This window comes from Triticum urartu, chromosome 5 (assembly GCF_003073215.2).
Source record: "Triticum urartu cultivar G1812 chromosome 5, Tu2.1, whole genome shotgun sequence".
Lineage (NCBI taxonomy): Eukaryota > Viridiplantae > Streptophyta > Magnoliopsida > Poales > Poaceae > Triticum > Triticum urartu.
The window spans coordinates 554,343,577-554,414,285 of NC_053026.1; the positions used below are offsets into that span (position 1 = coordinate 554,343,577).

General features: G+C 46.1%; 5 protein-coding genes across 8 annotated transcripts; 4 read left to right on the forward strand and 1 right to left on the reverse strand.

Moving 5' to 3' along the window:
- Positions 1–20,179: 20,179 nt before the first annotated feature.
- Positions 20,180–27,558, reverse strand: LOC125510638. 4 transcript variants are annotated; one of them, XM_048675881.1, is made up of 9 exons: positions 27,336–27,558; positions 25,379–26,503; positions 24,706–24,914; positions 24,436–24,510; positions 21,879–24,276; positions 21,695–21,737; positions 21,354–21,601; positions 21,035–21,145; positions 20,180–20,908 (listed from the first exon to the last, which is right to left on the reverse strand). In XM_048675881.1, exons 2-9 carry the CDS (start codon positions 26,452–26,454, stop codon positions 20,680–20,682), a joined length of 4,389 nt encoding a protein of 1,462 aa, XP_048531838.1. In that variant the 5' UTR covers positions 26,455–26,503; positions 27,336–27,558; the 3' UTR covers positions 20,180–20,679. The 4 variants fall into 4 exon arrangements, with proteins under 4 accessions (XP_048531838.1, XP_048531837.1, XP_048531836.1 ...); XM_048675880.1 differs by having other exon boundaries at positions 21,879–24,510; XM_048675879.1 differs by having other exon boundaries at positions 24,436–24,914.
- Positions 27,559–27,684: 126 nt separating this feature from the next.
- On the forward strand, positions 27,685–31,195 carry LOC125510639 (protein Asterix). Its single transcript, XM_048675882.1, has 3 exons — positions 27,685–27,935; positions 28,238–28,338; positions 30,898–31,195. The coding sequence occupies exons 1-3, from the start codon at positions 27,765–27,767 to the stop codon at positions 30,959–30,961; spliced, it is 336 nt and encodes a 111-aa protein (XP_048531839.1). The 5' UTR covers positions 27,685–27,764; the 3' UTR covers positions 30,962–31,195.
- A 22,832-nt stretch (positions 31,196–54,027) lies between these two features.
- Positions 54,028–55,999, forward strand: LOC125510640 (UDP-glycosyltransferase 83A1-like). The gene is made up of 3 exons (XM_048675883.1): positions 54,028–54,632; positions 54,720–55,255; positions 55,358–55,999. Exons 1-3 carry the CDS (start codon positions 54,149–54,151, stop codon positions 55,703–55,705), a joined length of 1,368 nt encoding a protein of 455 aa, XP_048531840.1. The 5' UTR covers positions 54,028–54,148; the 3' UTR covers positions 55,706–55,999.
- A 1,965-nt stretch (positions 56,000–57,964) lies between these two features.
- Positions 57,965–59,925, forward strand: LOC125510641 (UDP-glycosyltransferase 83A1-like). Its single transcript, XM_048675884.1, has 3 exons — positions 57,965–58,631; positions 58,796–59,334; positions 59,426–59,925. The coding sequence occupies exons 1-3, from the start codon at positions 57,980–57,982 to the stop codon at positions 59,771–59,773; spliced, it is 1,539 nt and encodes a 512-aa protein (XP_048531841.1). The 5' UTR covers positions 57,965–57,979; the 3' UTR covers positions 59,774–59,925.
- A 7,197-nt stretch (positions 59,926–67,122) lies between these two features.
- LOC125510643 (UDP-glycosyltransferase 83A1-like) lies at positions 67,123–68,837 on the forward strand. The gene is made up of 2 exons (XM_048675885.1): positions 67,123–67,717; positions 67,797–68,837. The coding sequence occupies exons 1-2, from the start codon at positions 67,237–67,239 to the stop codon at positions 68,678–68,680; spliced, it is 1,365 nt and encodes a 454-aa protein (XP_048531842.1). The 5' UTR covers positions 67,123–67,236; the 3' UTR covers positions 68,681–68,837.
- The last annotated feature ends 1,872 nt before the right edge of the window (positions 68,838–70,709 follow it).

Consider the following 70,709-nt stretch of genomic DNA (forward strand, 5'->3'; position numbering starts at 1 on the left):
TCTGATTTAAATGAATAACCGTCTCGCATCAAACAAGATCCAGATATAACGTTCATGATCAACGCTGGCACCAAATAACAATTATTTAGGTCTAATACTAATCCCGAAGGTAGATGTAGAGGTAGCGTGCCGACCGCGATCACATCGACTTTGGAACCATTTCCCACGCGCATCGTCACCTCGTCCTTAGCCAATCTTCGCTTAATCCGTAGCCCTTGTTTCGAGTTGCAAATGTTAGCAACAGAACCAGTATCAAATACCCAGGTGCTACTGCGAGCATTAGTAAGGTACACATCAATAACATGTATATCACATATACCTTTGTTCACTTTGCCATCCTTCTTATCCGCCAAATACTTGGGGCAGTTCCGCTTCCAGTGACCAGTCTATTTGCAGTAGAAGCACTCGGTCTCAGGCTTAGGTCCAGACTTGGGTTTCTTCTCCTGAGCAGCAACTTGTTTGTTGTTCTTCTTGAAGTTCCCCTTCTTCTTTCCTTTGCCCTTTTTCTTGAAACTGGTGGTCTTATTAACCAATCAACACTTGATGCTCCTTCTTGATTTCTACCTCCGCGGCCTTTAGCATCGCGAAGAGCTCGGGAATAGTCTTATTCATCCCTTGCATATTATAGTTCATCATGAAGTTTTTATAGCTTGGTGGCAGTGATTGAAGAACTCTGTCAATGACACTATCAATAGGAAGATTAACTCCCAGTTGAGTCAAGTGATTATGATACCCAGACATTTTGAGTATATGTTCACTGATAGAACTATTCTCCTCCATCTTACAGTTATAGAACTTATTGGAGACTTCATATCTCTCAATCCGGGCATTTGCTTGAAATATTAACTTTAACTCCTGGAACATCTCATATGCTCCATGACGTTCAAAACGTCGTTGAAGACCCGGTTCTAAGCCGTAAAGCATGGCACACTGAACTATCGAGTAGTCATCAGCTTTGCTCTGCCAAACGTTCATAACATCTGGTGTTGCTCCTGCAGCAGGCTTGGCACTTAGCGGTGCTTCCAGGACGTAATTCTTTTGTGCAGCAATGAGGATAATCCTCAAGTTACGGACCCAGTCCATGTAATTGCTACCATCATCTTTCAACTTTGCTTTCTCAAGGAACGCATTAAAATTCAACGGAACAACAGCACGGGCCATCTATCTATAATCAACATAGACAAGCAAGATACTATCAGGTACTAAGTTCATGATAAATTTAAGTTCAATTAATTATATTATTTAAGAACTCCCACTTAGATAGACATCCCTCTAATCCTCTAAGTGATCACGTGATCAATATCAACTAAACCATGTCCGATCATCACGTGAGATGGAGTAGTATCAACGGTGAACATCACTATGTTGATCATATCTACTATATGATTCACGCTCGACCTTTCGGTCTCCGTGTTCCGAGGCCATATCTGTTATATGCTAGGCTCATCAAGTTTAACCTGAGTATTCCGCGTGTGCAACTGTTTTGCACCCGTTGTATTTGAACGTAGAGCCTATCACACCCGATCATCACGTGGTGTCTCAGCACGAAGAACTTTCGCAACGGTGCATACTCAGGGAGAACACTTATACTTTGATAATTTAGTGAGGGATCATCTTATAATGCTACCGTCAATCAAAGCAAGATAAGATGCATAAAAGATAAACATCAAATGCAATCAATATAAGTGATATGATATGGCCATCATCATCTTATGCTTGTGATCTCCATCTCCAAAGCACCTTCATGATCACCATCGTCACCGGCGCGACACCTTGATCTCCATCGTAGCATCGTTGTCGTCTCGCCAATCTTATGCTTCCACGACTATCGCTACCGCTTAGTGATAAAGTAAAGCATTACATGGCGATTGCATTGCATACAATAAAGCGACAACCATATGGCTCCTACTAGTTGCCGATAACTCGGTTACAAAATATGATCATCTCATACAATAAAATTTAGCATCATGTCTTGACCATATCACATCACAACATGCCCTGCAAAAATAAGTTAGACGTCCTCTACTTTGTTGTTGCAAATTTTATGTGGCTGCTACGGGCTTAGCAAGAACCGTTCTTACCTACACATCAAAACCACAATGATAGTTTGTCAAGTTGGTGCTGTTTTAACCTTCGCAAGGACCGGGCGTAGCCACACTCGGTTCAACTAAAGTTGGAGAGACTGACACCCGCCAGCCACCTGTGTGCAAAGCACGTCGGTAGAACCAGTCACGCGTAAGCGTACGCGTAATGTCGGTCTGGGCCGCTTCATCCAACAATACCGCCGAGCCAAAGTATGACATGATGGTAAGCAATATGACTTATATCGCCCACGACCACTTGTGTTCTACTCGTGCATATGACATCTACGCATAAAACCTGTCTCGGATGCCACTGTAGGGGAACATAGTAATTTCAAAAAAAATCCTACGCACACGCAAGATCATGGTGATGCATAGCAACGAGAGGGGAGAGTGTTGTCTACGTACCCTCGTAGACCGAAAGCGGAAGCGTTAGCACAACGCGGTTGATGTAGTCATATGTCTTCACAATCCGACCGATCAAGTACCGAACGTACGGCACCTCCGAGTTCAGCACACGTTCAGCCCGATGACGTCCCTCGAACTCCGATCCAGCCGAGTGTTGAGGGAGAGTTTTGTCAGCACAACGGCGTGGTGAGGATGTTGATGTTCTACCAACGTAGGGCTTCGCCTAAGCACTGCTATAGTATTGTTGAGGTGGACTATGGTGGAGGAGGGCACCGCACACGGCTAAAAGATCAACTTGATCAATTGTTGTGTCTATGGGGTGCCCCCCTCCTCCGTATATAAAGGGGGGAGGAGGAGGAGGGGTCCGACCAAGAGGAGGAGGCGCGCCCAACGGGGGGCAATCCTACTCCAAGTAGGTTTTGCACCCTTTCCTATTCCAACTAGGAGAAGGGGGAAGGAGGAGGTGGAGAGAAGGAAGGAGATGGGGGGCCGCGCCCCCTCCCCTTTCCCAATTCGGATTGGGGCAAGGGGGGCCGCGCGCCACCTCCTGCTGCCTCTCCTTTTCCACCACTTTGGGCCCATGAGGCCCAATAACCCCCGGGGGGTTCCGGTAACCCCCCGGTACTCCGGTATATATCCGATAACCCCCGGAACCATTCCGGTGTCCGAATATAGTCGTCCAATATATCAATCTTCATGTCTCGAACATTTCGAGACTCCTCGTCATGTCCGTGATCACATCCAGGACTCCAAACAACCTCCAGTACATCAAAACTCATAAACTCATAATATAACCGTCATCGAAACGTTAAGCGTGCTGACCCTACGGGTTCGAGAACTATATAGACATGACCGAGACACATCTCTGGTCAATAACCAATAGCGGAACCTGTATGCTCATATTGGCTCATACATATTCTATGAAGATCTTTATCGGTCAAACCGCATAACAACATACGTTGTTCCCTTTGTCATCGGTATGTTACTTGCCCGAGATTCGATCGTCGGTATCTCAATACCTAGTTCAATCTCGTTACCGGCAAGTCTCTTTACTCGTTCCGTAATACATCATCCCGCAACTAACTCATTAGTTGCAATGCTTGCAAAGCTTAAGTGATGTGCATTACCGAGAGGGCCCAGAGATACCTCTCTGACAATTGGAGTGACAAATCCTAATCTCGAAATACGCCAACCCAACAAGTAACTTTGGAGACACCTGTAGAGCACCTTTATAATCACCCAGTTACGTTGTGACGTTTGGTAGCACACAAAGTGTTCCTCCGGTAAACGGGAGTTGCATAATCTCATAGTCATAGGAACATGTATAAGTCATGAAGAAAGCAATAGCAACAAACTAAATGATCAAGTGCTAAGCTAACGGAATGGGTCAAGTCAATCACATCATTCTCCTAATGATGTGATCCCGTTAATCAAATGACAACCCATGTCAATGTTAGGAAACTTAACAATCTTTGATCAACGAGCTAGTCAAGTAGAGGCATACTAGTGACACTCTGTTTGTCTATGTATTCACATATGTATTATGTTTTCGGTTAATACAATTCTAGCATGAATAATAAACATTTATCATGATATAAGGAAATAAATAATAACTTTATTATTGCCTCTAGGGCATATTTCCTTCAGATGACACAGGGCTCCGGAGATCTTCTTGTGTTATGGTTGTCTTAGGGTACTCTAGGTGTTCATGGTCCTTTGTTTTTGCGTTTCAGTGTGCTTGTAAGGATCACCTACTCTGTACTTATTCGTGATTTGAATGAACAATTTCTCAAAAAAAACAAGGGTGTGCTACGCGTCCGTTGGGTGATCTTTTTAAAAGATCAGCCGGATTGCGAGCCGTTAGATTTACCGCATCATACGGTCGAACGTGCCTTCATTCCGCAACACAGATCTTGTTGTGGAATTATTTCTGCAACACGGGTCTTGTTGCGGATTTTTTTTGCAACACATGTCTTGTTGTGGACTTATTTCTGCAATAGAGGTCTTGTTGCGGATTTTTTTGCAACATTATTTTTTTGTATTTTTTTGCAACTGAAGTTTTGTTGTAATTTTCTTTTTGCAGCTGAGTTATTGTTGCGGAAAAAATTCACAAGAAAGGTTTTGTTGTAAAACGTAGACCCATCATAGAGTATTGCAACACTACACATGTTTCGGAAACATAGCTCCTATTGCAAAAGCGAGTTTATTGAACGATGTTATGCGAGACGCATGTCACGCAGGGAAGATGACGGACGCGGCCCAGTTATCCATCGGTTGATGGTAAGTATTTCCCTAAAAACAAGGACCCAAATATGTGTCAGACCGTCACCACATGGGTCCATGTGACAAGCAACCTAAAAACAAATTAAAAAAATATGATGACTTTATAAATTTCAAGATGATATGTCGACTCGGTCTTTCGGAGGTGCTCATAGGGTAGGGTGCGCGTGTGTGCGTTCATAGGGGTGAGTGTATGCGCGTGTATATGAACGCTTGCGTCTTTACTGTGTTAAAAAACAAATTAAAAAAATACGGCGACCGTCAGCTGCAGGGCAGGATCCAGCTAATGTTTTGTTCGCTCCATATCTACTTTCCCCTCCCGCGAGAGAGGCGCACCGAAGGCGATCTGGTTGCCAGCAAGTTGAGGGGTTCCTCCTCTCTCCACCGACCGCTCCGGCGGCGGGAGAGGGGGGAATCCCTCGACGTCTTATCGATGACGCGTAGTTAGGTTAGAGCTAGGTCTTCTCCCTTCCATCGTTTCTGTCTTGATGATGGTTATGGTGGTAGCGGCGTGGAATAAATCTGCTTTGGATTGGATTTTTGGTGGGTTGCTATGAGGCGTTCGTCGACGGATTTGGTTGCAGGATAACCAATCGAGGCTCGTGTGGAGGCGGTGCTGACCTCGAGGTGGATTTTATGCTCCGGCCCCGCCGTCATGGTGACGCGCGCTCCAACTTCAACATGGGGCATGGAGCTTTTTGTAGGAGCGTGGTGACTCCGGTTTGCTGGTTCTCGTCGATGGCGACGCTTCACCGTTGTTGTTCAACAAGCCGGCGCAGTCCTCCCAGACCGAGGATGGTGACTTCCCGACATCTTTAATCCATGCGCACAACCAAGGGTTTCTCTTACTCCGGCAGAGAGCAGCGGCGACGGCGACGACGGCACCCTCATCACGCGTTGGTGGTGGAGCTATATTGGTTCCCCATAGTGCTATTTGTAATTTCCTATTTTCCTGGAATTGTGTTGTATCATTTCTTATTTTCAATATAATCTGGGGTCTTTCTCACGAAAAAAGGTTCATTGCAGCGAACCAAGTTGTCCCCTATGGAACGTTCGCATAGGGAGTCCCTTTTTAGAATCACGCTCGGGAAGTCCCTTTTAAAAAGTGTGTGAATTTGAAAAAGATCTCAAAATTTGAAAACAAGTTCACGAATTTCACAAAAGTCCAAAATTTTGAAAAGGTTGAAGAAAAATCATCAAATTTGAAAGATTTTCACAAGTTCAAAAAAAGTTAATTGTTTTTTAAACCATTGATTTATTTATTTTTTGAAAAAACTCATGAATTGAAAAAAATTCATAAATTTTGATAAATCTACTTTTTGTAAAAGAAATACCATCAGAAAAGGAAAAAAATAGCTGATACGTAAAAGGCAGAGAGCATAATTTTACAAACTGGCATGATCTAAAAATTATGAAAAATATTTTCTTTGTACAAAACAAGAAATAAGTTTAGCATGCTATAGATTAAAAAGTGCCATGCTCTTCATAAAAGAAAAAAGGTATGCTCTTAATGATAAAAAATGCCTTGTTCTTACTAACAAAGTTGTCATGGCCTACAAAATAAAAAATGGCATGCTCTTTATAATAAAAATGTCATGTTTTCTAAAATAAAAAGTGGCATGCTCTATAGGAAAAAAATGACATTCTGTTTATAATAAAAATGACATGCTCTACCAAAAAAACGCCATACTATTTTAAAAAATGCCATGCTCTTTAAAAAATGCCATTCTCTATAGAAACAATGTCATTCTCTATAGAAAAAATGCCATGCTCTTTAAAAAAAATGCCATGCTCTATAGAAAAAATGTCATTCTCTATAGGAAAAATGCCATGCTCTTTATAATAAAAATTTCATACTTTTAAAAAATGCCATGCTCTTGATAATGAAGATGCATTTCTGATTAAAAATAAAATTTGATGCTCTTAATAAAAAATGACATGCTCTTAGAACTAAAAATGCCCTTGTGTATACATTGTAAATGCCATGGTTTCTACAAAAATGACATGGTTCCTACAAAAAAAATGCCATGCTACCTATAATAAAATTGAACATGGCAAGTTTAGAAAAAATATCCTCAAAATAAACATGGAAAATTTTGAGATTTGTAAAAATAGGTAGATGGCAAAAAAAAACAAATATAATTTGCACATGGCAAGTTTTAAAACATGTGTTCTCTAAAAAACATGGCAGCCTTTTGGATTTGTAGGGATTTTTGTTCTTTTCAAAAGATGGATAATTTTTTGGAATTTCTGGACGTTTTCAGCAAAAAAACAAATAAAAATGAATTCATTTTAGATTAAAAAATATGGCAAGTTTGATCAGAACTTTCACAACCCGCTTCTAGTCCAAGTGGTGAGCCCGCCCTCGTTCCTTCGTGAGGTTGTGAAGTTCAAGCCACACATCAGACATATTTTTGTGGGAAGAAAAAAAAAGGAATGTTCGTCAGGAACGTGAATATAGCAAACGCTTTTATGTAGCTGTCGTGTGACCTCTTCCTGCTTCAAGATTCGTGAGCAAGATCCAAGGGTTCCTGGTTTGTTCACTGGAGATCACCAACTATCTAACGTTCGCCAGTTAGATATACCGTAAAAACAATTGTAACCAGTGAGCAACTTTAAAAACAAGTACCCCCTCTGTTCAAAATACTTGTTGTGAAATTTTCTATTATGTGCACAGAAGTGGATGGAACTTTCCATGACAAGTATTTTGGAACCAAGGGAGTATGAAACTACAAAAAAACAAAACAAAATAAAAAGCAAGATCCAAGGGTTCCTGGTGCGTTCGTTGGAGATCACCAAATATCTGACGTTCGCCAGCTAGACATTCCATAAAAACAACTGTAACTAGTGAGTGACTTTAAAAACAAGTATTCCCTCTGTTCAAGTATTTTGGAACGGAAGAAGTATGAAACTACAAAAAAAAGACAAATAAAGAAAATTGGTTGGGACTTCACCAAAAGTGACAGAAACACCACTTAACAGAAGTAACTGGAATTAAAAATGTTTCAAATGTCCGCGTTTTAGCAACTAACTATAGTTAGCGCTCTGAGATTGGCTATTTACCCGACCAAAATTGGTTGCACTGACGAGGAATCCCACACCTCAATGTTGACCGGAGTTGATCGTCGACCGAAGAGTTGGTTGGTGTTGTCCTCCCCGGCGACCCAACGATTACCCCTGACAAGTCCTTGGAGTAGATCTTGCTCCTCTCATCTTACCACCTTCTAACGTTCTTTTACGAGGAGTAAGAGCTTGGCCATGGGCTCCTGCCCTGATCGGTGTCTTTCTTTCTTTCCACGTAGGAGAACCACGAGCACATGCCGATATTGCATTTTTCCGTCTTTCTTTGTGAATGTGCATTGTTGGGGGAGAGACGGGCTCTGGGGTTGATACCAGGTGATACCATCCTTTATATGTTTCCATGCTTCAGAATTTGAAAAGTTACATTCAATTGTTTAAAAAAAATCAAACAAAGAATCTGAATGTTTGAAAGACATGTGTCTATACCTTCTAAAAATTTGAAATCAAAATTCTAAACATACCGAGAGACAAAAAAGACAAATCTAGCATTAATAGTGTCAAAAGGAACACAAAACGTGAATAGTGTCGAGTGCGGCGATTCGGTGCCCAGGTGCATATGCACCCGGGAGTGAATGGTAAATTCAAATAAATAGCAAAACAAATTAAAAATCTGTTTTTTTAATCGGAGATGGTCCAATGCTCTAGTTGCGTGCAAATTTTTGTGGTAAAATGACATGCGAGGAGCTCTCGGCCAAAAAGATGGTCTCCGAGGATCATAATTCTTTTTGTTTGGAATCGATTTTGTCTCTTTTAGAGCTTCTCGAATGTCATTCTGACCCGAAAATGTGCACGCACCTAACACGTTGGAGAAGATGAGCCTGGGTTCAGACCGAATTACTGAACAATGTCATCTAGATTTGTCTCTTTTTATCTCATCTGATAAGAGGGGCCACACGGCCCCCACTTTCATTACGAAAAATGAAGTCTTGCTACAGGGGCAAAGTAAACAACCAAAACATGACTGATACATAGACACACCAGATGCTCCAAATCTAACCTATACTAAGCAAAAGGAACTAAATCAAACATGAACTATCATCTGAAGCCAGCCACGTCAGCTATCAGGAACGACAACTACTCCCTCTTTCTTATAATATAAGAACGTTTTTCAAGCTTTGTTAGTTTGAAAAACGTTCTTATATTATGGGAGGACGTTTTTCAAGCTTTGTTAGTTTGAAAAACGTTCTTATATTATGGAACGGAGGAAGTACAAAACAACCACAAAGTATCAACAGTCCGAAGGAGGCGAAATACAGGGCATCAAAATTAACAGAAATGCTTGGAGGTCAGCAAGCATCACATCAGTTGACTTTGACAATATCCTCCGGGCAGGAGGTTGCAGTTGGCAGCGAACGGAGCAGACTCTGGCGTTAACTGCCCAAGGATTAGCGGCTAACTGCCTGCTGCATCGGCTTTCTCCTCGCTGCGTACTGTTCCGCAACTCCGCCGGTGAGTCCGGTCCGAGATTGCGGAGCGAGAGCGAGCGTCGAAGACAAAGTAGTCGAACACGCGAAAGTAAATGACGCAGAGAGATATGGAGGAGACCAGCTTTATTAATCAATGATCAGAGATTACAATGATAACTCCTCGTTGCTTTATATAGGGACTCCAGGGTCAAGGGATAAGTACCCACCCTTTGGTTTGTAAGATTTTTATAGGAATTTTATAGGATATGATTTGCAAAGGAAAAATTCCTTTGAAGCCCTTTGGTTTGTAGGAATGGATTCCTATTCCTATGTAGGATAGGAACCAATCCTTCACGTTTTGTAGGAAAAAAACATTAGTCTAGACTCAATGGAAAAAATTCTATCCTATGCACCAAATGACATCTCTTTCTCTATAGGAATTGACTATGTTTCCTAACATTTTAACGCTGATAGTATTTTGTTGGAGAGGCTCCCGCGTCGCTCCCGCGGGCGGCTCGGGAGAAACCCTAGCCGCCGCCGCCACCTACCCCACCTCCAGTCCTCCTCCTCCCGCCGTTGCCGGAGGCGTCGCCGGGCAAAGCCCGCGCGGCGGCGGCGGTGGGGACGTCTCACCCTCCTCCCATCCAGGCGTGGCGGCGCGGGGCGCTCGACTGGCGATGGGGACTCGCGCGCGGATGTGGGCATGCCCACGCAGTGGGTGTGCAGTGCGGCGGCGCGGGTGGTGTCGAGCCGCGGACGGCTCGGCAGGGACTCGGCGCTGCTCTGTCCCAGGGAGCTCCACCTTTAGATCTTGCTTCCTTGGGGTGGCAGCCTGCTCCCTTCGCCGGCGTTCCCCGTGGCCGAGGCCGGGGGCTGGTGGTCAGCGCAGCGTGCGGGCTCGGGTGACGCGGTGTCCCTGTGAGCTGCCATGCCTGATCTGGGGGCTTCTCTTCGCCCAGATCTGGATCCCGCTGGTGCGGTGGCTCACATGGCCCGGCAGGCTCCATTGCTGCGGCTGGGGGGGGGGGTCGACGGTGGCTGCTGTCGACGGGGTAGGCGTGTGGTGGTGTGTTGTGGCCGGCGGTGAGGGATTGGGTGCAGGTGGCGGCTGAGATCGACCGGCTCTGTCTGTGCAGGTGCTCGAGGTGAGTGGCTGTGATACCGGATATCTCTTGTTGGACCTAGCGGGGCGCTCGCCGGGGACTGGCAGGAGGGGGTAGGTCTAACGCTGCCGGACTTGGTGGCCGGCGTGGCGGAGATGGCCGAGCTGGGATGCTTCAGGCGAAAGCCTTCTGCCGACATCGTCGACAACTATGATGGCGACGTCCTCGGGCGCCGTTTCCCTTCATGAAGGCATCATTAGGGAGCTACCGTTGCCCGCTATTTTCCTGTGCTCTGGGCGAAAGCCTTAGATCCTTCTCTGGATCGGACGACGACGCCATCTTTGATGTCGTTTTCCCCCTTGGGGGCGTTGTTTTAGGAGCCATGGATCCGCAGTTGGTCTATTGATGTCTGGGTTGGTGCGTTGGTTCGGGTTGTTGGTTTGTAGGGCGGTGGCGGTGGAGGTGCTCTGTGGCGGTGACCAATGCCTTGGTCATCCAGTGTTGATGGTTGGCCTCTCCTTTTGGGGGCTCGTGGCGGCGGTGAGGTCTCGGTGGTCGCTGCTCTTCGACGGCGTTTGAGGTTTGGTTGCCTCGCACAGTGCTCTGGTTCTCTCTATTTGTGACAGCGGCCGTGGTGTGGCCCAGAGGAGGTGCAGGATTGTCTCGGTGGATCATTGCCCTTCGGTGCGGTCTGTGGCTCTCTTTGTCGCGACGTTCCTAGGTAGTGGGATGCCCTTCGACGGTGGCTGCGACTTCCTAGCTCTTCGAGGTGCTGAGTGAATGCAGAGCATCAGACGACTTCTTCTCTACGTCTTCTCGGCGGCGGACCTCCTTTCGACCAATCCAACAAAGCTAGTTCCCGCTCTTCTTGGTCCGCCGGTGGTGATGGGTGCTAAGTTCTTGGTGTTGGCTACTTGTCACAGCTTGCTTCTGGTTCTCTCTCTGTGGTTCTTTGTTCGTAGCTTGCGTCTGGTTCTCCTCTCTGTTTTTGTTTGTTCCTTCTTGGGTGTGTTGGCTGCTATCTCTTGTACCCGTTGTCTTGTATCTTTCTTATTTATAATGAAAATGGTTCAGGCCGGCGTAAGCCCGCCGTAGCACCATAAAAAAACATGCATGTCATCTCACTTCCTATGATTTTCCTATTCCTATAAAATCCCTATCCTATGAACCAAAGAAGGCCTAATGTAAAGTGGGGGAAACGGGAGTGGCTACCCCGTGCGATACGCACGAGGCTGCCGCCACCCCCTCAGTGGCCCCGGTTTCCCAACACTCCCCCTTGGGTAATTATCCGTATATCCATGCCTCAAAACTCCGAAAAACCCAGTGGGAAAAAATATGAAGAAAGAGCACATAGTATACGTTGTTGTATTGCACAAATTGCCTCGTCAAAAACCTCGTGTGAGAAACATCAGGAAAACTCACTCAAGGGAAAAAGAGTACAATCCACTCAACCATCGAGTTGAGTACTCGATCATCAGGATTGAGATTTTAGCGACGAGTTTGTGAAGTTTCTCCCCCTGAACCTTGCATCTCTCTAAGTCTCATCATACCGATTCCACGCACACACCTCTATAAGGTTGATGCCGGCAATGATTTAGTGAACATATCAGCAAGATTGTCACAGGACTTAGTATGCAGAACTCTCACCTCGTTCAACTGTTGCAGCTCATGTGCATAGAAGAACTTGGGACTAATATGCTTTGTGAGTTTACTCTTCACATAACCCATCTGGACTTGTGCAACACAAGCAGCATTATCTTCATAGATAATGGTAGGGGTTTGTACGGTGTTCAGCCCATATGTCTGCTGAATGTGGCCGATCATCCGCCGAAGCGATACACACTCTTTTGACGCTTCGAATAGTGCCATGATTTCCGAGTGGTTCGTGGAAGTCGACACAAGTGTTTGCTTGGACGATTTCCAGGAAAACGCAGTTCCACCACAAAGGAAAACATATCAGTCTGCGATTTGCAATCATGCAGGTCCGATAGGTACCCAGCATCGGCATTGCCTATAATAGATAGGTCTTGATTTCTTTTATAAAACAGGCTAAGATCTTTGGTCCCTTGCAGGTAGCGGAAGACGTCCTTGACACCTTTCCAATGCCTCTTGGTAGGTTTAGAACTGTACCTCGCAAGCAAACTGACGGCGAACACAATGTCTGGTCGTGTACAGTTTGCGAGATACATGAGTGCTCCAACTGCACTCAGGTAAGGAACCTTTGGTCCCAGAGTTTCCTCCCCCTCTTCCTTTGGCCTGAACGGGTCCTTATCTGGCTGTAAAGATCTTCCGACCATCAGGGTCTTAGAAGGATATGCCTTATCAAATCCAAATCTCTCCAACACCTTCTGGGTGTAGGCCGACTGGTGCACTAGAACCCCATCAGGGGAATGTTCAAGTTGCAGACCTAGACAGAACTTGGTTTTACCCAAATCCTTCATCTCGAATTCCGACATCAGGTAGGAACTCGCTTCCTCAATATCCTCAGGCATACCGATTATGTTTAAATCGTCCATGTACACCGAGATTATACAGAATCCATCTTGGGATCGCCGTATAAAAACACATGGGCAATCTTTATTGCTCGTGTAGCCCTTCTCATGAAGGAAATCACTTAAGCGATTGTACCACATTCTACCAGACTGTCTGAGTCCGTACAATGCCTTTTGAAGTTGAACACTGTATAGACCCCTGTTTGCTCTATCATGGTTCGGAACAGGGATACCCTCTGGAACCTTCATGTATATGTTCGAATCCAAGTTACCATACAGGTAAGCAGTGGCAACATCCATTAGTTTCATTTTCAAGACCATGTTTACTGCCATCGAGATCAAGTATCTAAAGGTAACTCCATCCATGACCGGGGAATAAGTCTCCTCAAAATCGGAACCTGGTCGTTGAGTGAACCCTTGGGCGACGAGCCTTGCTTTGTACCGTACTACCTTATTATTTTCATCTCTCTTTCGAACAAAAACCCACCTATGGCCAACAGGGCGAATGTGGGGAGGAGTTCGAAAAACTGGTCCGAACACCTTCCTTTTGTTGAGAGATAATAATTCGGCAGTAATTGCCTGCTGCCAATCTTTCCAATCCGACCTTTTCTTGCAATCAGCGAGCGTGTTAGGCTCAGGGTCAAGATCTATGATTGATGCAATTTTCGTAGCAAAGTTAATGTCAACAACCACCGTTGCTCGGTTCAGGGACTCCCCCGTATAAATATAATTTATGGCCATTTCGTCATGGAGCGCATCCGGCGCTAACACTTGCTCTACCAAATTTCCCATTATGGGAGCAAGGTCCTTTAGATTTCCCGCGCCGATGTGTGCGCTCACATTTCCGCTGGGTGGTTCCCCTATGGGAAAGTTTAAGTTCGGAATTTCGTGCATTGAATTTTCCGTACTTGTGCCAGGTCTCGACTGGCTCCCCGTTTCACTTTGGGGTGCTTTGGCGACAGGCTGTAATAAATCTCTCTTATCCTTTTTCGTCGGGCGTCCCCGAGTACTTGGGATTTGAGAAGCCGGATCTCTCGTCCTTTTAGGCCTTTGGACGGGAGCGGGTATACCATCATTTTTCTTCGGTATTTCAACCCTTTCCGATGCATTGCGCGCGTGCACATGCGATTTTGTCACAGTCTTTAAGTCACTAAAGTGGCCAGGCAGTTGATTTGCTAATGACTGCAAATCTATTATCTTTTGAACTTCTCTCTCAGTCTCAGCAGTGCGCGGGTCATGAGCGTGGATCCCCGTGGCTTGCCACGTGATTTCTCTACTTTTAGCATCAAGGGGTTGATTCTCTCCCCCTAAAGTCGGGAAAAGATCCTCGTCAAAAATGCAATCAGCAAAACGGGCCGTGTGACAGTCACCTGTCATGGGGTCCAGATACCTAATTATGGACACAGTCTCATAACCAACGTATATCCCCGACTTACGGAGCAGGCCCATCGCCGATCGCTGAGGGGGTGGTATTGGTACATATACCTGGCAACCGAACATGCGAAGGTGGGAAATTTTCGGTGCCGACCCTTGCACAAGCTGAACAGGAGAGTGGATGTTGTAGGCCGACGGTCTAAAGTTGATGAGATTGGCCGCGTGTAACACTGCGTGGCCCCAACATGTAGTTGGTAAATTACAACCCTGAAGGAGCGGTCGGGCAATGAATTTAATTCTTTTAATTAATGCCTCGGCAAGTCCATTTTGTGTATGAACATGCGGTACCAAGTGCTCAACTTTGATTTCCATTGCCATGCAATAATCATCGAACGCCTTTGAAGTAAATTCTCCGGCGTTGTCCATTCGAATAGACTTTATACGATAATCCGGGAAATTATTCCTCATTTGTATGATCTGTGAGATCAATTTTGCAAAGGCATGGTTCCGTGTTGACAGCAGGCAAACATTGGACCATTTAGAGGAAGCATCAATGAGCACCATGAAGTATCGAAACGGCCCCGTGAGGGGCTGAATTGGACCGCATATGTCCCCTTGGATACGTTCCAAGAACGCGGGGATTTCATCCCTCACCTTGAGGGGCGATGGCCTAATGACTAACTTCCCCTTAGCGCATGCGGAGCACACGAAATCATCGAGATTCGGGAAGTTCTTCACGTTAACATTATGGCCATGCGAGTTATTAATTATATTTCTCATCATCCTAAGTCCGGGGTGGCCTAATCTATCGTGCCAGAGGCAGAAGAGTTCAGAGCTTCTAAAAACGGTCTTGAGGGTAGTGTACACAGGCGGTGCTAATATTTTAGTGTAGTATAGCCCTGTGTCGAACGAAGGAAGCCTTTCGATAACATGTTTACCATTTGCATCCCGCTTTGTGATAAGTAGGCACTCCTTGCCGTTCTCATCATCGGTCTCAGCATGAAAACCATTGGCGCGGATGTCTCTAAAGCTCAAAAGAGTACGAGTCGACTCCGGGTACAACAACGCATCATTAATGATCAAAGTTGTTCCCATAGGAAGTATAATAGTGGCTCGTCCGGAGCCAACTATGTGCGAACCGCAGCCGGCGATTGTCATAATACTTCCTGGAGATTTTTTAATAGACTCAAAGTACTTAGTTTCTCGTAAAATGGTATGTGTAGTTGCGCTATCAGCAAGGCACGTTTCTTCCATTCAGGCGCCACACGCATTCTAAAATATGACATATAATTAATGTAATGAGGAAGACGCTACATTAATAATAAATGCACACATTCCAGAACATAACATACTATCATGTATAAATAATGGAATAAATGAATAAATGTCATCCAATCGCCAAAGTAAAGAATAAGTTTATGCTCTCATAGAGCTTACAACCAAATCGAATTTATTCGAATTTATTGTATCAAATCACGGAATCATGATAACCAAAGGGGTATGCTAAGTAGACTCGGTGAAGAAGCCATTGACCTCAGCCGCAATCTCCATACTAGTGAGCTGATCCTCCTTAGAAATCATCTTGGAGGCAGCATCAACATCTAGTTGCGGCACCGCCGAGGCCACCATGTGGTCAACCTCCATGGCAACGTTGGTGTCACTAGAGACAGCCAAAGCCGCCGCGATGGGCACCACGGGAGTCGCCGTGATGGGCGCAGCAGGGGGCGTAGAGATCATCACGGGTGCTGCCATGGGCGCCAGTGGTGCTCCCTCCTGAACCAAGGCGAGGTGCGTCTCACCCGCCTTCCGGGCCTTATATGCATCAACGACCTCCTGTGGTGCGCGACACTGGCGGGAGAAATGCTCCACCGAGCCACACCGAAAGCAGTCCTGAGGTCTCTGCCCCCCCCCTTGCCCGGCTTTTGCTGCTTAGCCGGGGCGGAGGGCTGAGGGCCCTTCTTCTTGCCCTTGCGGCCCCTCTTCTTCCGTTGAGGCTTGCGAACTTTGAGAGCATTCACCTCCTGGCGAGAACTCCCCCCAAGTGGTTGCGCGGCAAAGTTCTTTTTCAGAACCTCGTCCTGCGCCTCTGCCACCTGGAGGACGTCAATCAACTCTGAATACCTCGTGTAGTTGCCCTGGCGGTAGTTCCGTGCGGACAGGACCGCGTCAGGGTGGAAAGTGGATAGGGTTTTCTCAATCTTCTGAGTGTCGGTAATCTGAGTACCACACATCTGAAGAGTCGTACAAATTCGGTGTAGAGCCGAATTGTACTCCCCAACCGTCTTGAAGTCCGCAAACCTCAGACGGATCCACTCTGCCTCTGCACGTGGCTTAACAGTGTACTTCAGCCGCTCAAACCGTTGCTTAAGAGCGGTCCAAAGGCCAGAAGCACTCCGTTCAGCCATATACTCGTCTTTCAGAGTAGGTGACAGGTGATGACGGAGAAAATGTAGAGCCCGCGCATTCTCAGTTTCAAACTTGGGATCGGTGGGGGCCAGCTGGGTCCCCTTACCGATCGCCCTCAAGAGGGTTCTGCCCTGGAGAAAAATCTCACAGTCCGAAGCCCATGACAGGTAGTTCATCCCCGTCTGGGCCAACTCAGCAAACTCCTTGTGGACAATTCCGGCCATCTGCAATTTATGCAAAAATCATGAGATTACAGCAGGTAATCTTTTGCACAAATGCGATCTTGATAAACTTATTCAATTAAAATGACGTTCCAATATTTAAAACATGTTGTTATATGACTTACTAAATGATTAAGAGTGCTAAACAATTAATCTACAACAGTAAAATCATATAATAATATCATGTTACAAAGGATAGCATGTTAAGCGCATCTCGTATGTCAAAACTAGCCCAAAAATTGAATTCCCGAGGCATTTTAAAACCCAAATACGTGTTTTCAGTGAAAACAGACAGTTCCAGAGGCTTCTACGCGAAATATTACAGCAGGAATAAAACTTGCGTAAAATCGGGAAACTACGGGGGCTAAATTGCAAAAATCCCGCGCTACAGCCGGCACCCCTTTTTTTTATGGAGGGATCCCCACAGCCGCGGCCCATCCGGCCCAGGAGCCAGCCAGGCCGGCCCAGCAGCCGGCGGCCTTTCCCGTAGCGACGCTAGGGTTTCCCCTAGCGCTCGCATCGGGGTGCGGCGGCGGCGCGCACGCGGGCGCGGCCGGGGCTGGCCAGGCGCGCGTGGCTCGCCGGAGCGGCGACCAGGGCCGGCCAGTGCAGACAGCGGCCACGGCGCGGCCGGCGCGACCAGGGGCCATGGCGCGGCGCGGCCGGCGCGGCCAGCGGCCACGGCTCGTGTCGGTGGCGGCGGCCACTGCTCGCGGCGGCGAGCGCGCCAGTAGGCCTGCGCGGGCACGGCGGCCCTCGAAGCAGGGCGTGGCGGCTGCGCGTGCAACGGGCACGCGAGCGCGGCGACGGCAGCCAGCAGGGCACGCGAGCGCGGCGTTAGCAGGACGTGGCGGCGGCAGCCAGCGGCGTGATGCCGGCGACTAGCGGGGTCGCTGTCGTCGCGTTCATCCGGAACTCCGACGGTGCATGGCACATCTGGTGCTTTTGCGGCGGTACCGCGACCATCTGGATCGCGATGCGTACCGACTCCCTATAGTGCAGTCAACAAGTTCCTCTTAGTCCAAGAACATCGACATTGGTCGGCGACGTATTCGTCAGCTCGGTTCTTGGGAGGAAAATCCACACCATAGGTAGATGAAATTTGAAAAATAAACTAATCGCAAAAACAAAATCACGGTAACGAGAGGAATCCATTTTTGCAAAAAGGGGATCGGATCTTATACCTCCGCGGGATCGACGAAAGCCTGCGTGATGCAGGCTTGACGCAGAGTTGATGGAGCGAAGCGTGCTGATAACGTGTTCCGCAACTTCGTCGGCGAGTCCGGTCCGAGGTTGCGGAGCGAGAGCGAGCGTCGTAGACGAAGTAGTCGAACACGCGAAAGTAAATAACACAAAGAGATATGGAGGAAACCAGCTTTATTAATCAATGATCAGATATTACAATGATAGCTCCTCGTTGCTTTATATAGGGACTCCAGGGTCAAGGGATAAGTACCCACTTAACGTAAAGTGGGGGAAACGGCTGCCGCCACCCGCTCGGTGGCCCCGGTTTCCCAACACGTACCATGTCCTCTGGTTCGGCAATTTTTTTTTCGATAAAAGGGCCACATGGCCTCCATTTTCATTAAGAAAACAGAAGTCTAGATACAACCACCACACCACTTTTTTTCATCAGACCTGATGCATCACCTCATCAACTGATAAGCAACCTACATCCTAGACATATAACCATATCTATAGGATGCCAAATCACCCACTACCGGAGAGAGAATAGACTTTTAAACATCTTTTACAATTTGCACACCAGCCAAAACAATAGGCAAAACATACTACAGAATCGCCCAATTTCAGGTAGACACAAAACCCAGTCTTAGAGCAGAAGGATTCCACCCATATGTTCTTCTGTAGACTTCATTTGCTACCCGAGATAGCCTCTTGGAAACCTCCCTAAGCATTTTTTGCACACCTTTTCTCTGTAGAATCATCCATGAATCCAACAAAGAACACAGGGTACATATTACATTGATAGGATTTGAAAGGAAAACACGTTGAAAACAGGATTTGTTCCTTGTTTTTTAAATTGTCCATATCAAAGCAGCACCAATAGAAACAATAGCCCTATCCTTTCCAAAATAGGATGGTATCCAGTTTTGACAAAGATCAAAGAAAGATAAAGGTAATTTCGGGTTACCGAGTGTACCGCATATCACATTCCATAAAAACCTAGCACAAGAGCACGAAAAGAATAGATGATCAATGCTCTCAGAAACGCCACAAAACTCACAGAAATTTGGTCCTTTCCACCCTCGTCTAGATAAGTTATCCTTGGTTAGGATCCTCCCTTTGATCACTAACCATATAAACGCTTTTACTTTTAGAGGTATTCTCAACCTCCAAAGAAGTTTAAAAGAAAAAGCAACAACTCTAGCTATAAGGTAATGATAAAGCGACTTAACCGAGAAAGATTCAGATTTAGTTAAAAGCCATTTAACTCTGTCAGGCTCCTCCGACAGAGTAACTTGACTACACATATCAAATAATTCATTCCATATTGTAAGAGTTTCTCCATAAAGACATCTCCTAAATCTAATACAATCAAAATCCTGGTTAAAGACTTTAGCAACAGTAACATGTTGACAGAAAGTTAAATTATACATGGTTCGGCAATTAGCAACCTCTCTGTTGTTAGTTGTACAGTTCATGGGTGCAACTTCACTTATCTGCAGTTAGCTCTACCAGTTCGTCAGTAAACTGAAGACTATAGATTGTACTAATGCATGACCGACAGAAGATTGCTCAAGTTATCAACGCTCCTTTCAGTTTCGATTTAACATAAGGTTCATTTTCAACAGTTCAAGTTTGGTTGCCCTGTTGGAGACGACGCTTTCTCGTGCCAAAAAAAGCACTTTTTGGTGTCCTAAATTTTACTCCGAGCCCTAAAACAGGGCAGCTATTGGAGATGCTATAAGAATAGGGGGCATCGCTCGCGCCCAAGCTCTTCCATTCCAGAATTGCGTGGCACCGGTGAAACCAAGAACAAGATTCATGCCCTATCAGGTACGACGTGCCACACAGAGCTAAGAGCTTGCGTTAACCCTGACGTGCAGTTGGAAGCCCAGCATCTCTTTTTGTCAAGTCAGTGTGATTACAATGCAACAACAGGGAGCAGCTGCAGGGTGCATCGCTCGCGCAAGCTTTTCGGAATCATGGGATGCCCTAAAATAGAGCAGCTGCAGGGTGCATCGCTCATGCCCAAGCTTTTCGGAATTACTTGCCGCATAAATGGATATGTCTAGTCTAGATTCTAGATGCATCCATTTCTCCCACAAGTAATACCGGACGAAGGGAGTATCAGGTACGACGTGCCATACAGAGCAAGAACTTGCGTTAATGCTGACGTGCAGTTGGAAGCCCATCATCTTTTCTTGTCAAGTCAGTGTGATTACAACGCAACAACAGGGAGCAGCAGCAGCTGGGAAGGCCTCTTCCTCCCTCGACACCCCGCCCATCCAACACTCACACTAGCTCAACCCACGGAACCCCCGCCACAGCCGGGCCGTTTTCCCCGGCGACGACGGCCATCGGCGCGTCATCTGGTACCGCCGGAGAAGGCGGTGCACAGGGTCCCGGACACTGTCTCAGTTCCAAAGCACATTCTTGCCCTGTGTGCAAAAGGGCATCGACACAACACGTTCCGTCCCTGCACCCCATCCCAAAATACGCTACTTCACACGAAGTTAAACTCCTACGTAACACCCTCCTAACTCCTCACTACCGCATCAGTATGACCACATATTACTCCTCAAGTCACCGACCGAGCAACTCTACTTTTTTACTTAGGGGCGAGCCAGCGAGCGAGCGGGCGGCTACTTCAGTGAGCGACACCGGACCCTTTTCAGCTCTGAGACCGGAGTGGAAGAACCTCCGGCATGCTTCCGGATGGCTCCGACGCAGAGAGGCCTTTTAGGACCAGAGCCGTAGCCGGCGTGCAGTCTCTTGTATTCGTTCAGCTTTATGAACTGATGGGTCATGGCCCACTGCTCGATTTGGTGTAGCGCCGACGCGTAGTCCTGGAAGCTGGGCAACTTCTCGACTCTGAAACAAACAGGGGAGGGCAGGCATAAAAACAGCAAATTTTGAATAGGTTGACGTATAGAGCATCATGTTCTATTGAAAATGCTAGAGGCAATCTTTCGAGCTGTAACTGAAGTATCATCATACCTTGACAAGGAGCCTTGTAGCCCGCCAAGCCTCGCATCGAAGGTTTCCAGAACCTCAGATAAGAGTTTACAGTCCTCCTCCTTTCCGGAGGTGCTTGTCTCGTTCGGTGGCCTGGCAAAAAATCACAAGATGAAGACTCTCAAAGTCATAGAAACCAGAAAGAAAGAAATTGCTGGTTATGAAAGGGTTATAGCGCTTCGACCGAACTCAGATTTTTTTTCCGCTAGATTTTTGCATAAGCCGCTCCTAAGGCACTAAAAATTAGGATGGTAGCTGGTATGTTAAACTGGGATAGCATTCAAAAGTAAAAGATGCTTACATGTTTTCACTTTGCATGAAGTTATTGGTGTCGCTGGCAAAAGGTTGAACTGGGTCAGATATATCACTGAGCATCAGTTTACAAATGTGGTACACAATGGCTTCACCGCAATCAGCAACTTTTGCTGCAAGAAGTCTCGCTGACAGAGCAGGAAGGAGACACTGAATCAAGCTGGTCGTTAAAGTAAGTCTTCTCCGAGCTCGAGAAACGAAGGTGCTATTTTCCGTCATTGCTTTTTCACCGTCAACCTGTTATGCACGATAAGTTTGTCAGTCAATATGAAATTGATGTGGCGACAACAGGCGTTTTCATGCAATATGTGAGGTATACAAGTATACAACCTTCTCAGTCAATGTGGAATCGGCCCAAGCCAACTCAGGTGTCCTGCATAGAAAGAACACAAAGCATGCATTAGCCTCTTGAACATGTATGCCAAAGCAAGTTAAACAGAAGAGCCCAAATACATGATTCCTGCAAAATAAATATGATTTTGTGAAGGACAATTTTCTAATTCCAAGCAATCACCTTCTACATTGCAGTCTCCCACCCTCGAACATGGCTTGTGCATGCGATGCTAAAACATCTGCTGTTGACCTTTTCCGCTTCTTAGACCGTGAACCCACCTCGTCATCAAACTTCATAACTGGCAAACCGCTTGGGTGTGAAGGTTTGCTTGCTGAGAGCAGGATACTTTCCTGAGGAAATCCAACGTGGCTATAATCAAGTTGTCCAACCTTCTTAAGCTCTGTTCTTCCAACAAATGCCGAGTCGGGGTCCTTGGACAAGCTCAGAGCAGGCAGCTGAACACGAACAGTCTGCGTCATGGGAAGCTGCATATCTGAATCATGTTTGCCAACTTCCTTAAGCTCTGTACCTCCAGTAAATGATGATTTCGGGTCCTCGGACAAGCTCACAGCAGGCAGCGGAACATGAATAGCCGGTGTTATGGGAGGCTGCATATCTGAATCGTGTTTGTCAACTTCCTTAAGCTCGGTTCCTCCAATAGATGACGATTTCGTGTCCTCGGGTAAGCTCACGGTAGGCAGCGGAACATGACTAGCATGTGCCATGGGAAGCGGTATATCTGAATCATGTTTGTCAACTTCTTTAAGCTCTGTTCCTCTGATAAATGATGATTTCGGATCCTCGGATAAGTTCATAGCAGGCAGCTGAACACGAACAGTCTGTGTCATGGGAAGCTGAATATCTGAATCATGTTTGCCAACTTCCTTAAGCACTGTACCTCCAATAAAGGATGAGGTCGGGTCCTTGGACAAGCTCACAGCAGGCAACGGAACATGACTAGCCTGCGTCATGGGAGGCTGCATATCTGAATCATGTTTGTCGACTTCCTTAAGCTCTGTTCCTCCAACAAATGACGACTCAGAGTCCTTGGACAAGCTCGGAGCATGCAGCTGAACACGAACAGTCTGCGTCATGTGAAGCTGCATATCTGAATCATGTTTGCCAACTTCCTTAAGGTCTGTACCTCCAGAAAATGATGATTTTGGGTCCTCGGACAAGCTCACAGCAGGCAGTGGAACATGACTAGCCAGTGTTATGGGAGGCTGCATATCTGAATCATGTTTGTCAACTTCCTTAAGTTCTGTTCCTCCAATAAATGATGATTTCGTGTCCTCGGGTAAGCTCATGGTAGGCAGGGGAACATCACTAGCCTGTGCCACGGGAAGCGGTATATCTGAATCATGTTTGCCAACTTCCTTAAGCTCTGTTCCTTTGATAAATGATGATTTCGGATCCTCGGATAAGTTCATAGCAGGCAGCTGAACACAAACAGTCTGTGTCATGGGAAGCTGAATATCTGAATCATGTTTGCCGACTTCCTTAAGTTCTGTACCTCCAATAAAGGATGAGTTCGGGTCCTCGGACAAGCTCACAGCAGGCAGCGGAACATGACTAGCCTGCGTCATGGGAGGCTGCATATCTGAATCATGTTTGTCGACTTCCTTAAGCTCTGTACCTCCAACAAACGACGACTCGGAGTCCTTGGACAAGCTCGGAGTAGGCAGCTGAACATGAACAGTCTGCGTCATGGGAAGCTGCATATCTGAATCATGTTTGCCAACTTCCTTAAGCTCTGTACCTCCAGTAAATGATGATTCTGGATCCATGGACATGCTCACAGCAGGCAGCAGAACATGACTAGCCGGTGTCATGGGATGCTGCATATCTGAATCATGTCTGTCAACTTCCTTAAGCTCTGTTCCTCCAATAAATGACGATTTCGTGTCCTCAGGTAAGCTCATGGTAGGCAGCGGAACATGACTAGCCTGTGCCATGGGAAGCGGCGTATCTGAATCATGTTTGTCAACTTCCTTAAGCTCTGCTCCTGCGATAAATGATGATTTCGTGTCCTCAGATAAGCTCACAGCAGGCAGCGGAACATGACTAGCCCGTGTCATGGGAAGCGGCATATCTGAATCATGTTTACGAACTTCCTTAAGCTCTGTGCCTCCAATAAAGGATGAGTTCAGTTCCTCGGACAAGCTCACAGCAGGCAGCGGAACATGACTAGCCTGTATCCTGGGAAGCTGCATGTCTGAATCATGTTTGTCAACTTCCTTAAGCTCTGTTCCTCCAATAAATGATGATTTTGGATCCTCGGATAAGCTCGTAGCAGGCAGCGGAACATGACTAGCATGTGTCATGGGAAGCTGCATATATGAATCATGTTTGTCAACTTTTTTAAGCTTTGTTCCTCCAACAAATGACGAGGTCGGGTACTCGGACAAGTTCATAGCAGGCAGCTGAACATGACTAGTCTGTGTCAAGGGAAGCTCCGTATCTGAATGATTTTGGTCAACCTTCTGAACCTCTGCTCCAATAAATGATGAGTTGGGGTCCTTGGACAAGCACGGAGCAGGCAGCTGAACAGTAGTCTGTGTCAAAGGCATCTGCATACCTGTATCATGTAGGTCAACCTTGTTAAGCTCTGTTCCAGTAAATAATGAGTTGGGGCCCTTGGACAAGCTCGGAGCAGGCAGCGGAACAGTAGTAGTCTGTGTCATGGGCGGCTGTACATCTGAATATCCAGTATCAGTTGAAGAGTGTACCATCGTACCAGGATGTGCCGCCCATACACCTTGGGTTGCCAGTGCTTCGTCGCGGTATAGGTGGCTCCTTTGACCATCCACGCCTGTCACAAACTCTTGATAAGGGTTAGCAAAATTGTCAATCAATTCCAAATTAGTATCACTAGATACACTCTGTTGCTGCTGCTGCGTTGAAGTATGGCCAAAAGATAACAGGAGATCGCCATTTGTCCCCAGGCTATTCATTGAATTGGACTCACTAACATCATTTTGACAATCCCCTAAAGGAAAAATAGTACCTGGCATGGTTTCCCATTGAGAAGCTGAAGAATAAGATAAACCACATGACTGGGAAGTAGATTGATATTGTTGAGTCCAAGAAGATCCATCAGAGACAGTTGACTCAGTCGCCCCAGCTTGTGTAATATATGGGACAGTATTAGTGATGAATGTAGCAGAAATGCTTTCCGCTAATTTAGCCTTTTTTTCAAGGTCAACAATATTTTCACTGCATTTCATCACATTTAATTATATTAAAATTTCAGAAATGCAAAATAACAAATTTGGCTATGGTGCCAAAAATATATATTTCACTCATAGAGTATTAGTTCTGGTGCTCCTAGCAGAGTAAGCTAAATCAATCAAAATGCCATTAGCTAAGAAAGCATACTGAAAATATATCTTACATTTTTTTGTTACCACTATTACTATAGGTGTTTCCAGGCATCATTTTGCTGTTTCAGCAACAGCAGAAAGAAGCATTGGCATTAATAATGGAGCATCAACAACTAAACTAATAATTGCACCTTTATGTAGCAAGAGTTTCAAGATTTATATTCAATAGAATAACTACAATTCTGTGCGAGAGAGCTTGCAGGTTTCTAGTTTGAACTTAAAAGGAGAGGGGGAAATCAAGACTTCAGTCACATAGTCACAGCAATGATAAGATGAGATTGCAAAATTTCCGTTTACCCTTTCTGTAACATTTCATATGTCTGTGCAAAGGTATCACTTGATGCTCCAAATGAATTTAGGAGTGAATCAATTTCCATTTGCTCTTCACAATCATAAAGGTTCATTTCACTATCTACAGATCCATCTGCACCATTAACAAATGAACTGAACTGTCTGTCCTGGCTTATTGTCAAATCAAAAGATTCGTCGTGGCCAGGATATCCCCCCTGTTCAGCAGAATGCATTTCACCTCGATGTTCACAAACATGGCTTGTGGTTGCTTCTTTCTGTTCATTCACTTTGAGCTCAAAAGATGATATGTCTTGATCATTATCATACAGGAGATCAGCAGAGTTATGTAAGTTATACATAGCGCTGGTATTTGTGACCGTGGTTTCAGCCTCTCCAGGGAAGGGTAAAAAGTTTGAGGTGAAAGACGGACTTGCTAAACAGCCATTGTCCCAAACAATTTGATGCTGCATGGTATTCCCACCTGAAAGTTCTGTGTTATTGAAAGTCAAGTCACTGCACTCTTCATTAGCCGCCTCCAAAGCCTGTTGCATTTGCATAAGAGCAGCCCAGGTCCCATCCTGCGTGTCTGCAATGCAGTCATCGCTTTGCATAGGGCTGCTATATGGATAACACGCAATTCCTGTGCTGCAGCTACTCCCAAATGAGATAGCTCTGTCGTCATAACCTTCCGTGTCATGAGAAGTTATTTCTTCTACATGATCAAGGCAGGAGGATGCATTAGAAGGTCTACTGCGATGTGCGGTATTTATGCCAATATTTTGCACCTGGTTTCCATCCGGTGCTAGAGGCTGAAGTGGTCTGAAAAAGTGGTCAAATTGTTGATATTCCCTGAGTGCAGCAGAAGCATTATTCAGAACAAAATCTGGAACGCTTGGTACAAATCCTTTATCTTGAAAGCCTTGCGTTGAAACTGGATAACTGTACTGGCAAGCCCGGTTAAAATATTCCTGATTAGCATCTTGTGGAAAACCAAATGTGCTTCGGTCGACTGACAAATCTTTTGCACCAGATCCATCTACTTTTGCCAACGTTTTGGCACAGTTGCCAGACTGGAACTGCATTTTGACTGGTTGACTGGGTGACCACTGGTTTCCTGTCAAGGGAGAGTACCTACAGTCGAAAAATTAAGCATGAGAGAAATATTAGTCGAGGTCAAATGAGGGTGCATAACAGAACACTATCTATTTCCTCCTTAAAAGAGCATGTAACTCTGCTTTCTTCCCTTGAAATTATTCACATTTCAGTAACTTGGTCGATTTGCAGACATGCAAATCAGCAAGAGGGCACATCTCAAAACCACATGCATTACACGACACTTGAATCTTCATCACAAAAATCATACAAACTAAATTAAATCAGAGCATTAGATCATTAACATTTCAGCAACTTGGTCGATTTGCCGACATGCAAATCGGCACGAGGGCGCATCTCAAAACCACATGCATTACAGGACACTCGAATCTTCATCACAAAAATCATACAAACTAAATTAAATCAGAGCATTCGAACAGATTAGTAGGCTATAATTCAGTATCTTAATAAAAACAAACTTGCACTCCTACACTGACGGACTGACCATGACCCCTCCTCAATTACCTATCACCACCACCAAGAACCTTCCACGCATGTGGCCAGCAAGCCAGTAAAACCAAACGCACGCCACAGCCGAATACCATCCAGAAACCACAACAGTAAGGCAGCACTCCTACCCAAAATCAGGAACCGAGCTTAACACCACCACCACACCTAATTAACTAACTAAAACCCTAAGGTACTGTTTGAGCACGCCACAAAATACGCACGCATAGAGCGCGCCCCCAGCACCGCTCGACTAGCCCGACATTGCGGAGCCGAGCCGAGCCTAACCGCTTACCCGGAGAGCCGAACCCAGGCGGCCACGCAACGCAAACAAGAAGGTTTAGCGAGGAGCCGCAGGGCTTACCGAGGAATGGCGACGCGCGGCAGGCGGCGGCCGAGGGCGCGGTGCGGCGGCGCGAGGGTGGAGCTCCTCCGCGCGACCTCCCCGCGGCCGGCCGAGATCCCCGGCTAGGGTTTTGGAGGGACGGCGCTGGTGGGTGGAGAGTGAAGTGGGGGAGAGGGAGGCGCAGCAGGGTGTCGTCAGAGCGGCGACAGGAAAGGGGAGCGGAGGCGGAGTGAAGTGGTGGGGGCGTGGTCGGGAAGACTCGCGCTTTGACTTTTCAACCCGCGTCGGACGAAAAGCGGCGGCGTGGGGGCCAGGCCGTGGGCCGTGCCGGGCCGGGCGCCCGGGCCCAAACTTTTTTTAGCCATTCAGGTGTACTGTACTGTCTTCTCTCTCGGTTTCCTGTCCTTGGTTCAGATCGTCTTTTCAGATCAGGAAAAAAAAGGAGAGATGAAGGAGGCGACGGCGTCGGGGGGCGGCGCGACGGCGACGGCGAACGACCCGAGGCAGCCGGCGACGGCGAGGCCGTACGCGCCGCCCAAGCTGTCGTCGCAGGACCTGCCCGTCGACTACGCGGGCTTCCTCGCCGTCGTCTTCGGCGTCGTCGGCGTCATGCTCCACGTACGTACTCCAAGCAAGCAAACGATCCCCACCACGCCTCCACTCTCGCGCCTCCTGTCTGTCCCCGCTCCCATCGTCTCGCCGCACCGCATCGATCTAGGTTTATCGGTAGGGAGTGGCAGCTGGGTGGGTAATTGGATCTGGGCGAGCTAGTGTCTTAGTAGTAGACAGATCTGTAGGCTCCTTCGTAGTTGGCCGAGATGTCGCGTTCGTCTTAGTAAATCCGATGCTGCTAGAACACTGTCTGATTTTGATTCGTGTTGGTCCCGTTGTGAGGTTGACTTTGCTGTGTGGTTTTGCAGTACAAGGTGTGCTCGTGGATCGCCATCATCTTCTGCGCGCAGTCGCTGGCGAACATGAAGAACTTCGAGAATGACCTCAAGCAGCTCTCCATGGCTTTCATGTGAGTTTCCTTCACATTTGTGTGGTTTATTTATTTGTTAATCTAGGATTTCAGCTAGCATACAGTTAAAATCTAGATAATCGAGCAGCAGCATATACCTACCTTTGCACTGGGTGGGTCACTTGACATCGTGTACTTGTATATTTACTGGGGATTCTCAATTGCCGTTTAGTTTTTTCTTGCAACTTGTGGTGGAATTGTGCAATTAAACAGCGTCGTAGTTTTCCCCCTTTTGGCCGTTTGCTACCAGAGCTACTTAATATTGGATTAATGATTTATGAGTTGCAACGTTGAGACAGAATAGGATTTGTGGCTTTACTCTGTAAGTCTTGATGGAAGCAAGTCAGAACGCTATTTTAGGCCTTTTGTTATGTTATTGTTAATGTTATAGAAATGCGTCTTCACATTGATCTTAAGATCACCCTGAACTTTGGTCCTTGCTGTTTTTAAGAATATTAACTTCCAATTTCTGACATGTGTGGCAGAGTTCCTAGCAAAATGCTGTCATACCGCATAGATGTTCTAACTAGACATGTCAATCCTGGGAGCTAAAAACAGTGTGTGGCTGTGGGCTAAAATATCAATCGATTATTATAGACAGCTTGTTCATTCTCTTCTAAATTCTACCGGTTGTCCAAGTACAAGAAGGAACTAATAAACTGTCACCTGATAAAGGACATTATGTGCCTTATATGGGAAGCCTTTTATTTATTCTTACAGAGTTACAATAAATTAAAGAAGTGTTTCTGTGTTGGCTTTTGCTCATCTTGTTTGGTTCTGGTGCTGGATCCTATTGATCATGTTTTGACAGTCCTTTGAACTGTCAGTGTAGGACCATGTACTACCTCCGTCCGTGTTTATTAGCCCCCCTTGTATTTTGGGTCAAACTTTGACCTTTGATTTAACTAACAAAAAATAAGTTATATACCATAAAAATATTATCATTGGAAACCTCTTTCGAATATGAATCCAACAATATAAGTTTTGTGGCATATAACTTAAATTTTGATGGTCAAATCTACGGTCAAAATTGGGCACAAAATATGAAGGGTACCAATAAACCCGGACGGAGGTAGTACAATGGAAGGTGCTTAGAGAGTTGCTTGTAAAAATAAACCGTTTTTCTTAAGCACCAGTGCTTGTTTCTATACTAGAGGTGCCTAATTAAGCATCTGTGATATACAAATAAGCAACGGTGCTTAAGGACAAACCGGTTTGTTTTCACAAGAACCTCTCGAAGCACTTTGCATTGAACATGGCCTAAAAAGTTCTGTAAGGATGTTTACTTTCTCATGGGCTAGCAGTTGTGGCCTAGACTTCAAGATCTAGCTTTTGTTTTGTTTGGCATGCACATGAATGCCGCCTTGCTGCTCTGTCATCTACTCCCTCCGTCCCAAAATTCTTGTCTTAGATTTGTCTAAATACGGATGTATCAAGTCACGTTTTAGCACTAGATACATCTGTATCTAGACAAATGTAAGACAAGAATTTTGGGACGGAGGGAGTATATTATAGTGGAATCCGGATGGAAGCTTGTTTGGGAAAAGAAACTAAACAAGTGTTAGGCAGAAGGCAAATGACATTGTGTGCTGTAGTTGTGTATTTATCAGAGCAAATTTTAGGGATGGTTTGTCTTTGCATTGTTAAGGAACAGTTATCAGCAACCTGTTCGTTCAAGCATCGATCGCATTCCCAAGCAGAATTGTATGTCTATGGTGAAACAGCAGGCTACTTGTTACAGTAAAAGGGATTGTCATGAGTAGATATTAGCTGGTTGTTAGTGTTCCATTATTGTCAGTGGAGTTGACTTATCATGGATATTAGTGAAGGTCAGTTTGGCAATGTGGTGCAAAGTAAATAAGAAGTGGAGAGCACACACTAATAATTTTGACTGATGGAAATGATTTGCTCAGTAAAGTGATATTAAAGTTGAATGCCCTTTCATGTTCTCACCATTTTGCATTTGTGGATTGGTTATCATTGTTCGTGAAACTTAGTGTAAAGGCTGCTTCCCTCTGAACCAAGTGGAAATGTAATTCCATGTGCCAATAGGATATTTAGGATAGCAGGAACTGTGTTCAAGGTACTTCATATATCCACTTATCATTTGGGGTTTGGATGTTTGCTCTTTATCACCACCCAAGTATCTACTCTTATCTATCTGTTTGTTTACTTGGTAGAGTTGAGAGATAAAGGATAAAGATGGGTTTTAGCATGAAAACATCATCTACTAACTGAACAACATGTCTCAAGCCACTATTATGAATAGAGATAGGAAGGGGGCCTACATAGGAAAACAATCTCCATCTGCCCATCCCCAAAGAAATTTTGATGCGTAGTTTCAGTGGGTAGTATTTTCACTTTCCATAGCCAGTTGTGCTTTACCAAAACAATTATCCACATCCCCTAGAAAAAACATATCCACATACCATGCTTTGTCTACAGTTTCCGATATCTTGTTTTACTAGTGCTATAGTATTTGGCCCTTGATTTCCTGATGTAAGTTCATAAAAAGAAATAGTAGCTTATTTATTCAACTGAAATTTGCAATATTGCCAGGTTTGCTGTCATGGGTTTGGTGACGAACTATTTCGGGCCTCGCCCAGGCGGCACAAAACGCTAATCTGCACACCATGCGCCATATGAAGTTTCCTGTTAAATTTTTGGTGCCTCGAAGCTACTGGCATGGTGGCGCCCACCCACACTTCCGAATCATTGAGTCGGGCACGCGTCAAATGTACCACCTCATTTGTAGGGACCAAGACATGTATCATGATGCTCAGTAATCTATTTGCACGGTACTTGTTCTTCCAGTTTTATTATAAAGATAGTTGAAGGGTCTTTGCCTACATCACCACATTGATCAATCTCCTGTGAGCTTCTGGTTTTGTATTGTTTCATTTATCGGAGCAGCAATCACTTTTCCTCTCATGCATGATCAAGATCAAATATTGTTGATGTGGCCCTTGCTTTGTCTTCTTGTGTGGGCATGCAGTCGCCGCTCAGAAGAAACCTCTACTTATTCATTCAAAGAAAGGGAGCCTAACTTTACAAAATGAAATTGGAGCAAAGATGCCTCTCGGTTCTCAAACTTGTCGGCCAATCAAGTGCAGCCGTGTGAAGTGTCTAAACTACCCCTTCTTTGTGCCGTCGCCATGTGCACCACACTGGAACGCAGATCGTATCAGAAGAAATCAACTATACAAAGCATAAACCACGGGACCAGAACTCCCCCAAGACAAGAACTGTTTGGCCAAGCACTTCCTGCCTCCGTGTCTCACGGGGAGACGGTACTACTACGTGGGACGGTGAGGTTGCCATGGGTGGACGGTGGGACGCTACTTGCTGCCTCCTTGCTTCACCAATGGATCGCCCAGTGGCCGGTGTATTATGATAGTAACCTCTACGTATTTCTGAATATATAAGGCGTTTTTGCGGTCATACACGAACAAATAACAAAGGGATCCTAGCTACTGCTCCATCCGTTTTAAAATAGATGACCCAACTTTGTACTAACTTTATATCAAAATTAATACAAAGTTGGGTCACTTATTTTAAAACAAAGGGAGTACAAGACGAAGTCGAAGTGCTGTTATCGGCAAGGTTTACAATGCGTGTAAAATGATCGCAGTTCGTCAACGCTGGCATTGAGGGTGGAGTGGGTAAGATTGAGCTCTAACCGTGACCAGATAATTCAGATAGGTATGAAAAATGGTGTACTCTACTAGTAAGTAACTCTTGGCATAGCCGCCACCCTCATCATCAGCTCTGACTTTTTTTCCACAAGGCGCCAAACCCTACTTGCATCGATGAGTGCACCAGTGAATAGTGATAGCTTTTGTAGTATTGTACTACTAGTATTATTTAGCTTCTAGCTGGTCAAGAGCAACTCTGCCCGATCCCCTATCCAGCTGTGGAGGAGTGAAAATTTGGTTTTGCTCTAACCGACACCTGACCGATCCTAAAACTTAAAGAGGAGCAAGTTTTTTATTCCGTCTCCTATCCGACACCTAAATATACACAGTCACGACCGCACGAAGTAAAGTTCTACCTCTCTCACTCCTCCTCGCCCCCTTCCCCATCACCTCTTCACCGGCGCACCTCCTGGCAACCGCTCGTCGGCCCCGCCGCTACCTCATCGCCTCCCTTGGCCCTCGCCGCCCTTCTGCCCGACTCTGAGTCCGTTTGTCGGCCGTTGCAGTCACCGGAATCAAGGTGAAACGCCGCCGCCGTTGTTGTCAAGGTGAAACGCCGCCGCCGTCGCCATAACCACTCATCGCCATAACCGATTCGTCGGATTGCTCTTTTCTACATTTGGATCATTCAGCGTGTTTAAATTTGAATAATTCGGTTTGTAAGCTATATTCGTGATTTGCTTGAACATTCATATTTATGTTTAGTTTCTATATGTGTGTTAATATGTAGTTGCAATGTAAACTAGAATTGCATAGGTTAGAAAAAAAATTATACTCTGCTATATTTAAGGGATCAGTTAGGTCCGAGTCCGACTGAAACTTAGTAGAGTAAATATACCCCACTAAAGTTTACTCCGTCATTTACTCCTCTATTTTATAAGGGATCGGCTCCAACATAGTCTTTGGCATGCTGAACCGCACAAGGCTGTATATATGGAGGAAGAGAGGGGGAATTTCGTGGCCCTTGGAGGAGGGGTCCGAAACCAACCATAAATCTGTTTTCTCCACACATACGGACTCTAAAAACAGCCACGACTCCAAAATAACTTCAATAAAGTTGACGTCGTTTACTGGTAGTGTAGTACTCCCTCTGTCCCATAATATAAGAACGATTTTTATACTACGTAGTGTAAAAGCCGTTCTTATATTATGGGACGGAGGGAATATATTATAGCCAGGTCGTGTTGCCAATTAGCCACGAGCTTAAGTCTTTGCTTCCTTGGCGTGTAGTATTTTGGAGTTGCAATCGCTGTCTTTTCAAGATGGTGCTTCCTTGGCGTGTGAGTATTTTGGAGTTGCAATCACTTTCATTATCTCACTTGTACGTGTATGCAGCCACAACCGATCGCCGGTTGGTTCAAAGAAAATCTTGCCCGATTTGGAGCTGCGCATATGATATTTCTCCCCCCAATGGCGTGGGGGCAGACAGCCGGAGGCACCAGAATCAAAGGTGAGATGACGAGAACCCGTCGTGATGGCACTGGGTATTTTCTTGGACCCTTGACATGATGGCGGCGCTTGGTTGGCTGGCTGGTCGCTCCCTTGTCGCTCTCGGCGTTTTCAACGCCTGCCCGCGTGCGCATGCGTCGCAGATCCACCATGCTCCCCATGACATGGGCTTGTTTTGCTAGCGTATGCGTTTCTTGTACAGAGCTCACCTCACCTCACACGGTTCTCTTGCCGTACTATCAGTTTGGTTTTTGGCTAGGAAATATGGCCGGTCAGGTTGATCTCTATCGAATTCTGAATACCCGTCATTACTCGAGTGCAACACTACGCCGAGTGTTTGGCTCTCTGCCGAGTGCCAAACCACGGGCATTCGGCAAACAGATATATGTCGAGAGTAGAACTCGGCAACGCGACAATGAGATGTTGTTGCCGAGTTGAAAACGCAAAGCACACGGCAAAGGAAGCGCACTTGGCAAACACAATAGATGTTGGGAGCCTCACACGGCAAAGAGATGCCATGTGGTATGTCCTAAGCCAGGGCGCTCAGCATACCACCTGCTACTGAAACATTTTGACCTGACAGATGGGCCATAGAACCCACCTGTCACTGAAACAGTTGCAAATTATTCGACTTTTTAAATAACATAAATCTAGAAACGTTGTCTTTGCCAAGAGCTAAGCCGGGGCGCTCGGCATCACACCTGCCACTGAAACACTTTGACCTCATAGGTGGGTCCTATGAGCCCACCTGTCACTAAAACATTTGCAAATATATATATATATATATATGACAACACTATTCTAATCCCAGGATTAGAATAACTATTTGGATCACAGCCAGGCCCTATATATAGGAGCGACGAACTGTTTCCAAACTCCCGAAAACCCCACCAGACCGATTACAGAAAAAAACACCCCACCCCACCCGCTTGCCCCGATCCCCACCCTGGCATCCCTCGATCCCCTTCCCCGAGCGCCGCCACCCTCCTGGATCTCGCCGTCCCGCGCGCCTTCTCCCGCCGGCTGACCTACCCAAGGCGCCCCCACCAACTCCCGACGAGAGCCTCCGCATCCCGCGAGCCCCCTGTCGGCGAGCGTCTCCCTCCTCGTCGCCGGTGTCGTGCCCCCCGCCGGCTACACGGGCGCAGAGGCTCGCCGCGTGGCCCCCCTCCGCCGCCTCAAGGACCGGGTTACAGGCCCCGGTCTCCGGCCAAGCTGTCGTCCAGGGGTCAGACGCCTTGGGAGGTCACGCCGTATCCCGCCTGCATGCGTCCCTCGCCGACGCATCTCCAACTCACCATGGACGGCTTCCTCGCCGGGCTCGATCTTCTTCTCCAGCCTCCGTTATACGAGCCTACCTTTCCTCCGGCCGCAACAACACTCAAGCCGTTTGCCGCTGCTACCTCCGGCCGTTCAACTATGTAGCCCCAAGACGTCCACCGCCTCAGCCGCCCGGTTCCCACTGCTGCATTTGTCCATAATTTTGCACCCAGTTTATTCTTAGAGATGCTAAGTGATGCTTGCCGTTCTATGCTACTGCGAACATGGTGCAGCATGGCTCGTCGATGTCGTTCAAGAAATTTGCGTCTCCACTTGGGCTCCCCTGACCCGGTGCCTCTTGTGTTCTCTGACGGTCGCGTCGGTCGACTGGTCGAGGGTGTCAAACTGTCAATCGCCAGTGGAGTTTATCGTGGGACCAGACCACCGATCGATCGAGCATGCAGCATTCCGCCTGGCCGTGCGCTGCCAGAGGCGAAGCGCAACATGTTGTGCGACATCCTGTCGGGCTTGTCTCCGGGTCTTCCGAGAGATCGATGGATCAGATGAAGATTTCCTACGAGCTAGAGATCAAGCTCTCATGGAAGAAATGGCCATAGCAGAACCGTGACCGGCATTGTTCGAGACATTGCCATCGCATGCGCACTCTTTTTGCTTTGCTTTTTAGTAGGTCTTTGTTTGCATGCGCGCGCTTTTCGGAAGTTAGGCCGCAGGTACTAGTGCTGCAGTGCACAGTTTGCTCACCGGCAAGCTTGGGGGTCTAAGAGGTGACCTGACATTGCCTCCAACTATCATTTAAGTTTTATTTGGTTCGGTCATCCATCCCACGCACGGAACGATGGACTACAGTCTGGAGGAGCTGGGAAGCAACAGAGCAATCAATGATCCAAATCGTCATTGGCAATAATTTAAGCAGTGGAGTTTATCTTAATATCAGTTAGTTTGTTTATCTAATATCAACCTCGCCTGAGATGTTCTCTCCGGTCTTGTGCAACAACGTTGGTTGTCCCACTGGAGCGAATAAAGGACCGCACGAATCTCCCTTCCACCCCCTCTCTACTTACTTCATTGTTTCTAAAATTTGGTCTTGCAGTCCAATTTGACTCCAGGTTGAAGTTTGATGCATATTATACGTGATTGTTGTACATTATATCCAACTACGAATGCATAAAACTTCTTATTTGATTGCACATGATTGTGCAGTCCAAGGTTGACTCCAGGTTGAAGATTGTAGTAATTCAAAAAAAAATTGTATAGTCTCGTGCTATGAAATTACAACATAGAGCAGTGGAGCCTCCAAAAAAACGAGCAAGTGCAGATAAAAAATGGATACGTTCCTAAGGTGTCGGTGGTTATGCCAAAAATGGAAATAAATTATTTTAGTGTTTCCTTTTACCTCGAACCAATTAACTTTTGTAATTTCATAAACATGCATGTCGTGCAAAACCATTGCATTAGAACGTATGAAGCCAAAAGGGAAATTAAGAGATCTATGTGGTGCCATGTTAGCAAGAAAACACCATTGAAAAAAGAAGCTCATGTACATTTTTTATGTAAGCTCATATACATTCAGGGAGACATTTGACATAGAAAAGTTATTACATACAAAAAAGGTGTGTATAGTGAAAAATATCGAGAAGTTCAAGGTTAACCATTTAGAAAAAATTCAAAAAATGTGCAAATTGGCTCTGTTTTTTTTTACTAATATCGCATAAGTTCAAATACACCGACAACCGAAGTTGGGAGTTATACTCACAACACACCTTACAAAACCTAGAAGCGGAGCGGTTCAATATTTACTAAAACCTCAAATTTCTTCAATCACTAAAGACAATCAAGAAGATCATCGGAAGTTCAAACAGAAATAATAGAGCAGTTCAAAACTAAGACACTTAGAAGCGGATGTTTCACCATTTCTAAAATAATAAACAAGAAGTTTAAATTTTAAAAATAGAGAAGTTCAAAAATCATAAAAAGGACTTTCATTGTTTCTAAAATTAAAAGAAAACTCTAGAAATTGAAATTGAAATAATGGACAATTCAATATTTATTACAAAACTAGGATATTATCTTTACTGAAAGAAATAAATCAAGAAGTCCAAGTTACAAAAATAGAGAAGTTTCATATTTATGACAAAAGTCATATTTTCCTTGTTACTGAAAAATAAAATGAGGAAGTTCAAATTAAAAAAAAAGTTCGATGGATATACAAAAACTCAAATTCTTTCCGTTTCTTGGAAAAATAAAAGTATAAAGTTTATTTTTTAAAAAAATTGGTGCTTATTTAAAAACATATTTTTTCTAAGAATAAGACTAGGAAGTTCAAATTAAAATAAAAGAGAAGTCCAAAGATTATGAAAAACTCAGATTTTTCACATTAATAAAGTATAAAATGAAGAAGTTCAAATTAAAAAAGGAACAACTAAAAATGTTTAAAAATAGATTTTCCCCATTTCTAAAAAAACTAGAAGTTCAAACAAAAATAACGAAGTGGTTCGATGTTTATTTAGAAACTAACATTTTACCATTATTAAAATACTCAAATATCCCTTAGTATTGAAGAATCAACCATGTTTAAATTGAAAAAAAGATTAAGAAATAAAACTAGGAAGTCCATATTAAAAAGATGGAGAAGTTCGATAATTGTAGAAAACTCATATTTTCCTCGTTATTAAAGAATGGAAATACGAAGTTCAAAAATAAAATAATAAGAAGTTCAACTTTTAAAAATGGAGCGCTTCAAAATTCACAAAAAAGGATTAAAGAATTCAGATTAATATTTATAAAAAACTTAGATATTTTCACGTAACCGAGAGAAGTTCAGGTTGATAAACTACCAGAAGTTCACGTTCTACACGGTGTGCATTTTGTATTAAAAAGAATAAAAATGCAAAGGTTAAATTTGTTGTCGTTATAAGTTCAAGTACTCCGTCGGAGAAAGTTAAAAAAAATATTGTGAGAGAGGTTTGTACAACAAGAATATCATTTGTGTAACACTGACGAATGGATAAGAAAATTACAAATGAAAATACGTCACAGAAGTTCAACATAAAAACAACATGAAGTTCAACTACTACGCTGAATGAATTTCAGATGAAAAACTTTTAAAATCATCACGAATATGAAAAAACGATCAACACGGGAAAGTTATGTGCTTACAGCAGCTTTCCACTGGTATATCACTTGCTCAATTGCGGTGAGTGGATAGAGAGTTACGAGCAGTGTATGGAGACCTACGAGCAAAAAAAGCACGTGAAAAAGCAGAGTGAAGTTCAGGTACACGCGACGAGAAGTTCAGGTTCTTCACGTGGTGCATTTTCGAAGAATCTGTTTCGCGATAAAGGCAGAACACATGATTCCGCCATTTTCGAAATTACTTGAAAACGGCTAGGAATCACAGAAAACCATCAACATGAAAAAGTTTCGCATTTTCCGTAGCTTTTCAGCGGTATATTATTTGCCCCATTCCGATAAAGTTTGTAGAAATTACGGCGAAAATACGTTTTCCGTCATTTTCAAAACTGAGTTAAAACCGTAAAGAATTGGGAGAAACAATACATACCAAAAAGTTTCGCATTTGTTCAAGCTTTCCAACGCCATATCATTTGTTGCATTCAGACGCACGGTTAAAAAATTAGCTCGAAAATACGAACTCGGTAGGACTTTCACCATTTTCTAAATTACTCTTAAACCATTCAAAATTAGAAAAAAAACTTTCAAGATGAAAAAGTAGTGCATTTTCATAAGCTTTCCAACGCTGTATCATATACCTCCATTGGATTAGCCGTTTAGAAATGACATCGAAAAAACAAACTCAGCTGTTCGGTTTACGAAATTTTACGTTTTTTCAAATTACTCTTTAACCATAGGGAATTAGAGAAAAACTTCCAACACGTGGAAGGAGCGGTTTTTTGCAGCAGTTTTCCAACGCCATATTATATGCCTCATTCCGATAAACGATTTAGAAATGCGATCGAAAATATGATTCACGTTTTTTGTTCGAAGAAAAAACGGTTTTCAAAACTGCTCTTAAACCGCTTATATTTTGCCAAAAATTTAAATTGGGTCATGATATTGAGGTCCATAGCTTTCCAACGATATATCGCAAGCCCTATTTTGGCAATGTTAGCGGAAGTTCAACCTAGTTCACAGAGAAGTTCAACGTACTACTAGCAGGGCAGGTCAGGCTGTGATCAGAATATTATTCTGATCCCGTGATCAGAATAGTGTTTATATATATATATATATATGTATGTATATATATATATATATATATAATACGAGTCCAGAAACGTTGTCTTTTTTTGCGGGATCAGAAACGTTGTCGTTGCCGAGAGCTAAGACACGGCGCTCAGAGCATCTCCAACAGGCGCGCTAAACAGGTGCCTCGCCGTAAATATACCCACTTTAGCACGCGCAACCCAGCGGATGGCTCCAGCGGGCGCGCAATAACCGCGCGCGCGGTATAACCAGTTGGGCGCGCGACAGGAAGCGATACCTTGCGCGGTGTATTTGCGGCGCCCGCTTCCGCGCGCGGCACACTCGATGCTTGCGCTGCGCTCTTCTGCTCCCCCTCCAAAGCCCCACCCGCGCCGGCGCCGGCGACCCGCACCCATGGACGCACGCGCCGGCACCCCGCTCACCCCGTCCTATAGCCGCGACCCCCCGCCCCCGCCGCCCCCGCCGCCACAAACCCTAGCCCGGGTGGCGTTGGCCTCGCCTCCGCCGGAGCTCCTCCGACCAGCGGCCTCGCGCGCGGCCTCTTCATGCCGCCGCGGATGACCTCGGCGGTGGGTGGCGTCGCGCCGGCGCCGACCCAAGCCGCCGCCCCCTCCTCCTCAAAGCTCCCCAATGCGGCGCGGCCAAAGAAGGGCAAGACATCGGCGAAGAAAAACAAGGCGGCGGACGGCTCCGGCACCTCCAAGGCGAGGAGGAAGAAGCTTGCGGGGCGTGCGACGGGCGCAGCGGCTGCCGAAGCGCCGGCAAGCTCACTCGTTGAGCCGGCGGCCGGCGCGCACAACATGTTCGACGAAATGCCTCCAAGGTGAAAAAATTCTAACTTTTCTTTTTTTTGTTATTTTTTGAATGCATTCGTCACATATAGATAGCTTATTTGCATTGTGCAAAAAAAATTTGTAGTCTCAATGATGATGCTGTTGGGGAACGTAGCATAAATTCAAAATTTTCCTACGTGTCACCAAGATCTATCTATGGAGTCATCTAGCAACGAGGGAGGAGTGGATCTACATACCCTTATAGATCGCGCACGGAAGCGTTCAAGAGAACGGGGTTGATGGAGTCGTACTCGTCATGATCCAAATCACCGATGATCCTAGCGCCCAACGGACGACACCTCCGCGTTCAACACACGTACGGAGCAGCGACGTCTCCTCCTTCTTGATCCAGCAAGGGGAGAGGAGAGGTTGATGGAGATCCAGCAGCACGACGGCGTGGTGGTGGAAGTAGCGGGATTCCAACAGGGCTTCGCCAAGCGCTGCGGGAGGAGGGAGATGTGTCACGGGAGGGAGAGGGAGGCGCCAGGGCTTGGATATGGTTGCCCTCCCTTCCCCCACTATATATAGGGCCAAGGGAGAGGGGGAGGGCGCAGCCTTGCCCCTTCCTCCAAGGAAGGGTGCGGCCAAGGGGGGGAGGAATCCATCCTCCCCAAGGCACCTCGGAGGTGCCTTCCCCTTTTAGGACTCTCCCCTCCTCTTGTCCCTTTGGCGCATGGGCCTCTAGGGGCTGGTGCCCTTGGCCCATGTAGGCCAAGGTGCACCCCCTACAGACCATGTGGCCCCCGGGGAAGGTGGCCCCACCAGGTGGACCCCCGGGACCCTTCCGGTGGTCCCGGTACAATACCGGTGACCCCGAAACTTGTCCCGATGGCCGAAATAGCACTTCCTATATATAATTCTTTACCTCCGGACCATTCCGGAACTCCTCGTGACGTCCGGGATCTCATCCGGGACTCCGAACAACTTTCGGGTTACCACATACTAATATCTCTATAACCCTAGCGTCACCGAACCTTAAGTGTGTAGACCCTACGGGTTTGGGAGACATGCAGACATGACCGAGATGACTCTCCGGTCAATAACCAACAGCGGGATCTGGATACCCATGTTGGCTCCCACATGTTCCACGATGATCTCATCGGATGAACCATGATGTCAAGGACTTAATCAATCCCGTATACAATTCCCTTTGTCTAGCGGTACGATACTTGCCCGAGATTCGATCGTCGGTATCCCAATACCTTGTTCAATCTCGTTACCGGCAAGTTTCTTTTACTCGTTACGTAACACATCATCCCGTGATCAACTCCTTGATCACATTGTGCACATTATGATGATGTCCTATCGAGTGGGCCCAGAGATACCTCTCCGTCACATGGAGTGACAAATCCTAGTCTCAATTCGTGCCACCCAACAGACACTTCCGGAGATACCCGTAGTGCACCTTTATAGCCACCCAGTTACGTTGTGACGTTTGGCACACCCAAAGCACTCCTACGGTATCCGGGAGTTGCACAATCTCATGGTCTAAGGAAATGATACTTGACATTAGAAAAGCTTTAGCATACGAACTACACGATCTAGTGCTATGCTTAGGATTGGGTCTTGTCCATCACATCATTCTCCTAATGATGTGATCCCGTTATCAACGACATCCAATGTCCATGGTCAGGAAACCGTAACCATCTATTGATCAACGAGCTAGTCAACTAGAGGCTTACTAGGGACATGGTGTTGTCTATGTATCCACACATGTATCTGAGTTTCCTATCAATACAATTCTAGCATGGATAATAAACGATTATCATGAACAAGGAAATATAATAATAATCAATTTATTATTGCCTCTAGGGCATATTTCCAACAGTCTCCCACTTGCACTAGAGTCAATAATCCAGTTCACATCGATATGTGATTAACACTCAAGGTCACATCCCCATGTGACTAACACCCAAAGAGTTTACTAGAGTCAATAATCTAGTTCACATTTACCATGTGATTAACACTCGATGAGTTCTGGGTTTGATCATGTTATGCTTGTGAGAGAGGTTATAGTCAACGGGTCTGAACCTTTCAGATCCGTGTGTGCTTTACAAATCTCTATGTCATCTCCTAGATGCAGCTACCACGTTCTATTTGGAGCTATTCCAAATAGCTGTTCTACTTGGAGCTATTCTAAATTGTTGCTCCATTATACGTATCCGGTATCTCTACTTAGAGCTATCCGGATAGGTGTTAAGCTTGCATCGACGTAACCCTTTACGACGAACTCTTTTACCACCTCCATAATCGAGAAAATTCCTTAGTCCACTAGTTACTAAGGATAACTTTGACCGCTGTCCTGTGATCCATTCTTGGACCACTCTTGTACCCCTTGACTGACTCATGGCAAGGCACACTTCAGGTGCGGTACACAACATAGCATACCGTAGAGCCTATGTCTAAGCATAGGGGACGACCTTCGTCCTTTCTCTCTATTCTGCCGTGGTCGAGCTTTAAGTCTTAACTTCATACCTTACAACTCAGGCAAGAACTCCTTCTTTGACTGATCCATCTTGAACACCTTCAAGATCATGTCAAGGTATGTGCTCATTTGAAAGTACCATTAAGCGTTTTGATCTATCCTTATAGATCTTGATGCTCAACGTTCAAGTAGCTTAATCCAGGCTTTCCATTGAAAAACACTTTCCAAATAACCCTATATGCTTTCCAGAAATTCTACGTCATTTCTGATCAACAATATGTCAACATATATTTATCAGAAATTCTATGATGCTCCCACTCACTTCTTTGGAAATACAAGTTTCTCATAGACTTTGTATACACCCAAAACTTTGATCATCTTATCAAAGCATACATTCCAACTCCGAGATGCTTACTCCAGTCCTTAGAAGGATTGCTGGAGCTTTGCATACTTATTAGCATCTTTCAGGATTAACAAAACCTTCCGGTTGTATCACATACAACCTTTCCTCAAAAATCGTCGAGGAAACAATGGTTTTTGGCATCCTATCTGCAAGATTTCACAAATAATGCAGTAATTGCTAATATAATTCCAACAGACTCTTAGCATCGCTACGAGTGAGAAAGTCTCATCGCAGTCAACTCCTTGAACTTGTCGGAAAACATCTTAACGACAAGTCGAGCTTTCTTAATGGTGATACCTACCATCATTGTCCGTCTTCCTTTTAAAATCCATATGTACCTAATAGCCTTACGACCATCAAGTAGTTCTCCCAAAGTCTACACTTTGTTTTCTTATATGGATCCTCTCTCGGATTATATGGCCTCGAGCCATTTTGGAATCCGGGCCCACCATCGCTTCTCCATAGCTCGTAGGTTCATTGTTGTCTAGCAACATGACTTCCAAGACAGGATCACGTACCACTCTGATGTAGTACGCATCCTTGTCATCCCATGAGGTTTGGTAGTGACTTGATCTGAAGTTTCATGATCACTATCATAAGCTTCCACTTCAATTGTTGTAGGTGCCACAGGAACAACTTCCTGTGCCCTGCCACACACTAGTTGAAGAGACGGTTCAATAACCTCATCAAGTCTCCACCATCCTCCCACTCAATTCTTTCGAGAGAAACTTTTCCTCGAGAAAGGACCCGATTCTAGAAACAATCCCTTATTGCTTTCGGATCTGAGACAGGAGGTATACCCAACTGTTTTGGGTGACCTATGAAGATGAATTTATCCGCTTTGGGTTCGAGCTTATCAGCCTGAAACTTTTTCACATAAGCGTCGCAGCCCCAAACTTTTAAGAAATGACAACTTAGGTTTCTCTAAACCATAGTTCATACGGTGTCATCTCATCGGAATTACGTGGTGCCCTATTTAAAGTGAATGTGGTTGTCTTTAATGCCTAACCCATAAACTATCATGGTAATTCGATAAGAGACATCATGGTATGCATCATATCCAATAGGGTGCAGTTATGATGTTCGGACACACCATCACACTATGGTGTTCCAGGGTGTATCAGTTGTGAAACAATTTCCACAATGTCTTAATTCTGTGCCAAACTCGTAATTCAGATATTCATCTCTATGATCATATCATAGATATTTTATCCTCTTGTCATGACGATCTTTCAACTTCACCCTGAAATTACTTGAACCTTTCAATAATTCAGACTCGTGATTCATCAAGTAAATGTACTCAACATCTACTCAAATCATCTGTGAAGTAGGAACATAACGATATCCACTACATGTCTCAGCACTCATTGGATTGCACACATCAAAATGTATTACTTCCAACAAGTTGCTTTCTAGTTCCATTTTACTGAAAACGAGGCTTTCAGTCATCTTGCCCATGTGGTATGATTTGCATGTCTCAAGTGATTCAAAATCAAGTGAGTCCAAACGGTCCATTTGCATGGAGTTTCTTCATTCATATACACCAATAGACACGGTTCGCATGTCTCAAACCTTTCAAAACAAGTGAGCCCAAAGATCCATCAACATGGAGCTTCTTCATGCGTTTTATACCGATATGACTTACGTGGCAGTGCCACAAGTAGGTGGTACTATCATTACTATCTTTTGGCATGAACATGTGTATCACTACGATCGAGATTCAATAAACCATTCATTTCAGGTGTAAGACCATTGAAGATATTATTCAAATAAACAGAGTAACCATTATTCTCTTTAAATGAATAATCGTATTGTGATAGACATAATCCAATCATGTCTATGCTCAACGCAAACACCAATCTCGATGGTAGAGGGAGCGTACGATATTTGATCAACCTTGGAAATACTTCCAACACATATCGTCATCTCACCTTTAGCTAGTCTCCGTTTATTCCGTAGCTTTTATTTCGAGTTACTAACACTTAGCAACCGAACCGGTATCTAATACCCTGGTGCTACTAGGAGTACTAGTAAAGTACACATTAACATAATACATCCAATATACTTCTATCGACCTTGCCAGCCTTCTTATCTACCAAGTATCTAGGGTAATTCTGCTCCAGTGGCTGTTCCCTTTATTACAGAAGCACTTAGTCTCGGGTTTGGGTTCAACCTTGGGTTTCTTCACTAGAGCAGCAGCTGATTTGCTGTTTCATGAAGCATCCCTTTTGCCCTTGCCCTTCTTGAAACTAGTGGTTTCACCAACCATCAACAATTGATGCTCCTTCTTGATCTCTACTTTTGTGGTGTCAAACATCGCGAATATCTCAAGGATCATCATATATGTCCCTGATATAGTTCATCACGAAGCTCAAGCAGCTTGGTGGTAATGACTTCGGAGAACCATCACTATTTCATCTGGAAGATCAACTCCCACTCGATTCAAGCGATTGTTGTACTCGGACAATCCGAGCACAAGTTCAACAATTGAGCTTTTCTCCCTTAGTTTGCAGGCTAAGAAAATCGTCGGAGGTCTTATACCCCTTGACGTGGGCACGAGCCTGAAATCCCAATTTCAGCCCTCAAAACATCTCATATGTTTCGCGACATTTCAAAACCGTCTTCGGTGCCTCAACTCTAAACCGTTTAACTGCACTATCACGTAGTTATCAAAATGTGTATGTCAGATGTTCGCAACATCCACAGACAACGTTCGAGGTTCAGCACACTGAGCGGTGCATTAAGGACATAAGCCTTCTATGAAGCAATGAGGACAATCCTCAGTTTACGGACCTAGTCCGCATAATTGCTACTAACAACTTTCAACTAAATTTCTCTAGGAACATATCTAAAATGTAGAACTGAAGCGCGAGCTACGACATAATTTGCAAAATCCTTTTTGACTATGTTCAGGATAATTAAGTTCATCTTATGAACTCCCACTCAGATAGACATCCCTCTAGTCATCTAAGTGATTACATGATCCGAGTCAACTAGGCCGTGTCCGATCATCACGTGAGACGGACTAGTCAACGTCGGTGAACATCTTCATGTTGATCGTATCTTCTATACGACTCATGCTCGACCTTTCGGTCTTCTATGTTCCGAGGCCATGTCTGTACATGCTAGGCTCGTCAAGTCAACCTAAGTGTTTCGCGTGTGTAAATCTGTCTTACACCCGTTGTATGTGAACGTTGGAATCTATCACACCCGATCATCACGTGGTGCTTAGAAACGAACGAACTGTCGCAACGGTGCACAGTTAGGGGGAACACTTTCTTGAAATTTTAATGAGGGATCATCTTATTTACTACCGTTGTTCTAAGCAAACAAGATGCATAAACGTGATAAACATCACATGCAATCAAATAATAGTGACATGATATGGCCAATATCATATAGCTCCTTTGATCTCCATCTTGGGGCTCCATGATCATCTTGTCACCGGCATGACACCATGATCTCCATCATCATGATCTCCATCATCGTGTCTTCATGAAGTTGTCTCGCCAACTATTACTTCTACTACTACAGCTAACGGTTAGCAATAAAGTAAAGTAATTACATGACGTTTATGTTGACACGCAGGTCATAAATAAATTAAGACAACTCCTATGGCTCCTGCCGGTTGTCATACTCATCGACATGCAAGTCGTGATTCCTATTACAAGAACATGATCATCTCATACATCACATATATCATTCATCACATCCTTTGGCCATATCACATCACATAGCATACCCTGCAAAAACAAGTTAGACGTCCTCTAATTGTTGTTTGCATGTTTTACGTGGCTGCTATGGGTTTCTAGCAAGAACGTTTCTTACCTATGCAAAGACCACAATGTGATATGCCAATTGCTATTTACCCTTCATAAGGACCCTGTTCATCGAATCCGATCCGACTAAAGTGGGAGAGACAGGCACCCGCTAGCCACCTTATGCAACTAGTGCATGTCAGTCGATGGAACCAGTCTCACGTAAGAGTACGTGTAAGGTCGGTCCGGGACGCTTCATCCCACGATGCCGCCGAATCAAGATTGGACTAGTAACGGCAAGCATATTGAACAAAATCAACGCCCACAACTACTTTGTGTTCTACTCGTGCATAGAAACTACGCATAGACCTAGCTCATGATGCCACTGTTGGGGAACGTAGCATAAATTCAAAATTTTCCTACGTGTCACCAAGATCTATCTATGGAGTCATCTAGCAACGAGGGAGGAGTGGATCTACATACCCTTGTAGATCGCGCACGGAAGCGTTCAAGAGAACGGAGTTGATGGAGTCGTACTCGTCATGATCCAAATCACCGATGATCCTAGCGCCGAACGGACGGCACCTCCGCGTTCAACACACGTACGGAGCAGCGACGTCTCCTCCTTCTTGATCCAGCAAGGGGAGAGGAGAGGTTGATGGAGATCCAACAGCACGACGGCGTGGTGGTGGAAGTAGCGGGATTCCAACAGGGCTTCGCCAAGCGCTGCGGGAGGAGGGAGATGTGTCACGGGAGGGAGAGGGAGGCGCCAGGGCTTGGATATGGTTGCCCTCCCTTCCCCCACTATATATAGGGCCAAGGGAGAGGGGGGGGCGCAGCCTTGCCCCTTCCTCCAAGGAAGGGTGCGGCCAAGGGGGGGAGGAGTCCATCCTCCCCAAGGCACCTCGGAAGTGCCTTCCCCTTTTAGGACTCTCCCCTCCTCTTGTCCCTTTGGCGCATGGGCCTCTAGGGGCGGGTGCCCTTGGCCCATGTAGGCCAAGGTGCACCCCCTACAGCCCATGTGGCCCCCGGGGAAGGTGGCCCCACCCGGTGGACCCCCGGGACCCTTCCGGTGGTCCCGGTACAATACCGGTGACCCCGAAACTTGTCCCGATGGCTGAAATAGCACTTCCTATATATAATTCTTTACCTCCGGACCATTCCGGAACTCCTCGTGACGTCCGGGATCTCATCCGGGACTCCGAACAACTTTCGGGTTACCGCATACTAATATCTCTATAACCCTAGCGTCACCGAACCTTAAGTGTGTAGACCCTACGGGTTCGGGAAGCCATGCAGACATGACCGAGATGACTCTCCGGTCAATAACCAACAGCGGGATCTGGATACCCATGTTGGTTCCCACATGTTCCACGATGATCTCATCGGATGAACCACGATGTTGAGGATTCGATCAATCCCGTATACAATTCCCTTTGTCTAGCGGTACGATACTTGCCCGAGATTCGATCGTCGGTATCCCGATACCTTGTTCAATCTCGTTACCGGCAAGTCTCTTTTACTCGTTCCGTAACACATCATCCCGTGATCAACTCCTTGATCACATTGTGCACATCATGATGATGTCCTACCGAGTGGGCCCAGAGATACCTCTCCGTCACACGGAGTGACAAATCCCAGTCTCGATTCGTGCCTACCCAACAGACACTTTCGGAGATACCCGTAGTGCACCTTTATAGCCACCCAGTTACGTTGTGACGTTTGGCACACCCAAAGCACTCCTACGGTATCCGGGAGTTGCACAATCTCATGGTCTAAGGAAATGATACTTGACATTAGAAAAGCTTTAGCATACGAACTACACGATCTAGTGCTATGCTTAGGATTGGGTCTTGTCCATCACATCATTCTCCTAATGATGTGATCCCGTTATCAACGACATCCAATGTCCATGGTCAGGAAACCATAACCATCTATTGATCAACGAGCTAGTCAACTAGAGGCTTACTAGGGACATGGCGTTGTCTATGTATCCACACATGTATCTGAGTTTCCTATCAATACAATTCTAGCATGGATAATAAACAATTATCATGAACAAGGAAATATAATAATAATCAATTTATTATTGCCTCTAGGGCATATTTCCAACAGATGCATACATGTCAACGATGGGTGTTGGCTCCAACAATTCGCATTGGTCTCAAACCAATGACATGCATTTTGAAGACCATGAGTTCGAGGTGGACGAGGAGGGTGAGGGCATTGTCGACGCACCGAAAGGAAGAGCGGGCAATTACACCAACGCCGATGACATCTTACTATGCAATACTTGGTTGCAAGTGTCGAGGGATCCATCCGTTGGAGGTGACCAAAGTAGAGATGCTTATTGGAACCAGATGAAGGAACACTTTGATGCTCGCAACATGAGTGGAATTGACCGCTCCAACCGATCACTTAGGTTCCGGTGGTCGACAATCAACTCGGATTGTCAAAGGTTGGCGGCCTGTCTAAAGGCGGTTGACAAGTTGAACCCAAGTGGCACAAATGAGGACGATAGAGTAAGTGCCATTTCATCTTACATGTTGGTGCTAACTTGCTTTGTTTTGCTTGTTGTTGGTGCTAACTTGCTTTCTTTTCATGTAGTACAACATTGCGCAAAACTTGTTCAAAGAAGAGGAGAGGAAAACCAAGAAGGGGAAGATCAAGAAAGGAAGGGTATTTACTTTGCCTCATTGCTATGAAGTGTTGAAGGATGATGAGAAATGGAAGAAGCGTGAAGATTTGGATGATTTGCATTTGAGCGACAAACGGAAGCGAACAATTAAGTTGGATGATGATGATGAGGAGGATGATGCATCAAGTGATGACGGCAAGAGAAGCCCCACACCCAATTCGGTTTCATACTCAAAGCCAAAGCGGCCGGATGGGTGCAAGAAAGACAAAAGTGAAAAGAAGAAGAGGAAAGGAGATGCTGAGCTCAAAAATGCTATGGAAGCTATTGTGAAGGCAAGAAAAGAAGCCAACGAGGTGAGGAAAATGGCAAGGACCCAAGATGCCGCGGCCGAGGAGAGGAGGTTGGCGGCCGAGGAGAGGAGGCTGGCGGCCGAGGAGAGGAAGGTGACTTTGGAGGAGAGGAAGGTGAGCAATGAGGAGCGAACTAGGTTGTTGGAATGGGAGAAGCACTTGTTCTTCTTGGACACAACTAACCTCAATGCGACGCAAAAGGAGTATGTCAATCTTGCCCAAGAAGAAGTCTTGATCCAAAAAAGAGCCATGGTTCGTGCAATGGGTGGCGGTGGCCTCGGCGCCATGGGTGGCATGGGTGGCTTCGAAGGTACCGTGGGCGGTTTAGGTGCAATGGGAAGCATGCCTGGCTTTGGAGCACCCCCCGACACTATGGCCACCATGGGAGGCATGAGTTTTGCTTCTCTCATGGGAGGCATGCGTGCACCTCCGGCCGCCATGGGCGGAATGTCTTTCGATGTGCCTGCTCGCACACATTCCCATAATAAATACCGCTGAAGATCTTGCCAACACCGTCGGAGCTTCACGTGATGCGGTGCACGATGAGGAGAGGGAGGAAGATTCATTTTCGGAGGCGGAAGAATCGTCTTCCGAAGATGAGGACGAGGACGAAGACGAGGACGAGGACGAGGAATGATGTGTCTTTCATTTGTGTATTGAACTTGATTTGCATTTTGAACTTGGTTGGATGAACTTGTGGGCATGATTTTAAACTTGTGGGCATGAACTTCATCAACTTGTTTGTGTGAAATTTTTATTGTGTTGGAAAATGTTTATCATTTTGTGTTGAAAATGCCATATTGAAAGTGCTTTATATCGACTAGAGGGGGGGGTGAATAGGCGATTTTTATGAAAGTCTTCAAAACGTGGGAGTTATGAAGACATACAGTGAAGATTATGCCTATTACTATGCAGCGGAAGTTAGATTACACTAGGCCAGCCATGGTCAGGTATTCAATAGAGTGAAAGCACAATGACTAACAGCTGCAGTGTAATAAGGATCAGGTAGGAAGAAGTTATGAAGCCAAACAGATCATATATTCACGTTGTGAAGACAAAAGATAAAGCAAGCATGCAATGGCTTCATAATGAATAACAGTAAGTCAAAGGAAGTGAAGATGAAACCAGTGACTCGTTGAAGACAATGATATGTTGGACCAGTTCCAGTTGCTGTGACAACTGTACGTCTGGTTGGAGCGGCTAGGTATTTAAACCAAAAGACACACAGTCCCGGACACCCAGTCAAGGACACTTAGTCCAAGACACCCAGTCCTCACCGTTTTCTCCTTGAGCTAAGGTCACACATACCTCGCCCAATCACTCTGGTAAGTCTTCAAGGTAGACTCCCAAACCTTCACAGACTTCATTCACTGGCAATCCACAATGTCTCTTGGATGCTCAGAACGCGACGCCTAACCGTCTGGAGGATGCACAGTCCTCAAGTGTAATAAGTCTTCAGGTCACACAGACAAGAAGACTTAAGTGATGCCCAATTTACTCTGGCTCTGGGTGGTTAGGGCTTTTCTCCTCACTAGGAATTTTTCTTTCAAAGGCTTCGAGGTGGGTTGCTCTCAAACGACAAAAGCCGTGCACTGAAATCTGAGCAGCCAACCGTTTATGGTTGTGGGGGTGGACTATTTATAGCCACTTGGCAACCCGACCTGATTTGTCCGAAATGACCCTGGGTCACTAAGGAACTGACACGTGTACCAACGGTCGAATTTTGAACTCACACGGCAACTTTACTTGGGCTACAAGTAAAGCTGACTTGTCTGACTCTGGACAAGATTTGCTCTCATAGTCTTCGCTCGAAGACATAGGATTTGAGTTAGGCATCACTTCAGCCATTCTGTCTGGTTCTCTTGGACCCCACTTAACAGTACGGTGGTTCCTACGACACAATCATAAATGAAATGAAACTACGAAGTATCTAAGTCTTCGAGTTCCATAAGCTTCATAGGGAGTCTTCTCATGTCATTGTCTTCAATATGAATATCTTCATAAACCACCATTGTCTTCAACGTCTTCGTACATTTTTAGGGGTCATCTCTGGTGGTAAAACCGAATCAATAAGGGACTTCTACCTGTGTTTTCCTGCAATTCTCACAAATACATTAGTCCCTCAACTAGGTTTGTCGTCAATACTCCAAAACCGACTAGGGGTGGCACTAGATGCACTTACACATATGCAATGCACCGGCGAGTCGCACGCGCTGCATTTTTGCGCGCTACTGAAGCGGCGCGCGCACTGCATTTTAGCGCGGCTGCTGGAGCCAGCGCTGCGCGCCGCGCCAAAATTAGGCGATGCGTGCGTGGCATATCTGTTTTTTGCGCGCGGTGCGACCAACGCCTGTTGGAGATGCTCTCAGGTGACCCCTCTTCTGAATGTGTGCTCTCAGGAAAGGTTCTATTTCGAGTGTTATTATCGGAGGTATGTCTCGTTGCTTTTGTTGTCTATTTGTTTCTTCTTTAATACCTGCAATTGAAAATAAATACATACGCTTTTCTGCCTATAACTTCAGTGCAGAATGAAATATCATATCAAATGAAGGAGCTCCTAAAAATTTCTCGAGCACATCACACACATATCACATAGGCATAATTCATACAAGCTCACATAGGCTAATTCATACAAGTTCATAGAAAAAGAACATTACTCGAGCACATCATACACAAGTTCACATATTCATACATAAGCTTAATTCATGTAAGTTCATAAAGCAAAACACATGCAAATTCTAAGTTTCTAGCCGCGTTGCACACCACATGGACACATTCTCTATGCTTCTGGAGGAGGAGGGGCAACATTCCCACCCGCTTGATTTTGCATTAGCACGGTCCATAGATGTATATTGAAATGATATCTATATTAAGAGAAAGTCGAACCTCAAGCTTTTGCTCGAGCGTCTTTATCCTTCATTTGTTTTCGCTTGTTCCCTCGCTCTTGCCTCCTGTTCTGCCTGCCGCCGTTCCTCCTCTTCAGTAGCCCGCTTCTCCAATAAAGCCTGCAATATGGCGTTAGTCTCATCTCATATATGTTGCAACGATTCTATTTCAAGGACACGTGGCGACTTCCTATTCACCTACTTCGCCGAGTGAGGCTCTCGGTAAATTCGTCACTCGGCATCAGCTCTAGGGCTCGCCTGTCAGGTCATGGACACGTGGTAACTTCCTATTCGTTTTCTTTGCCGAGAAGGGCTCTCGGCAAAGACATGTCTCGGCATTAGGAGCTGGATATGCGTCAGCTTCCTACTCATTTTGTTTGCCGAGAAAGGCCCTCGGCAAAGACATGTCTCGGAATTATATTTGGGTTCCGTCTGTCAGGAGTTGGACACGCCGCGGCGGCGTAATCCTTGCCGAACGCCACCTTCAAGCTCTCGGCAAAGACGTACCACGTGGCAACCGCCGTCTCCATCCCGTGGCCGTGAAGTCTCTTTATTTTGCCAAGAGGTACCGTTTGGCTCTCGGCAAACTGTTTGCCGAGTCCCTGATAGTTGGCCCTCGGTAAAATTCTGTCTGTCTGCCTGAGAGGTATAGGCCAAGTACTCTTTATCGAGAACGATTTTCGGCAGACTTTGCCGAGTTTATTTGGCCCATCACCGAATGTACCTGGCACTCGGCGTAGACCAAATTCCATTAGTGCGTTGCCGTGGTGCATGCTGACTAGCACATAGTACTTATATTTTTAATTTTTACGGAAAATTTGCGTGAGAAATTTACCGGGGAATCCACGATTTACCACCTACCTGAACTGACTTTTGCAAGCGCAGGCGTTGGGTGGAGGTTCCACGAGGAGGTTGACACTAAAGAAACCACGGCCTGTCGGGCGGTCATGGTGATAGCCAGCCATTCCAGGGGTATCCCCAATGTTTGTTGGCGCGTAAAGTCTGCACTAGCTCTGTTTAATAAGCCCTGCTGCTGTTTAAGAATTTACTCTTCAACTGCAGTTCGTTCGCCAGCGCTAGAATTCCACCGGCCAGATCAATCGTCCGATATGCATGATAAAAGGTGTGTTTAGGTCTCAGTCGACTAATACTTAACCAAATCTCAGTTAAGTAATATACCAGTATATAAAAAGAAAAAAAAAACTGAAAAGAAATTATACAAATCTTCATGTAAAATCAAAGAAATATAGCATCAACTAAGTCTAAATCGATTGAGATTTAGCAAAACTGATGATAAAAAATACGAGAGATTCGCCGACCAATTAAAATAGCAAACTCCTTGCGACCGCCACCTTCATCATCATGACTCTTCTGTCTTACTAGTGCTAGAAGGCGACAAACACGACCTGCATCCGATAAGCATGCATGCATATTATTGCACTGTCCAGAAGCGACTAATTGTAGCTTTGAACGATTGCTTGGCTTCTTGCTGCAGAACGCAGACAGACAGACCTCACCGCCAGCTCACCACCGAGACAAGCTATTTAGTACTTCCTCCGTTTTTAAATATTTGTCATTTTAAAATTTTCAAATGATTACCATGTACAGATGTATATAGACATATTTTAAAGTATATTTTTTTTTGCTTCGTATGTAGTTATTTGTTGAAATCTCTAGAAAGACAAATATTTAGAAACGTCGAAGGAGTATTTCGCAGGAAGCTTCTGTCCCCCACGACCGGAATCCTTCCACAAAAGGCTGTGCTGTGCGGTGATAGCCAGTTTGCCACACTGCGTCTGCATCCCCTGCGCGCGTCTTTCTAGTGCTGCTGCCGTGCGCGTGGACTGCGGACTGCGGAGAGGGAGAGGCTAAGCCATGGCGAGGGGCCACGTGATGGTGCTGCCCATGCCGTGCCAGGGCCACGTCGTGCCGCTCATGGAGCTCTCGCACCGCCTCGTCGACCACGGCTTCCAGGTCACCTTCGTCAACACCGAGGTGGACCACGCGCTCGTGCTCGCCGCCATGGCGCCCGACGGCGCCGCCGCGCTGCGCCGCATCCACCTCGCCTCCATCCCGGACGGGCTGGCCGGCGACGAGGACCGCAAGGACCTCAACAAGCTCATCGACGCCTACTCGCGCCACATGCCGGGCTACCTGGAGCGGCTCGTGGGGGAGATGGAGGACGCTGGGCGGCCCAGGGTGAAGTGGCTCGTCGGCGACGTCAACATGGGCTGGTCCTTCGAGGTCGCCAGGAGGCTCGGCATCCGCGTCGCCTCCTTCTGGCCGGCCTCCGCGGCGTGCCTCGCCATCATGCTCAAGATCCCCCAGCTCATTCAGGACGGCGTCCTCAACGACAAGGGTATGTGTGCTTCTCCTTCCGTGGACTGATCGATTTCTTCACCGGCTGTCCGGCCCGGCGCGATTGAATACCGTACGTGTACTGTAGGATGGCCGGTGCGGCAGGAGACGCTGCAGCTCGCCCCGGGGATGCCGCCGCTGCACACGTCGCTCATGTCGTGGAACAACGCCGGCGCCCCCGAGGGGCAGCACATCATCTTCGACCTCGTGTGCCGGAACAACAAGTTCAACGACCTCGCCGAGATGACCGTGTGCAACTCGTTCCAGGAGGCGGAGGCCGGCGCGTTCAAGCTCTTCCCCAACATCCTGCCCATCGGTCCGCTCTTCGCCGACGGGGAGTTCCAGAAGCCCGTGGGCAACTTCCTGCCGGAGGACGCGAGGTGCCTCAAATGGCTGGACGCGCGGGCCGACGGCTCCGTCGTCTACGTGGCCTTTGGCAGCATGGCCATCTTCGACCCGCGCCAGTTCCGGGAGCTGGCCGAGGGGCTGGAGCTCGCCGGCCGGCCCTTCCTGTGGGTGGTGCGCCCGGACTTCACCCCCGGACTGAGCAAGGCGTGGCTCGCCGAGTTCAGCCAGCGCGTCGCCGGCACCGGCATGATCGTCAGCTGGTGCTCCCAGCAGCAGGTCGCTCCAAACCCACAAACCGCCACGCTCACCCGTGCCACTTGACGTGTCGCTAGCTGCGCAGTGCCGTAACGTGTGGATCTGTTTGGTTCCGGCATGCAGGTCCTGGCGCACCGCGCGGTGGCCTGCTTCGTGTCGCACTGCGGGTGGAACTCGACGATGGAGGCGGCGAGGAACGGCGTGCCGGTCCTATGCTGGCCATACTTCTGCGAGCAGTTCCTGGACCGGAGCTACGTCACCGACGTGTGGCGGACCGGTCTCGCCGTGTCCCCCGGCGACGACGGCATCGTGGCCAAGGAGGAGGTGCGGGGCAAGGTGGAGGGGCTCATCGGCGACGCGGGCATCAGGAAGAGGGCGTCCTGGCTCATGGACGCGGCGTCCGAGTGCATCGGCGAGGGCGGCTCGTCGGAGAAGAATTTCAAGAAGTTCATCGACCTGCTAAGCCAATGAGAGAGTACACCGTATACTGTGATATTCCTACAACGGTAGTGCTCTGTGTACGTGGCGGGTGTGTTATAGCTGTTTGTGGCGATCAACATCTCGGGTCAGTCAAGTCTTTTTCTAGTTGGGTCAGTCAAGTTACAAGATTGCAAGAACTGTTGAATTTTTTTCTAGAAGTTCAACGGCTACCATGGGTCCATTGCTTCGGGTGCTCCCAAGCCATGGCACACGAAATAATATGTGTAAGATGAATCGATCATGTATCGTGGACATCAAGTTCCAGTTCAAAATGTGGTTCTCCAAGCAGCGTGTGACCGTGTGTCATCGTGGTGCAAAATATGTAGGGCATGAGTTAGCTAAAACTGGTAGTTTGTGTTAGCCAACTGTTGTACCGTCCCAAGTAGCTGCGTGCCTTGGGCGATTTGCCCGAGCACCTTTAAGTTATAATAAAGTTCTGCTTTACCCCAAAAATACATTTGCCATATGATACATCGATTTGACCGAGAAAACCCCAGATGTGCAATTTTCATCGGAATACATCTGACTAGTCTCCTGTTAGATTTATTTTCGTCAACAAAACGTAACCAGGCCATCCATTCATAATCCGTCAGAGTCAACCCAAAACTAATATTCAGTGGAGCCCTAGATATATAATATCCACTAAAAAGAACGTTATTCTTGACCTAGAGTGGGTAACTCTTTTTTAACCCTCATCAGGTCTTTCCAAAAAGGAGAATCAAGTTTTGGCTGTCACTTGTGCTATTTTATTTATTTTTGAATGGAGGCACTTAACTCTTGCTACATGGGCTGTCCCAAAATGCGCGATTGGGGTCTATCTGTCGACTCGCGTGATAAATAGGAGCTCCCGCCAAAATGTTGATGCATTGCACCGAGCCGAGCCAGCGACTATACCGGGTGGCCCATGTAGTAGGTTTTGTTTTCTGGTTTTGGGAACCTTTTAGAAGATTTGGTCTTTTTTATTTTAATTTATTACCTTTTGTTATTTTAGTTCTTAAAAAAAATCAAATGTTTGAATATTAAAAAAACGTAAGTTTTACTCCCTCCATTCCTAAATGTAAGCCTTTTTAGAGATTCGATTCTAATATGAACTCCATACGGATGTATATAGACATAGTTTAGAGTGTAGATTAACTCATTTTGCTCTGCTTGTAGTCCATATTGAAATCTCTAAAATGACTTATATTTAGGAACGGAGGGAGTACAAATCTTTGAATTTTTTGCCAATGTTTTTTGGAAATATTTCCTTTTATATAATGACCCTAAAATTTGAAAATGTTGACAGTTTTCAAAACATCTTCTCAGTTTATTTTCTGAAAATATGAATTTTAAGCATAAATACATTTTGTGCTTTCCTATAAAACCATAACAAGAAACCAAAATAATAATAATCCAAAACAGAAAAAACGAAGAATCCAAGGCTTGCTTATGTTTTTAGCGGAAGAAACCAGAGCTAGTGCCTGTCACTACTTTGGTGCTGCTACATGGGCTGGCCCACCCGAATGCACTCTTGTACCCCCTCCGAAGTTCAATTTCATGGGCCGCCTAAAAATAAGTCCATATTTAGGCCGCTTAAAGATTTATGTTTAGGCCGCCTAATTTCATCGGGCTCCCTCCGAAGCTTCGGTTGATATGTCCATCACAACCATCATACAAGCCAAGGCAACAGGAAGATGGCGGAGTGCCAGGGCTTCAGGACATGCCAATGCTTCCATAGAAGTGGAAATTGCTTTTGGATCCCGGACTCTATGGAGCTTGGATTTTTGATTTTTGATTTTTTTTCTTTCAAAAAACTATATGTTTGAAGTTTTGGAACATTTTGAAAAAAATTACACATGAACCTATGGATGTATACTACATCTCATATTTTTTTTTCATGATGGAATACGTTTCGATTCAAGCTACAAAAAAATCATCTCGTTCTAGCACATGCACTGTTCACTATAGAAGTATTTGTTCATGAAACTATACAGGAATGTAGTAGTAATAGTAGTATATACCTAAATCTTCATGTGTATTTTTCCAGTTATTTTTGAAATTTAGAAAACAATTTTGGAAATTTTCAAAAAACAGTGTTCCATGGAGCTCGGGAGAACAAATCCACTCTCCATGCAGAGAGAGAGAGAGAGAGAGAGAGAGAGAGAGAATAAATCCACTCTCCCTTACAAGGGTCAATTATCGATGGCTATATGTTGTAGGTGCCCATACAAGGAGACAGGAACATATCGCAGCTCCTTTCTTCTCACTCACTCACCGCGCGAGTACATGTGGCCGACGGAACATATGGCAGAAGCAGACGCCCGGCCGGTTTCATCCTTCTCCGCGGAAAACGACGAGCACGACGCAGAAAGGCGCCCTTATCATCACTCCCTGCGTTTCTGCCGCTGCGCACATTGCCTGTTCAGCCCGACCGGCGAACCGGCCATGGCCGGCGCGGCGCCCCACGTCATGGTGCTGCCGTTCCCGGCGCAGGGCCACGTCACCCCGCTCATGGAGCTCTCGCACCGCCTCGTCGACCACGGCCTCCAGGTCACCTTCGTCTGCACCGAGCCCATCCACAAGCTCCTTCTCGACGCCCTGCCGCGGAACGGCGGCGGCGAGGCGCTGGACGGGATCCGCCTGGTCTCCGTACCGGACGGCCTGGCCGACGGCGACAGCCGCAGGGACCTAGGCAAGGTCCTGGCCGGGGTCTTGGGGCGCGTGCCGGGCCACGTGGCGGAGCTCATCAGGGAGACGGAGGCGTCCGGGGAGAGGAAGGTGCGGTGGCTCGTCGCCGACTCCACCATGGCGTGCTGCTTCCAGGCCGCGAGGAATCTCGGCGTCCGGGTCGCCTCCGTCTGCCCGGCGTCCGCGGCGTGCCTTGCCACGTCGCTCAGGATTCCCCAGCTCGTACAGGATGGCATCTTCGACCACAATGGTACTCTGCTTCTTTACTCATTTCCATGCAATACTCTGCTCCTTCATATTCTGGAACTAGATTTACTGCCTTGAGAAGTCTCAATCAATCTATTGACGCAGAGAAATGCAGTTTTGTTCGGTCCAATTCACAAACCAAAATCATAACACATGGATAATGTGCAGGCTTACCGAAGAGACACGGGAAGATCGAGATCGCCCCCGGCATGCCGCCACTCTGCCCGACGCAAATGGCATGGAACATCGACGGCGCGCCCGAAGGACGGCAGGCGGCTTTCGAGCTGGTGGTCGGGATGGCTCAGGTGACCGGCCTCGCCGAGATTGTCATGTGCAACTCGTTCCACGAGGCCGAGACCGGGGCGTTCGAGCTGTGCCCGGACATAGTGCCCATCGGCCCGCTGTTCGCCGACCAGGAGCTCCGGAAGCCCGTCGGGCAGTTCTGGCCGGAGGACGCCAGCTGCTTGGGATGGCTGGACGCGCAGCCCGAAGGCTCCGTCGTGTACGTGGCGTTCGGCAGCTTCACCATCTTCGACCCGCGGCAGTTCCGGGAGCTCGCCGAGGGGCTGGAGCTCACCGGCCGTCCGTTCCTGTGGGTCGTGCGCCCGGACTTCACGTCCGACGGCGTCAGCAAGGCGTGGTTCGACGAGTTCCAGACGCGCGTCGCCGGCAATGGCATGATCGTCAGCTGGTGCCCCCAGCAGCAGGTGCGCGCCCGGTGCACTGCCAAGAACTTCAGCATCATGCCATGCGTTTTGAGTCCGGCCATGATCCTTGGTTATCTCGACGTACATGTAGGTTCTCGCGCATCCGGCGGTGGCATGCTTCGTGTCGCACTGCGGGTGGAACTCGACGATGGAGGGGGCGAGGAACGGCGTGCCCATCCTGTGCTGGCCCTACTTCTCCGACCAGTTCGCGAACCGGAGCTACATCTGCGACATTTGGAGGACTGGTTTGGGCGTGACGCATGGCGAGGACGGCGTCGTCACCAAGGAAGAGGTGAAGGCGAAACTCGAACAGCTCACCGGCGACAAGGGAATCGCGGAGAGGGCGCGGATGCTCAGGGATGCAGCTCGCAAGAGCGTCAGCGAGGGAGGCTCCTCGTACGAGAATTTCAAGAGATTTGTCGATCTCCTGATGGAGTGAGCTGCACCATTTCGCTCTTCCTAGAGTTCTACTAGTATCTTTATCGTGGCATCCTGAGATAGGCCAAGGAGAATATATTATATTGGACTTTAGGGGATCGTGAACAAATATTGTCCCGGCTTATTGCATCTCCAACAAATCCGCTTCCCTAATTTATTTGTTTCTGGTCCTCTGTCTGAAAAAGCTTGTCCCTCAAATGAATGCATTTAGCATCAAATTAGTGCTAGATATATTTATTCAAGGGACAAGGTTGGAACAAGCTTTTCGGACGGAGGGAGTATATCAAAGCAAGTTTGCTATTTCACATCTAGATGCAATATACTTGGGGTGCAGGGTAGAAATGCAAGAGTTTTTTTTACCTATTTTCCATCCTGAGCGATTTTCCTTCGTTTGTCCTTTTATCTTTTTGTTGGTTTTGTGTATTTTTCTTTGTTTTTTTTGTGTATTATTATCGGGCTTTTGTTAATACATGTGAAGTTTTTTCGATATACAATATTATTTCTGAATGCATCAGAAACATATCTATACCGGGTTTGCTATTTCACATATTGATGTGAAATAGTTACCTCACATCTAAGTCCATCACCATAGAATAAAACTTTGCTATAAGATTCGTGCAACTGTCTCTCACACTCGTACATCCCATGCAGTTGTGTTTGTTGCTCAGTTGTGTCACGTTGTCTTCGTTGGGTTTGGCCCAATGACGAAAATAACCAGTTTCTTTTATACATTTTTTGTGGGTTGGGCTGTCTGTGTGTTTGACGGCTATACTTTTTTTTGAAGCAATGTCATTGTGAGCGGGGAGAGGCATTCTCAAAAGAAAAGGAAAAGCGCGGAGATGAAGCAAGGCAAGGTATAGGTATGCTCCATGAGTTATAGGGCGCTAGGGTGACAACTTGTAATTTTCGTCCGGTCTTTTGGAACAAGGGTATTTAATTTTTTTTCATGTTTGTTTTTTCCATTTTTTTCTTTTGGTTTTTAAACCTTTTTTGGTTTCCTTTTTTTGGTCTTTTTAAATCCATGATTTTTGAAATTTTATAAGTCTATTTTAAATTCACTGATTGATTTAGTTTTCGTAATTTTCGTGCAAGCGCTCTATCTTCCACCTCACTTTGTTGTTGTTTGTGTATTGCATATCTTGTTGATCGCCTAGGCCCGTTTAGCTTCACTTTTGTCAGCTCTCGGGTCGTAACTAGGCTATGATTTTTTTGTCCCAGTTACAAATCCACTCTCGACTCACAACTAGGACCCGGTCTTTTTCCCCAGTTGTAAGCCCACCATCGACTCGCAGCAGGGGCCTGACCTTTTTTGTCCCAGTTGTAAGTCCGCCCTCGACTCACAACTGGGACCCGACCTTTTTTTGTCCCAATTGCAAGTCCACCATCTCCTCGCAAATTGGGCCCAACGCTATTTTAGTTGCAAGTCCACCCTCAACTCGTAATTGGAGCCCGATCTTTTTTTGTCCCAGTTGCAATTCCCCCTTCGACTCGTAATCGGAACCTGACTTTTTTGTCTCAGTTGCAAGTCCATCCTCAACTCGTTACTCGGGGTTCGACCTTTTTTTTCCTAGTTGCAAGTCCATTCTCGAGTCACAACTGGGGCCCGGACTTTTTTTTCCCGATTGCAATTACACTCTCGACTCGCAACTGAGCCCCGACATTTTTTGTCCTAATTGCAAGTCCACCCTCGAGCCGCAACTGGAGTTCGACCTTTTTTTTTGTCCTAGTTGGAAGTCAATCCTCGATTCCTAACTGGGGCCCAACCTTTTTTGTCCTAGTTGCAAGTCCACTCTCGACTCACATATGGGGCTAGACTCTTTCTGTCCAAGTTGCAAGTCCACTCTCGACTCGTAACTGGGGCCCAATCTTTGTTGTCCGAGTTGCGATTCCACCCTCGACTCGTAACTAGGCTCATACCTTTTTTGTTCGAGTTGCAAGTCCACCATCCACTCACAACTAGGGGCCCAACCTTTTTTTGTCCGAGTTGCAAGTCCACCCTCCCATAACAAATCAGATCTCCAACATAATCCTTCGGCCTTATACTCTTCGAGTATTTACTGAGACATGGCGGGACACAAAAATCAAGAATCCTTGGATACTCTTCTGGGTGATATGATCCGGGTATACGCGTAAAACAACCTCCCCTGACTAGGTATCCTTACTCATGACAATATCAACACCTAGTTCCAGGGGAGAGAAAAAATCCATCTAGATCCATGCTTTGAAACTACATACCAATCAAGGCACTCAACACAAGACATAGGTAACATCATCTTCTGTATGGTTTTGACGAAGATATTATACTCGCATTTAGTTATCCCTAGTTACAAAAACATATGATGATTATTTTACGTGGTTCACATAAAAAACATCATTGCTATTATTTGCATGTGATTCAAAATTAACCGTTCTAGTTTAGTCAAACAATGAGATGTAATAATAAATCATTATGAAAAATTATGCAAAAACCATAACCCTCTCTTCGAAACCAAACCTTCATGAGCCCTAACCTTATTGCAAGACGCCAAATTAAGTCTAGAGTATGGACACTGAACCGGGACTAATGAGCTGAGCCGGCCTGGACCATAGCCCTGTTTTCTACTAGTGACTGCTCGTCGCCCCCACCTTTTTTCTCTCTTCCTCCTCTTGAGAGTCTCCCCAAAGCTTCCCCACCCCTGTCTCTTCATTTGGCAACAACGTCGGATGACAGGGGGTGGGGGAACTTTGTCGTTATAGATGTCAGGGCTAGGTTTAGTAGTAGTTTAAGATTGCCTTGGTGATGATTGCTGTAATGTCGTGTCGGAGATGTACTCATATGCTTATGAGTGGCATCGATTGGCGGCAGATTGTTTCTTCCTCTCCTCGTCCACGGTGGCATGCGAAGTAGCAAGGAACATTCTCCGCTCTCTCCATCAATAAACTACGTGGAGCAGTGAATCCGGTGCATCAGGCTTTCCTTGCCCTCTTTTTCCATTGTTGCCGAGACATAAGGAAGGATGCGGGTGGATGGTTGTGCTACCCATTCTGATCTAGCATTCAAGGGGACTTGCAAGCTGCACTGAATATTCATTCGTCTAGTTTCTTCCACTACATCAACCTTGGCCGTCAGAAAAGAAGATCAAATAAGCAAGCTATTTTGGCGAGCTTTATTCACCCTCCATGGTGAGCCCGGCCGGCTCCTTTGCCCGATGATGGCAATGATTTATCCGAAGATGGTGGCGAAAGCAGGACTACATTGCATTTTCTCTCTATTATATTTAGGGTCTTGTTTGTAAAAGAAATGATGTTTTCTCTTATATTTAGGGTCTTGTTTGTAAAAAGGAAGGACATGATTATACTCTTTATTTGATTGAATGTCTTGTCTTTATCACCTTCTGATATTACAAGTTTACAACAGCTTCGGGGACCTTCTAGTCCCTTCCCGGCCGTGTTATAAAGGGAAAAAGTCCAGCACGTAGTGTAATGGATTATTTCGCGTATTGTTGTTGGTCACGTATGCATTTGCATGGCACCCATTCGACACACACGTGAGCCACACATTTTTCATTTTGCTTTTGCTTCTGCAAACTGTACTGTATTTGGAAGAAAATCTTCCTTTCCGTTTCCCTTACGTTTATTTCGGATATACTTCCCCATTCCTTATACAAGGCTACAAACTCAAATTACAGTGTCAATGTAAAATTAAATGATTGTTTTGGAAGTTAACCTTTTTTTTCGTTAAACGAATCATTAATATGCTTGTATGCATATAAGGAAGGAATGAGAAGGAAGTACTATTATGACTACATGCATGCAAGTATTAAAAAGGATGTGTCTAGGGCACATCTAGATGTGCTTTAGTTATTGCACATCTAAATGAGTGAATCAAGTATAAAGAGAAAAAAAGAGAGAAAGAAAATATTCACACGAATCTCAATGTAAGATCAAAACATAGCCGGGCTAGGCTCGAGCCCCATCTCGGGCTCGGTTGATGCCTTTTCTCTAAAAAAACATATGACTTAGATGTGCAATACTTATGGCACATCTAGATGTGCTTTAGCAAAACTGTATTAAAAAAGTTGATAATATGAGAAAACATTATTAATTTTTGCCACGATTACTGTTAGTGGTCTTGTATAGATGCAAAATGTATTTTTCCTAGTGACTTTATAAGGGAATGAAGGGAGTATATTACTCCCTCCGTCCTGAAAAACATGTCGCAAGCATAGTGTAATGTAAATTTTGCACAAAAACCCCTTGTATCTTCGAATCTTTTACAAACAAGTCCTTCCGTCTTCCTTCGCCCGATCTAGCTCCCGTGCATCGGGCCAAGGCCGTCGTCGGCCGATTCGTCGCCTGCGCCGCCCAGGGCCAGCTCCTCCGCCGCCCGGTACCTGCTCCTCCGCCGCCCAGTAACTGCGCCACCGCCGCCCAGGACCTAAGCTGCCGTAATCCACTCCCACCGCGATCCCCTCCGCCGCTGCCGCGCAGGACCTGCGCCACCAAGATCCGGTGGATCTCGTCCTCCTCAAGGTCCCGCCACCAAGATCCGGTGGATCTCGTCCTCCTCAAGCTCCCGAGCGCGCCTGGACCTCAAGATCATCCTCCTGCTTATCCTGTTCCGCCAGGCTCGTGCTGCTGCTCCCCTGCTCGAGCTGTCGCCGGAGCTCCCCTGCTGCTTACCTGAGCGATGGTCACTGGTAATTTCCGCCGCCCATCCCCGCCGACGCCCACCAAATCGACGATCCCTGGACTTTCCCCCGCCCACGCCTAAGCTCCGGTCGCCTGTTCTACTCCTCCATGCCCAGCACCTCCTCTCCACAACTAGGCACCGCTCCTCCTCCAAGCCCAGGCGCTTCTCCTCCTCCACGCCCAGCACCTCACTGCTCGCCCAGCAGTAGATCCTCTACTTCTCACCTGCAGATCAAGAGATCAGTTAAGCAGAGTATCAGCCGCAGATCAATTGATCAACACAGAGGACTATCATCTGTAGCAGTAGTATCTGTAGGAGCAGTATCTTCTGTAGCAGCAAATGATCGATATCAGCAGTATCAAAGATCAAACTTTTTTTTACATCAGATCAAAGATCAAACTTGCCCGGCGCCTCTGCTCTTCAGGTACAACGATTTTATGACGTTTTAAAACATGAGCAAACTGAACATCATAACATGTTTCAGTTAGGATGACCAATACTGTAAATTTCAGAAACTAAATTAGAACATGTTTTCCAAGATGTAGATATGCACAATACAGTCTGATCTGCATTTGAAATTAGAACTAGAAAACAAGATTAAAATTAGGAAACACCCATATACTGTCAAGTTATGTCGATGCTCCACTTAAGGCAGGGAACTGCACCCATTTTCACTACTACAATATGATAGCCAATGGACAAAAATGTGACTGATGGGTAACTTTTTGAAATCAAAACAAAAATGGACAGTAAACTGATAATGACAGCAAACTGTAATTTGTTACAGAGATTTTTCTATTGAAAATATAACTGAATGGACATAAAAATGGGTGAAAAGATAACTGAAGGCTAGGCTAAAATGGACAGTAAACTGATAATGACTATTGCCAACAAGAGTAGGAAAATGCAAGCTTCTGAGATTTGTTACATAAATTTTCCTACTGAAAAGATAACTGAATTTTGTGTACTGAAAGTTTATAGTGTCCAGTGTAGGAAAGTTTACTGAAATTTGTGGAGTACTCAAAGTGCTTTGAACTAAAAAAACCATCAAAGTTCAAAGCCTAGCTGATTTGAATGGCTCATTCTTTGGGATCATCAATGTGCATTCAGGCTAATTCTTTGAACTTTGATCATCAATTCAGAGAATATATTTATTTGATTTTTTAATTTATTTGGAATTATTTAGATTTATTTGAATTGTTTAAATTAATCCGAATAATTTAGTCAAGGCCTTTGGATTAATTTGAATTTATTTGAATCTCACAATTTGGTCTAACTTAGATGATCTTGTCTACTTGGAGTACATAATCTACCGAGTAGTCATGTCCCAGTCATGCATCCATGCATCCAGTAGAAACATCTTGCATACATGATCATGTGTCAAACTTTTAATCAAAATCTACTGAGTAGTTATTGTGCTCATCCAGTAGCAACATCTTGCATACATGATCAGTAGTCATGTCGCAGATTTCTATTTACACTGAATTTGTATATCACCAAGAGCTCTACTAGTTTCAGACTAGATTTACACTGAATTATTTGACCAGTAGTCATGTGAACTCTCTGAATTTGTAAACACTTCCAGACTTGAGCATTCAGAGTTTGCAATTGCAAAAAAAGGTCCCTTGTTCATGAACTTGTACTGTACACCATGCATTCAAGCAGAAAGAAACAAACAAGGTCTGAAGAAGAATGAATCCCTTCTCCATTAATTTTATTCAACATGATAAGTTCAGGTCATAAAAATCCATGATGTTGCATGAACAATTAGACAGTACACAGGGACAATTAACAGGACTACTCACGGAGACAATCACACATGATCAATTAACAGGATTAGTCCACGATATTCATTACAGCTCCACAATCTGGATATCAATTAACAGTATGTACACACAACAAATAGCAGCAGATGGATTGGAATTCTTTCTGAAGTAAAATTAACAGGAGCTGGACCACAAACAGCAGCAGATAAATTAACATGATTACTCCATGATGCTTCACCAACAGAGGAGGGATGTGGACGGCTGACCTCCTGCAATTCCTCAATTTCACCGCCGTCGTCGTCCTGGTGCCAGCTGTTGCCGCCAGCCAAGCAGGCCAGCGCGGCGAACGCGGAGGCGCCCTTGTAGTTGTGCCCGCCCGCTCCAGTAGACTAGGCGGCGGACGCGTTGGTCGGCTTCGACGCCCTGGCATACGCGACGCCGACGAGCTCCGCCGCAGACGCCTCTCCAGTGACCGTGCCGTGCATCGCCACCACCCGCTGCCACTCGTCTGGTCCCTTTTTCTCCTCCTGCTCTCCCCTATCTTGCCGGCGCCAGTGACCTTTTCCTCCACGGTGGCCGGGATTGGTGGTGGTAGTGGAGAATCGACGGGCAGCAAGCGCCGATTTTCCGGAAGGGGATGGGAGAAAGCTTGGAAATTTAGGGATGCGGGAAAGGGGAGCGGGGGAGCTGCACGGGGTAGAGGTGGATCCGCGCGGGGTTGCGGTGGAGCTGCACGGCGGCGCGGTGTGCTTGAGCTACGCGAGGTCGCCGGCGTTGCGGGGGAGCTAGTGGAACTGAGCGAGTTGGCGGAGGAGACGATTGGACCGCGGGTTCGGTCGGATAAATCTAAAGGACTTTTTCAGAAAAATACCGCTGCGACATGTTTTTCGGGACGGAGGGAATGGATGCTAGTGTCCGTGCCGTGCCCATTCCCAGCTGTTCGCCACACATTGCATCCCTGGCTGATTGTGCTTGTAAACAGAGCAGCCGCAGCAGTAGGTGCACGCGGAGGGAGGGAGGCCAGCCATGGCCAAGGGTCACGTGATGGTGCTGCCCATGCCGTGCCAGGGCCACGTCGTCCCGCTGATGGAGCTCTCGCACCGCCTCGTCGAGCACGGCTTCGAGGTCACCTTCGTCAACACCGACGTGGACCACGCGCTCGTGCTCGCCGCGCTGCCCAACGGCGGCGAGGCGCTGCGCGGCATCCACCTGGCCTCCATCCCGGACGGGCTGGCCGACGACGAGGACCGCAAGGACCTCAACAAGCTCGTCGACGCCTACCCGCGGCACATGCCGGCCTACCTGGAGGCGCTGGTCGGGGAAATGGAGGCGGCCGGCAGGCCCAGGGTGAAGTGGCTCGTCGCCGACTTCAACATGGGCTGGTCGTTCGAGGTCGCCAAGAGGCTCGGCATCCGGGTCGCCTCCTTCTGGCCGGCGTCGGCGGCGTGCCTCGCCATCATTCTCAAGATCCCCCAGCTGATCCAGGACGGCGTCCTCAACGACAAGGGTATCTGCAAATTCCATTCTCTATTCTGAATTCTTATAGCTTGTGAGTGATTGCGATCGAATATTCTACTGTACTGTAGGATGGCCAGAGCGGCAGGAGACGCTGCAGCTGGCCCCGGGGATGCCGCCGCTCCACACGTCGCTGCTGCCGTGGAACAACGCCGGCGACCCCGACGGACAGCACATCATCTTCCAGCTCGTGTGCCGGAACAACAAGTTCAGCGACCACGCCGAGATGACCGTGTGCAACTCGTTCCACGACGCCGAGGCCGGCGCGTTCAAGCTCTTCCCCAACATCCTGGCCATCGGCCCGCTCTTCGCCGACAAGGAGTTCCAGAGGTCCGTCGGCAACTTCTTGCCGGAGGACACTAGCTGCCTCAAATGGCTGGACGCGCGACCTGACAGCTCCGTCGTGTACGTGGCCTTCGGGAGCATGGCCATCTTCGACCCACGCCAGTTCCAGGAGCTGGCCGAGGGGCTGGAGCTCACCGGCCGGCCGTTCCTATGGGTCGTGCGCCCGGACTTCACCGCCGGCCTGAGCAAGGAATGGCTCGAAGAGTTCAAGAAACGCGTCGCCGGCATAGGCATGATCGTCAGCTGGTGCTCCCAGCAGCAGGTCCTGGCGCACCGCGCGGTGGCGTGCTTCGTGTCGCACTGCGGGTGGAACTCGACGATGGAGGCGGTGAGGAATGGCGTGCCGGTCCTGTGCTGGCCCTACTTCTGCGAGCAGTTCCTGGACCGGAGCTACGTCACCGACGTGTGGAGGACCGGCCTCGCCGTGTGCCCCGGCGAGGATGGTGTTGTGACCAAAGAGGAGGTGAGGTGCAAGGTGGAAAGTGTCATCGGCGACGCCGACTTCAGGAAGAGGGCGTCCTGGCTCAAGGATAACGCTTGGAGGTGCATCAGCGACGGCGGCTCGTCGCACGAGAATTTCACTAGATTTGTGGACCTCCTAAGTGAATGAACAAAAAACATCTCGCGTATGCGTGTGATTAATTTGCTATGTATCATAAGATGATACCAGCTATGTTGCCGTGGGAATTGATTGCAATATGTCTTAATAAGATTTGGCTGTATGAAACACAAATATTTATGAATTAATAATATGAGTATTAAAACTATATATATATATATATATAATTGTATTATATATACGTTTAATTGGGTCGCCGTCTATGTATTTATTGTACATGATTGCCTGTTAAGGTAGTATAATTTTAGGGTGAGCGGAAAATTTAGGAGATCACCTATCTAATTACAATAACCCTCATCTACATACAGGCTACAAAAACTTACGTAAACTACCTAAGGTACCCCCCCCCCCCCCCCCCCCCCCCGGCGCGAATTTAACGAGGGTGGGCCCCTTTCTCCCCTTATCTCCAATCATAACCCACCGCGTCTCTCATTATCTTAAATTATGTAGTTTTTTTACGTAAGTGTAGTACTCATCTTTTTTTAGGGCAATGTAGCATTACTCATCTAATTGTATAGGATGTGCGGCGACTACTATTCTAGACACAATTTCACCTTTATGTCAATTTCGTATCAACCCAAATAAGCGATGACATTATTTTCTCATGGAGCACTGGATCTCCACTCAATGATGACACTGGATCTCTCACCAAAAGCTCTGATGGCAATGAACAAAATTTGTAGAGGACTCTTGTGGTGCGAGCATTCAGAGACTAACGGAGGTAATTGCACACCTGCTTGTGAAACACCCCAAATGGGCAGGAGGACTAGGCATTTCATTTTGAAATTTATAAGGTTTGAGAACTTTTTTGAATCGGTGATTTTAGACATTTCATTTTGAATTTTGGGATTACTTATGAATTTTTTTAAAAAATTGAATTCATGAAAACTGTTTTATAATGCGTCAATATTTTTAAATCCATGAACATTTTATGAAATCCCGAACATTTTTTTAAATTTGCGAAGTTCTTTGAAATTAAGATTTTTTTTAAATTCGAATTTCCGAACTTAAGAATATTTTTGAAAGAAATCCCGAACATTTTTTAAATTTGTGAAGTTCTTTGAAATTAAGAAATTTTTTAAAATTCAAATTTCCGAACTTAAGAATATTTTTGAAATCTGGTACTTTTTTCGAATTTGATATACATGAACAGTTCTTGAAGTAATAAAAATGAAGAAAAAAAAGGAGCGTTCACTCACTTGCGTTGAAACTTCTTACCAACCACCTCATTCAACGAAACAACGGACATGTCTGCAGAAATAATGACTCGAATCCAACCCAGTCACCAACATGAAGAATTTGCATACTCACATAATGCTATACAATGTGAAAAGCTTCGGAAAATCTAGTTTGAGAAGGACTAACTCTTTTCCAGAATTCTTACATTGGCGTGAATACTCAAAAGACCATTCAAGGTAATCTTGTAGGGTGTTGAACAAAATAAACTCATATTGATTCATGTGGACTACCTGAAGAAGGTTCTGAATTGGAAATGACCAACAAGCAATTTTGAAATGCAATCAATGGTTTGAAGAAGATTATTTCCTTTTCAAAGACCTTCTGTCAGATGGCACAGAGGCAACTAGATCATCAATTTCCTTTTCAAAGAAAGGAGCAGACAAATCATGGAAGCAATCAATGGTTTGAAGAAGATTATTTCAGACTCATTTAACTCACATAAAAGCAAACAATAGAAACTGAAGACTAGAAGAACTATTTGCCCATTTGATTCCGAGGAACGAACCATCTCAAAAGAGAGAGAACTAATATTTTGGTGTTATTAACACGAAAATCTACAATCAACTTGAACATTGTCTTAGATTTTCCGCACGCAAAAAAGTGATGAGAATCTTAACTGGCATTGTCACATATTTTTTGTCATTATTTTCAGACGAGTTATCCTTTGGTATCAAAGTAATTATGGAATCATTAATACATGAAAGATCAATGACTCCTAAATGAAAACCAACACATACTTTTAAGAATCTCGCTTAATGATTGGCCGTGAATCGTTTGTGAG

Bases quoted from the DNA above. Each gene is read 5' to 3' on its own strand.
- LOC125510638 (XM_048675878.1), bottom strand. From the start codon at position 26,454: ATGCAGTTCCAGTCTGGCAACTGTGCCAAAACGTTGGCAAAAGTAGAT. The intron at 21,146-21,353 runs GTAAGCATCTTT...ATTTTTTGCCAG, and splicing joins TTCATGCAAAGTGAAAACAT to GCCACCGAACGAGACAAGCA. The intron at 20,909-21,034 runs GTATGATGATAC...TGTTTGTTTCAG, and splicing joins CTACAAGGCTCCTTGTCAAG to AGTCGAGAAGTTGCCCAGCT.
- LOC125510639 (XM_048675882.1), top strand. From the start codon at position 27,765: ATGAAGGAGGCGACGGCGTCGGGGGGCGGCGCGACGGCGACGGCGAAC. The intron at 27,936-28,237 runs GTACGTACTCCA...GTGGTTTTGCAG, and splicing joins TCGTCGGCGTCATGCTCCAC to TACAAGGTGTGCTCGTGGAT. The intron at 28,339-30,897 runs GTGAGTTTCCTT...CAATATTGCCAG, and splicing joins CAGCTCTCCATGGCTTTCAT to GTTTGCTGTCATGGGTTTGG.
- LOC125510640 (XM_048675883.1), top strand. From the start codon at position 54,149: ATGGCGAGGGGCCACGTGATGGTGCTGCCCATGCCGTGCCAGGGCCAC. The intron at 54,633-54,719 runs GTATGTGTGCTT...CGTGTACTGTAG, and splicing joins CGGCGTCCTCAACGACAAGG to GATGGCCGGTGCGGCAGGAG. The intron at 55,256-55,357 runs GTCGCTCCAAAC...TCCGGCATGCAG, and splicing joins GCTGGTGCTCCCAGCAGCAG to GTCCTGGCGCACCGCGCGGT.
- LOC125510641 (XM_048675884.1), top strand. From the start codon at position 57,980: ATGTGGCCGACGGAACATATGGCAGAAGCAGACGCCCGGCCGGTTTCA. The intron at 58,632-58,795 runs GTACTCTGCTTC...GATAATGTGCAG, and splicing joins TGGCATCTTCGACCACAATG to GCTTACCGAAGAGACACGGG. The intron at 59,335-59,425 runs GTGCGCGCCCGG...ACGTACATGTAG, and splicing joins GCTGGTGCCCCCAGCAGCAG to GTTCTCGCGCATCCGGCGGT.
- LOC125510643 (XM_048675885.1), top strand. From the start codon at position 67,237: ATGGCCAAGGGTCACGTGATGGTGCTGCCCATGCCGTGCCAGGGCCAC. The intron at 67,718-67,796 runs GTATCTGCAAAT...ACTGTACTGTAG, and splicing joins CGGCGTCCTCAACGACAAGG to GATGGCCAGAGCGGCAGGAG.